We start from the raw sequence: 72,089 nt of genomic DNA, 5'->3' as shown, positions 1-72,089 counted from the left end.
GGATTTTATTTCTCCTTCACTTACGATGCTTAGTTTGGCTGGATATAAAATTCTAGGTTGAAAATTTTTTTTTTAAAGATTGTCAGTATTGGCCCCCAATCTCTTCTGGCTTTTAGAGTTTCTGCTGAGAGGTCTGCTGTTAGTCTGATGGGCTTCCCTTAGGTGACCTGGCCTTACTCTCTGGCTGGCTTTAACCGTTTGTTCTTCATTTTGACCTTGGAGAATCTGATGATTATGCGCTCTGGTCTGATCTTCTCATGGAATATCTTAATGGCATTCTCTGTATTTCCTGAATTTGCATCTTGGCCTTTCTTGCTAGTTTGGGGATGTTCTCTTGGATAATATCCTGAACTGTGTTTTCCAGCTTGTTTCCATTCTTCCTGTCTCCTCTGGTACTCCAATCAATTGTAGGTTCAGTCTTTTTATGAAGTCCTATATTTCTTGGAGGATTTGTTCATTCCTTTTCATTCTTTTTTCTCTAGTTTTGTCTGCATGCCTTATTTCAGCAAAGGGGTCTTCAGACTCTGATATCCTTTCTTCCTCTTAGTCGATTCAGCTATTGATACTTGTGTATGCTTCACAAAGTTCTCGAGCTGTGTTTTTTAGCTCTGTCAGGTTGTTTATGTTCCTCTCTAAACTGGTTATTCTAGTTAGCAATTGCTCTAACTTTTTTATCAATGTTCTTAGTTTCTTTTCATTGGGTTAGGATATGCTACTTTAGCTCTGCATAGTTTTTTATTACCCATCTTCTGAAGCCTACTTTTGTCAATGCATCCATGTCATCCTCCATCCTGTTCTGTGCCCTTGATGGAGAGATGTTGTGATCATTTACAAGAGAAGAAGCACTCTGGCCTTCTGGGTTTTCAGCATTTTTTTGTTGATTCTTTCTCATCTTCATGAGTTTGTTTAGTTTCACTTTTTGAGGCTGCTGACTCTTGGATGGGGTTTTTGTGGGGGCTTTTTGTTGTTGTTGTGGTTGATACTCCTGTTGTTTTCTGTTTGTTTGTTTTTCAATGGTCACGTCCCTCTTCTGTAGGGCTGCTGTGATTTGCTGGGGCTTCACTTCAGGCCCTATTAATCTGATTCACTTCTGTGCCCAGAGATGTCACTCATGGAGGCTGGAAAAGAGCAAAGATGGGTGCCTGCTCCTTCTTCTGGGATCTCTGACCTAGAGGGGCACCAACCTGATGCCAGCAGGATCACTACTGTATAGGGTGTCTGACAACCCCGATTGGTGGGTCTCACCCAGTTGGGTGGCACAGGGAACAGGACCTGTTTAATGAAGCACTTTGTCCCTTAGTGGAGAGGGTGTGATTCACTGGGGGGAAACCCATTTATCTGTGCTGCCTGGATTTCTCAGAACTACCAGGAGGAGAGGCTAAGTCTGCTGGTTCATAGAGACTGTGGCCCCCGTAAGGGCTCGGGCCCAGGGAGATCCAGATTCTGTCCCTGAACCTCTGGCTGGAGTTATTGGAGTTCCTGCAGGGAAGCCCTGCCCAATGAGGAAGGATGGATCAGGGTTAAGCCTGAAGAGGCACTCTGGCCACAGACTGCCACAGCTGCTGTGTTGGGCTGTGGGGGACAAGTCTTAGGACCAAGGAGTCCAGCCTCTCTGGCTCCAGCAGGGGAAAAGCACAGCCTGGGGCTATAGAGATGGGTGCCGCCCTTCCACCACCTAGGGAGCTTAGCGTGTTAGGCAGTTGCCGGTCCTAGTGCTGGCTGCTGCCCCTCCCCCAAGGAGCTCAAAGTGCTTAGACAGCAGGCAGCCGAAGTGCGAAGTGCGGAGTGCGGTGCTGGTTGTCTCTCCCTCTGGGAGTTCCATAGGCTTAAAGAGATTCCAACCTAGTGGCTGTTAAGAGTCTGTGCATTCTGGAGTTGGGACGCTAGTCCCCAGTGGCATGGATTCACGAGTGAGATCTTCTGATCTGTGAGTTGCAGAGTTCTGTGGAAAAAGCACAGTTTCCTCAGCTGGGTAGCACGCTCACTCACCACCTCCCTTGGCTGGGGAGAGGAGGTTCCCCTTCCCCGTGTAGCTCTCAGTTTGGCCACTGTACCACACTGTTCTTGCTTCTTCTTGTGGGTCATGCCAGCCTCCTAGTCAGTTCTGATGACAGAACCTGGATGCCTTGGTTGCTGGTGAAGGATTCACATGCTTATTATTATTTTTTTCGATGGAGCCAACGAACACTGCTATTTCTAGTAGGCCGTCTTGGCCCTTCCCCCCCAAGAAATGTTTACATCTAATAGCAATTTATAGTTTTATTTAAAAAGGCAAAAATTACTTCCTCCAAAATATAATGCAGTTATTAATATTAGTAAGGTAATCAATAATATATTGTCTAAACTGGGACATTTCAGAGAGTGAAAGGAGATGCTATTAATAATTATGCCCAGGGAACAGGCATAAAGTAGGACTGTCCCAGGCAAATCTGGAATATGATCTCCTTAATTTGATGGAGAGTGACCCTTTCAAAGGTAACTAAATCTGGATTAGCCTCTAAGCCCATCCAGAAATGAGGACAACTCTTAAAATATTATATTACAAATTGAAATGGAAACTATAGAAGAGAGGAAACGCTGGTAGACATGGCACCATTTAAAATAAAGTTGTAAATTCTGGTATTTGTGGAGAACCATTTCTAGGGAATTTAAACAGAGTGGCTAACAGAGCACTCAAATCATGAGCAAGGTTAAAATAAGTATCATATGAGCTTTTGTTGTATAACTCACTCATATTAATTACTGAACACTCAATACACATATGCCTCACCTTTGTGCCTAGGAAAACAACGCTGACAATTTACTTCATTCTTAGGAGTACTTGTGTGTGTGAGTGTGTAGGTGATTGTGAGGTAGGAGGCACAACCCTGGAGGTGGGATTCAGAGTACCAAATTGAGGACTGGCTAAAACAGGTGAGGGAGGTAAGCACCTCTTCATAAGACATGGCACACTTCTCAAGTGTGCCATGCCAGTTTACTGTTGCCATGGCAACATCAGAAGTTACCACCCCTTTCTTTCCATGGCAATGACCTGACAACCTGGAAGTTAGCACCTTCATCCTAGGAATTTCTGCATAAACTGCCCTTTAACTTGCATATCATCAAAAGTGCATATGAATATGAGTGCAGAACTGCCTCTGAGCTGCTGCTCTGGACGCAGTGTCTGTGGGGTAGAGCTGCTGAACAGAGAACAGCTCCTCTGCTGCTGCTGTACCCAACTGCTTCAATTAAAGTTGTTGTTTAACACCAACAGCTTGCCCTTGAATTCTTTTCTGGACAAAGCCATGAACCATCCTGGGCTAAGTCCCAGTTTGGGGGCTTGCCTGACCTGCATCAATTGTACCAAGTAATCAATAGTTGATGTCAATTTTGGCTGCCCCCAAACAAAGACCACTGCTTCTCAAATGTTAGCTTGCATAAGAATCACACAAATAATTTGTCAGAATATAGGTTAAGCCCCCATGTTCCATCTATAGATTCTGACTCAGCAATTCGGAGGTGGGATCTGAGATTCTCATTTTCTAACAAGCTCCTGATTGATGCTGCTGGTGGTCTACGACTGCTCTTGGGAAAGCACTGCAGACCAGTAATTGTCAATCTGCACCACACATTGTAATCATCTGGGGAGCATCCAAAAACACTGATGCTCAGAACCCAACCACAAAGATTTTGATTTCATTGGTTTGTGATGGGACTCATCATTGTTATATTTTAAATTTTCCCCAGATGATTCTAATGTACTGCCAGGATTGAGATCCACTGTCTTTTTCTTTCCCTTTCATTTCAACATAAGTAATTTGAAATATCTATCATCTCCAATAAAATGTAAGATCCCTGAGGATGAGTACCATTTCTGTTGGTTTTCCTACTTTATTCCTAGAATAGCTGTCTCAAATCTCATTTGTATCTGTTGCGTATTTGTCATTAATGACCAATGCTCCTCTATGGTACTTTCATAAACATGATATGGATGTTGATGTCTTCACTTGGTTACCTCTGTGGATGTTGCAGTGATCCAGAAACAATCTCTTTCTTAAATATTTATATCCATAAAATACTAATGTATAATAAACTACCTCAAAACTCAGGCACTCAGAACAATGAGTATCTTTCATTGCTCATGCATTTCCATGCATCAGGTGGTTCTGCTGGCCTTAGACAAGCTCACTCATGCATCTGTGGTCAGCTGTGGGTTGGGAAGCAGCTATGCTGATGTTGGCTGGGCTCCCTCACATGTTTAGGGGTCTAGACTGGTTTATATTGTTCTTGGCTGAGGCTGCTAAAGTCTCCATGTGCCTCTCAACTTCCAACAGGCTGGCCTGGGCCAGTTCACGTGGTAGCTGTGGAAGCTTCTATGACAGATAGAAAAAGCATGAAAGTCTCTTGAAGCCTAGAAAAGACCTCCCATTATTTCTGCCACATTCTATTGGCAAAAACAAGTCACAGGGCAGTCCAGATTCAAACAGTGAGGGAAATGGGCTTCAATTATTGGTGAGAAGAGTTTCAGAGTCTTAGTGCAAAAGGTTTGGATAGAGAAAAGTCATGAATAGGACTAGAAATGGCATCAATCTACCACAGCCTCTAAGGCAAACTCCCCAAACCCCAGACCTCTTCTCTCATTCCAGCCTTAGAAGAATTGCCCATATGTCTAATGGAAAAGCAAGTTGATTTCAGCTCAGTTTGCTGGCTTAAGCTATTTAGTAAATGAAAGGCTCATAGGATTTAGTTTCTAATATTTGAAAGCTGAGGAGGTGAAAATGTCTAAAGAAAAATAAAGTTGCAGTTGATATTTATTTTTATTTAAGAATAGGTTGTAAATTATTGGTGGGAAACTTGGATCAGTGAACATGATGAATGACTCATTGCCAAATGTAGCAAAGATTACAACATGAAAAAGATTGAAATCTAGGAAATTAAAAGAAAATGTAATGTGAAAGTCAACTATAGTTAAATAATTTGACATTTATTCTCATTGGTTCCCACCTTTCTTGTAACTGTGTAATAAGCAGGGATTGCAGTAGGGACTTGAAAAGAAAAGCCCTCCTAATACCCAAAGACAAAGATTCAATGTAAACCTGAGACCAAACCCTTGGGTTTCTTTCTAAATTATCCTGACTGGTGTGCTTTCTTTGGGAGGTGGAATGCCCACCTTCCCTGCTAAAGACCTCTCTTGACTGCCAAAAGTTGTGAGAAACCTATGGTTAAGAAACTTAGAATCTGTGCTCCTGGAGGAAATAGTTTCTGGGACACATGAGAGCAAACCACATGAGTTCAAAGGTTCTTCCTTATACAGTAATAAACATTTGATCGACTGGTTTTGCAAGACAGATCCCACTCTGCCCTTGGGGTTTCTCATTACTAGGCTTTTTGGCTTCAAGGTCCCAAGCCTTTTCTAAATTTAAAGTGCTTGTCCTTATTACTTATATTTCAGCCTGTTTTAAAATTGTCTATTAAAGATGTCATTTATTTTTTAAAAAATCTTCCCTCTGCCCACTCCCCATCCCCGACGATCTACACTCGCAACACACACACAGGCAGGCATAAAACCGAGGGCAACTTCTAAGAGGTAGAGAGAGGAGTTTACCTGGGGGTGAGAGTTTTCTCCTCATGAAGGGGCCTGAGATACCAGCTGGAGCTGACCAAAATCCCTCTTTCAAGGAAGCCCGTTTATTCCTTTCCAAAGATGTTGTTTATGTAACTCTTTAATTATAGCATAATCAAATCACAAGTATTTTGCCATGGGAAAATGTAAAGTCATTAAGCAACCTAAATACCACCCCGCCCTTTTCAGGCAGACAACACAGCCATTAAGCAATTAATGCATGTTAAGACATTTTCAATTTTTTTGGCACTAATGCCAGTTCAATCATTTGGGACTGGGGAGCATAGGTGAAACCTACTCATTACACTTCTTGATGGGAAGCAGAGTGCCTTACACGTTTCTTTTTAAAATAGAATTCCAGTCTCCAGCCCCCACAAGGCCTAGAGCTTTAACCTGATTGCAAAACAAGCTTGGATACTGTTTGACACAGCCCAGAATTTCCAATAGGTGTATGAGTCAGATTTGAACTTTAATCTCGGTTAATTGGGTGTCTTTCTGAGCTTGTAGATTTTAGGCCTTCTAAATCCTTACATTCTGCTGACATTGGGCTGTGGTTTGTTGTGGGTCCTACAGAATGGACAACTTAATCAACTTCTATTTGTAAAACAAAATAGTGACCTGTTATATGTACTTGTGAAGATGTGGCCAGAGTTGATAACAGCAAGATACAGTCTCTTAGTGTTAGCAGTAAAATTATGGACACATAAAGACAAAGAATAATCAGGGATTGTTGTATAATTCTTTCATTGAAAATGCCACTAAAAATCTTATACTGTTACTATCCTCATTTGCTCAAAAATAGTCAGGGACTGGGGTACTTATTTTTTTTTTTAGATAAAATGATGTTATAACCATGAGCAGCAAGAATAAAACCATTGGTTGAAGAAATTGTAACTGAAATTACCATGTGCCAGGCACTGATCATTCTGGGGATACATCAATGAATGAGAAGCATGAAGTCCCTAGCACATTCTTTTGGAGAAGGACAGATGACAAAGAAGTGAACACATAAATAAACAAGACACTGTAATATAGCAAAAATATTCAGAAAAGCTAAAATCCAGTAATGTGATAGATCTTAGTAGGCTATTATAAACTGGCTCATCAGGGAAGTCTTCAATGAAGAACTGACATTTAACTGAGACCCAGATACTTCATGCAGCCATCTGAGTGTGGAGTCCTTTAGGCAGAAAGAGCATCTAAAGGAAAGATGAAGCTTAATGGTTTGTCACTAAATTAAGTTAATAGTAGAGAATATATATATATATTATATATATGTATAAGCCTATATTATATATAAGCCTATGTTATATATAAGCCTATATTATATATCTACATAAAGTGTATATAATAGCTTACTAAGATTTATCACATTACTGCATTTTTGTTTTCCTAAATGTTTGTGCTATATTATATTATCTTGTTTATGTGTTCACTTCTTTGCAGTCTGTCCTTCTCCACAAGAATGTGCTTTAGGGGAGATTAGGGACTTCATGCTTCTCATTCATTGTCATACCTCTGGCATGACCAGTGCCTGGCACATGGTAATTTTTGATTACAATTTCTTCAACCGTTGGTTTTATTCTTGCTTAATTTTGTTTATACATACATATATTTTTTCTTTACCTTAAAATGCTTCAGTATATATTTATATGTGGGCCCTTACAGATTTATTATTTCTGTTTGAAAACCAAGTTGTTAATTTTATGTTTGTTTTCTTAGTGTTTGGTGAAAGTGTCACAGAATCATCATAAAGTTTTTCTTTCTTTGCCTTGTTCTCTCTGTTCTCAGATTGAGGTTTGTGGACAAGACTGAGATATTCTGGCTTTGAATAAAGAAAGGAAAAAAGGAAATCCCACCACAGAATTAGTTGGCTTAATTCCTAATGACAGGTGAATCAGTTAGCTTTTACTGTACAACAAACCACTCTCAAATGTGGTGGGTTAAAACATCAAACATGTATATAGACCATGCATCGGCAGGTTGACAATTTGTGCTGTGCTCAACTGGGCCCTTCTTTTGGTCTTGATCAGGCTCATTCATGCACCTGTGGTCAGTTGCAGTTTAGAAGGCAATTCTGCTTTGGAAGACTGTCTGACTGTTGGCTAAGGCAATAGGGCAACCTGGGCTGTGTGTCTCCCATCATCCAGAAAGCTAGCCTAAGCTTATTCACAGAGTCAGGATGCTAAGAGAGCGAGTGAAAGTCTAAAAACCTCTTGCAGTCTCAGCTCAGGGTGGATACAGTGTCACTTTCTTGGCATTCTAGGTCAAAATAACTCTCAGGCCAACACAGATGCAATGGCTGGTGAAATTGGCTCCATGCGTGGGTGAGGGGAGTTGCAGTCACGTTGAAAATGAGACAGATATAGGGAGGAGTGAAGAACTGGAGACATTTTTCAAATTGGTTGACCACAGTAGGCAAATGCTAACACGACAGAAAATGCCTATGTTACAGGGATTGGCAACTATTTTTTTTTTTTTTTTTTGTAACTGACCAGATAGACAACATTTTTGGCTTTGCAGGCCTGTCAGTCTCTTTCACAACTATTCAACTCTGTCGCTGTAGTGCAAAAGCAGCCATTGACAATAAGTAAATGAATGGGCATGGCTATGTTCCAATGAAACTTGATTTACAAAACAGTAAGTGGGCTGCATTTGGCCCACAGAACCATAGTTTACTGACCACTTGTCTATTTTCCTAGAGTGAGATAATTTTGCTATGAAAGTCTTTGCATTTCAAACAGGCTGGAATAGAACATAGCCTCTAGTGGCATCTATCAGACACCAACAAAGTCTCGGAGCCGACACATGGATGATGTTTTGTTCTAGCAGTAGAGGGAGGGCATTCTTTCAGCTTTTAACCCAGCATTTGTTTACTGAGCTACTTGCATAAACCAAGATCTCTATCATTGGTAGTGCTTGTTTGCTGCCTGGGTGTAATAATCATTTATTTCCCTTTGTTTGTTGTGGTTAGTTCATTTTCAAGGAAGAAAGACAAAAATTTCTAAGTAGAACAAATGATGAAAGGCAGAGGAGGAGAAAGAGTAAAACAATTAGAGAGCTCTTCGAGGGCGGGGACGGAGCCCAGTCCAGGAAGTCAAATTCTCCAGCTGGAATTGATCCTGGACTTCTGTACACTTGTTCTCAACCTTAAGTGCCCATTAGATTCACCTGGGGAATTTTGAAAATCCTGATGCACAGGCCAAACCCCAGGGCAACTAAATCAGACACACGAGAGTTGGGACCCAGGCATCAGTATTTTTTAAACCTCTCCATGTGAGTCCAAAATGCAGTCAAGTTTGTAAACCAGGGCTTTACAGTGTTGGCAGCTCTTAGTGACTCCATCTGTTGTCTGGACCATTCCACAAATGCATGTCTCCCACTCACCTAGACTGTAACCTTCCAAGAATCCATCAGCTCCAGGTCTGTCAATCCTAGACACTCAATAAAAATGTAATTACTTGTTAATCTCTCTGAATTCTGAAACGGCCCTGGGCCCTGAAGTTCACCAATGTTTGTCGACTTGAAAATTATCCCCTTTTTACAAAATCTCATTTTTCTTTTCAGCACTCAGCTACATGTTTATGATCTATACCCAGACTACTCTATTTTTGAAAATCAAGACCATTTTCAACCTAAGAGTTCATTCTGTTCAGGATAAAAAAATGAATAGTCAGAGTTGTCTTCAAGCAGACTTCAAAAATATCCATATTCACTTTTCTAATAAAGAAAATAACCTATATTAAGTGTCCTCTGGACATGCCACCTAAGTTAATATTTTATTAGTTGTCCTTTAAACTGCTCACAGTGGCATGGCAAATGGCTTTAGCAACTCTAATGAATTAGTCATGTTCCCCTGTTATATCACTTAGGTGATGGGGTCAGGACAATTTAAGCTAAAAAACAGTTTAGAGGTCTATTTTTCTACTAGAAAAAGTACGTTTTCCCACATAACCCCAATATGTTACTCAAAAAAAACTAATAATCCTTTAATAATATCTTACACACCCTAGTCCACTGTCAAATTTCCCCGCTTGTTCTCAAATATTTTTAACACTGATATTTTCAGATCCAGATTCAATCAAGGAGCACATTTTGGATTGTGATGTTATGAACGGACAAGTCCTCCCTCCTTTGTTGAACTGTGAGGAGTAGAGACTGTGGGGTCCCACATCAGTCAAGGAAGGCTCTAGATTTGGGGGAGAAATAAAGGACAGGTGTTTTTCAGGTAAGGTAGAAGGCACAGACAAGTAGGAAGAGATTTCCAAGTAGATATAGCAGGAATGACAATACATGGGCTGGGAGGAGCCAGTGGATCCTTCTAGAAATATTGATATAAATTATTTTTACATGTATCCTGCAGAAAGCAAGTGGTCAGAAAGCCAAGCCCTGGATATTTCATAGTTTGAGAGGAAAAGGACACAAAGAGGAAAGAGATGACTTTGGAAATGAGACTGAGGAATTAGAACGGTGTGATATTTCTAGAAAGCCAAGAGAGGGCAGAGTCCCAGGGTGTCTTGAGGCTGAGAGCTGCAGAGAAAGGAAGCCTGAAAGTGCTGCATGGATCTGCTCAGAGATCATCACCGGGTGATGCATAGCTCATCAGAAATGCAGGTTTTTGGGGTCCCACCTTAGACCCACTCATTTAAAATCTCCCAAGGTGAAGGCCTGGGTATCTGCATTCACATGTTCTCCCAGAGATTCTTATGCTTGCTCAAATGTGAGAAGCACTGCTGTCCAATACATCTTGTCAAGGTTTTGTCTCATAGCATATCCTCCTTCACCATCAGCACCTTTGATGCTTTCTCTTGCTTTCTGTCCATAGCACAGATTTTTTTCTCTTCTTAAAAACAAGAGAAAGCAAGAAGACAAGGAAAAAAGACAAACAAAAACCAAACCAAAATAATAATAATTTTAAAACTTCCTGTCTTCTACCTTTAACACTTTATTATTTTAAATGTTTCAAATTATATATAACCTACAATCATGCCATTCATAGTCTCACAAAATACCCTGTATAGGACCCGAAATCCACCTTCTACAGAACCCCTCATCCACCACCTCAAGCAAGAGCATATGCTAAAATCATCAAATGGCCTGACAAGCAGGAATTCTCCATCCTTTTTCTTCTTGCCCATTAGCAATATTCTTGAAACTTGACTCTTTGGGATTCTTAATATGATACCACTTAATTTCTCAAATCCTGTTTCTCAGACTCTCCTAGTCCACCTTTTCACTAAACAAGGGCATTTCCCCAAATTTAATCCTTGGGTGTGTTCTTTCTACTTCTCTGTTCTCCCTCCTCCAGAGGTAACATCTGATGTTTCAATTTTGGCAGTTACCTAAGCAAGTGATCCTGATATGTAGGTGCTATTGGTCTCCAGTCTCACACATCAACTCACCAATCATGGAAAAGAAGTTAGATGACTTCCTGTCACCTGTCATTTGTGCATTTTCTCCAAATCCTCAATCCCTTCCAGTAAGTTCCTTTCTAACTTCCTTTAACTATGAACGCTCTTTCAAAACTCCAGCCTTAAACCCCATGTCATCTTAGCATACCACCGCTCTACTATATTCCATGATTTACATTACATATGCATATATTTTTTCTTAGTTTTGCTTCCTTATACCTATCAAAATATTAAGTATATAGTCACAGTACTACTTTTTTAAATGGACTCGAGTAAAATACCTAAGAAAAAGTCGCTGGTTAGGATGTGGAGACTTGAGTTTAAATTATCAGTCTCCCTCTCAGAGGCTCAGTTTCCCTGGCTGTATATTGGGGATAAGAGTGCTGCTTACTTCACAGAGCTGTTGCAGAGAACACAGACAATATTCATGAAATCTACAATACATTCCCTGGCATATATCCAGTGCTTTGTTGCGTTGGTTATTGCTGTCAATCCTAGTCCTTCCCTACATGATTTCTGCTTCTCCTTTAGATCGGTATACTAAAGAGCAGAGCTGAGGTCTGCGGAAAATTGTGAAATAGACAAAGTCAGCTTCTCCTCTCATTGAGCCCCTAGAGTATCTTTCTGCTCATCAAAGCTGTGAAGGTCTCATTATTCACGGGCTGACAAGAACCAATCTTAGCCACATGGAACTTTAGACATGGGTTTCACGTGTGTGTGTATGATAGTGTATGTGTGTGTGTGAGTATATGTGTGTGTGTATAACAGTGTATATGTGTGTGTGAGTGTATGTGAGTGTGTTTATGCATGTATGTGTGTGACAGTGCATGTGTGTATGTATGTATTTGAGTGTATATGTGTGTATGTGTGTGACAGTGCATGTGTGTGTATGTTTGTGTGTGACAGTGCATGTGTATGTGCTTGTGTGTGACAGACATGTGTGTATGTGTGTATGTGTGTATATGTGCCTGAGTATGTGTATGTGTGTATGTGTGTGACAGTGCATGTGTGTGTGTGACAGTGCATGTGTGTGTGAGTATATGTATGCGTGACAGTGCATGTGTGTATGTGTGTATATGTGTGTATTTGAGTGTGTGTATGCGTGTGTGTGACAGTGCATGCATGTGTTTGTGTGTGCAATGCATGTGTCATGTGTGTATGTGTGTATTTGAGTGTGTGTATGCATGTATGTGTGTGACAGTACGTGTGTGTATGTGTTTGTGTGTGACAATGTATGTGTGTATGTGTGTGACAGTGCATGTGTGTGTATGTGTCTGTATGCGTGTGTGACAGTGCATGTGTGTATATGGGCATGAATGTGTGTGCAAATGTGTGACAGTGTATGCACATGTACATGTGAGTATTGCCACAGAGAACAGCTTTGGGGAGCAGCCAACTTTCTCAGTAACTCTGAAATTACCTCTAAACCTCTTTCTCTTTCTTCCAGTTGCTAATGAGGTGGCTCCAAAGTGCCTGAGAACAAGGAAAGGAAATGAGTTGGGATTTCCCGTGGTCTCCTGTCACCCATGGGTGCTATGCCTCTGCTTCTGGCACAGACAGTCAGAAGCCAGGACAGGCTGTTCCTGCATAATTCACTCATTTATGCCTCAGGGTAATGTTCAAGCAGCCTGTTGCTGAAGGATGAATGACTCTAAGTCCTTAAATTAGACAAAATATGGTTTTGTACTATTTTCTGTATTTGTTAAAGTAGCAACTTTACTGCTGTAAAGTCCCTTGAGGAATTTGTTGCTCTAAAAGACAGTTAATAATGTCTTAAAATTTAGATATGCAGTAACAGCAAAAGAATCAGCAGAAACAAAAGGAAAGAACTAAGCAGCATCCATGATGGTAGAATGACATATGAATTTATAACCAATTTAAGATAGAACCTCCAGGACTCATAATATGCACACTCATAAGTAATAAAATAGGAAGAGGTTAGAAGCTTTTTTTGGAAGCAACATTCAGAATGTGATTTCATGTAATACTGTAAGGAAAGCACTATACTGTGCACATCTAGGAGAGTAAATGCAACTTTTTCCACAGCAAGGAGGAGGAGGAACTAACATTTATTGGGCACAGAGAGATTTACATATCTCTTAAAATGCAATCCTCATAAAGATCACTATAATATTAAACTATCGCCATTGTGCAGCTGAAGAAATTGGTACTCAGAGAAGTCAAGAATGTTCTTCAAGGACACAGAGGAGAACTAGATTTGAACTCAGGTTTATTTCCTCTCTATCACTTTTTCTTAACACCATTTTATTCATACATAGAATTCATACCAAAAAGTATGGTAATTTTACTTGTAAAATGCTGAAATTTTTACTTCACAAACACTTCGTGTAAGCAGCCCCCAGATCAAGAAACATTACCCGCACCCTAGAAGCCTCTTTTGTTTCTGCCCTGACACTCATCTCCCACAGAAAACCACTCTACTTGTTTTTAATACAATGAATTTGTTTTGCCAGTTTAAGAGCTTAAGTGAATGGAATCATATAGCATGTCTTCTTTTGACTTCTTTTGTTTTACCTTACATTTGTGAAATTTATCATAATGTTATAAAGAGTTGTAAATCTTTGATTTTTACTGCTATATAGTGTTTCATCACAAGACTATAAAATAATATATTTACCTATTCTATGGTTGACAAACCCGTGAGGCATTTCCTGCTTGTCACTATTACAAAAAATCCTATATGTGCGTTCTTGGTGAACTTATTTAACATTTCTGCTAGGTATATACCTAGAAGAGGAATTTCTGGCTCATGAAATGTACATTCATCAACTGTATTGAATAATGCCAAACAGTTATACAAAGTGGTGGTACTGATCTACCTGCCCACCAGCAGTGCATGAGAGTTCCAATTATTCTACATCCTTGACAATACATGGCAATTGTCTGTTTTGTTTTGTTTTGTTTTGTTTTTCATTTAGCACATTCTAGGCATATATTGCTATCTCACTGAGATTTTAATTTAGATGAAAAGTATGCAATCTCTTAACTGCTGTTTTCCACCAGTCTTTATTATATTTGATGGTTTGCATTTTTAAGTTACTCAACTAGAGCCCCTAAATTAATGCAGTGGCCCCAAATTCATCTAGCCAGGAGAAGCAGTCAGCCCATGAACAACAAAATGGAACTGAGACCAAGGTACCAATAACTGTTTCAAAAAAGAACCAGTGGGAGGCAGTTAGTAGGAACACAACAGATTGCAAACATGGCCTCAATTCTCCACCCTTCCTGTTATCATATCCTTAGGTGATGTGACCTTTCTTCTTCTCCAGTCAAAAAGTAGAGTTTATTTCCCCAGCCTTTAAATACACACTGGTATTTTGATTTGCTTTGGTTAGTAAAATGCAGCCGAAGTAACAATCCATCAGGTCAGCTTAGGCCTCAGACGTTGTGCGTGCTTATACTCATTTTCTTGGAATCTCACTGAGCCACAAAATGAACAAGCCTGGGCTAGCTTACAGGAGGATGAGAGATACATGGACCAGAGCAGAGATGCCCCAACTGAGACCATCCTGGTGATCTGAAAGGAGACTCATAAGAGCACCTTATCGGGATCAGCTGAGCCTGAGCCAGATTCACAGAACCACTGGTAGATTTGTGAAGAAATAATAAATGGCTCTTCTTTCAACCCACCAAATAGAAGGAGGTTGGCAGAGTTGGCTAAAGTTGTCCAAAGTTGTCCAAAACGCTTTGGGGGATATGGTACCTATTTCAGTCAGATGCTAAATTTCTCTGCCACATATTATCTCTTCTTCTTAGAAAAGAAACTGGAGGCTGGGCATGGTGGCTCACACCTGTAATCCCAGCGCTTTGGGAAGCCAAGGCAGGTGGATCATCTGAGGTCAGGAGTTTGAGACTAGCCTGGCCAACATGGTGAAACCCTTTCCCTACTAAAAAATACAAAAATTAGCCGGGCTGTAACCCCAGCTACTCGGGAGGCTGAGGCAGGAAAATCACTTGAACCTGGGAGGCGGAGGTTGCAGTGAGCTGAGATCCCGCCACTGTACTCCAGCCTGGGTGACAGAGTGAGACTCTATCTCAAAAAAAAAAAAAAAAAAAAAAAAAAAAAAAGAAACTTGAATCCCCAGAAGCCAAGTGAGATATGATTCTTCTCTTTCTTAATCTAACTCTACCATCTTGAAGACTCTTGCAGATGTTGGGCCTTCACCCTTAGTAAAAAGCGGCCCTAGGAAAGCAAGCCCTGCTGTCTGACCTAATTTACTCTTGGATGATGGCTACACATCAGTTCCCAAGTCCAGCCCAAGTGAGCCAGGAATTGCTTGTGTCAGCACATGTAGCTCCCCCTGAACTCTGATGTGCTGCCAAACAGTCCTCCTCCCAAAGCAATCAAACCATCCCTTTGCTGGTGATGAAAATGACTGCCTTTCATGTCTCACTGGATCTGAGCTAAAGTATTTCCAATAAAGAAAATGACTCTGCAAAAATACTTTCTTGGTAAAGAGGCAATATGTCAGAGTGTGCCCAAGCAGTGCTCTAAAATACACAGTGATCACCTGGGATCTTGTTAAAATCAGAATCTGATCAAGTAGGTCAGGCATGGAACCTGAGATTTAGCATTTCTAACTATCTCCTAGGTGACGCTGATGCTGCTGGTTTACCAGCCACACTTTCAGTAGCAAAGGTCTAAAGCACAGGTTTTGGACAAATAGGCCTGTGACCCAGTTATCCTCAGCTTCAACTTTCTCATCTGCTCATTAAGTTGGCATAAGATATATATAAGACCATCTGTTTAATGGACTAGTTACACCTTCTAGCACACAGGACATGAAGAGAATATGGAGCTAATGTATTATGCAGAGATGTACAGTCATCCAGTGTTTCACATGTAGTCTCCACAGAAATGGGTCTTGATTCTGATAAATGTCCATGGTCCCAGTGCCAGGTAGCTTTCAATATTTAAATTTAGAGTACCATGTTTGTGTCTTGGCAGCCTTACATGCAGATCTAAAGCAGAGATAAAATGCAAGTTGCCTTATTTATGATGAAAAAGGTTAAAATTGGAGGAGAACGGCTATGGTGAATCAGGGTTCTCTGATTTAAAACCTGTGCTATTTCCCATCTTTCATGATTTTCATTTACTTCCCAGACTTATAGCCCCTATTCACATACATTTCTCCTTGTATTCAAAGGTTAATTTGAAAATAGAAGGCTTGGCAAGGTGGCTCACAACTGTATTCCTCTTAGCACTTTGGGAGGCTGAAGTGGGAGGATCATTTGAGCCCAGGAGTTTGAGATCATCCTGGACAACATAGTGAGACTCCATCTCTACAAGATAAATAAATAAATAAATAAATAAATAAATAAATAAATAAGCCTGGCATGGTGGCACATGCCAGTAGTCCCAGCTACTTGGGAAGCTGAGGTAGAAGGATCGCTTGAGCCCAGGAGGTTGGGCTCTATAGACACTGTCTATAAGTGTCTCAAAAAAAAAGGAGAAAAAAATAAAATGACTCTGCCTCAAGCAAAAATATTCAGTGGTTTTCCAAATCCACTTTCCCCTGCAAATAAAATCAATAACAAAAAGAGTTAGGGTTTATGACACTTTTCTCATCAGTTCACTAATGGACCCCTATTAGATATGTTCACTAAATCTTTGCTACTCAAAGTTATCAGAAGCATTGGCATCATCTGGGAGCTTATTAGAAATGCAAAATCAGAACTCTGATCTCCCTAGGCCTGAGCCCCTAGCGGGAGAGGTGGTTGCAGTCTCTGTGGACCAGCAGACTTAGCCTTTCCTCCTGGTAGTTCTGAGGAGTCTGGGCAGCCCAGACGAGTGGGTTTCCCCCCAGCAAAGCACACCCCCTTCATCAAGGGACAATCAAAGTGCATCATAATACAGGTCCTTTTCCCCATGCCACCAACAGAGTGAGACCCTCCAACAGGGGTTGTCAGATACCCGATATGTGAGCGATCTTACTGGCATCAGGTTGGTGCCCCTTGAGGTCAGAGGTCCCAGAAGAAGGAGCAGGCACCCACCTTTGCTGTTCTCCTTCTCCTTGAATGACATCTCCAGGCATGGAAATGAACCAGATGAATAGGGCCTGAAGTGAATACCCAGCAAACAGCAGCAGCCCTAGAGAAGAGGGATCTGACCATTGAAAGAAAAACAAACAGAAAATAACAATAGCAGCTTCATCATCAACAACAAAAAGCCCTCACAAAAACCCCATCCAAGGGTCAGCAGCCTCCAAGGTTGAAACTAGACAAACTTATGAAAACGAGAAAGAATCAATGAAAAAACGTTGAAAATCCAAAAGGCCAGAGTGCCTCATCTCCTCCAAATGATCGCAACATCTCCCCAGCAATGGTGCAGAACTGGACAGAGGTTGAAATGGATGAATTGACAGAAGTCAGCTTCAGAAGATGGGTAACAAAAAATTCTTCTGGGCTGAAGGAGCATGTTCTAACCCAATGCAAAGAAGACAAGAACTTTGATAAAAAGTTAGAGGAACTGGTAACCTGAATAACCAGTTTAGAGAAAACCAAAAATTACCTGATGGAGCTGAAAAACACAGCACAAGAACTTCATGAAGCATACACAAGCATCAATAGCCAAATTCATGAAGTGGAAGAAAGAATATCAGAGTTTGAAGACCACCTTGCTGAAATAAGGCATGCAAACAAGATTAGAGAAAAAAGAAAAAAAAGGAATGAACAAACCTCTATGAAATATGGGACTAAGTAAAAAGACTGAACCTACTATTGATTGAGTACCTGAAGGAGAAGGAGAGAATGGAAAGAAGCTGCAAAACATACTTCAAGATATTATCCAGGAGAACTTCCCCAACCTAGCAAGACAGGCCAAAATGCAAATTCAGGAAATATAGAGAACATCATTAAGATACTCCATGAGAAGATCAACCCCAAGGCATATAATCATCAGATTCTCTAAGGTCAAAATGAAGGAAAAAGAGTTAAGAGCAGCCAGAGAGAAAGGTAGACAAAGAAAAGAAAAAAGACAAAGAAGGGCATTACATAATGGTAAAGGAATTAATTCAACAAGAAGAGTTAACTATCCTAAATATATATGCACCCAATACGGGAGCACCCAGATTCAAAAAACAAGTTCTTAGAGGCCTACAAAGAGACTTAGACTCCCACAGAATAGTAGTGGGAGACTTTAACACCCTACTATCAATATTGGACAGACCAAGGAGACAGAAAATTAACAAGGATATTTGGGACTTGAACTCAGCTCTAGATCAAGTGGACCTATTAGACATCTACAGAACTTCCCACCTCAAATCAACAGAATATACATTCTTCTCAGTGTCACATGGCACTTGTTCTAAAATCGACCACGTAATTGGAAGTAAAACACTCCTCAGCAAATGCTAAAGAACTGTAATTATAAGAAACAGTCTCTCAGATCACAGTGCAATCAAATTAGAACTCAGGATTAAGAGCCTTACTCAAAACCACACAATTACATGGAAATTTGAACAACCTCCTCTTGAATGACTCTGGGGTAAATAATGAAATTAAGGCAAAAATCAAGGAGTTCTTAGAAACCAATGAGAACAAAGAGAAAATGTACCAGCATCTCTGGGACACAGCTAAAGCAGTGTTAAGAGGGAAATTTATAGCACTAAATGCCCACATCAGAAAGCTAGATTGATCTCAAATGGACACACTAACATCACAATTAAAAGGGCTAGAGAAGCAAGAGCTAACTAATACAAAAGCTAGCAGAAGACAAGAAATAACTAAGATCAGAGAAGAACTGAAGGAGATAGAGACATGAAAAGCCCACCAAAAAATCAACGAATCCAGGAGCTGTTTTTTTTTTAAATTAACAAAATGGATAAACTACTAGCTAGACTAATAAAGAAGAAAATAGAGAATAATCTAACGGATACGATAAAAAATGATAAAGGGGATATCACCACTAACCCCACAGAGATACAAACTACCATCAGAGAATTCTATAAACACCTCTATGCAAATAAACTAGAAAATCTAGAAGAAATGGATAAATTCCTGGACACCTATGCCCTCCCAAGACTAAACCAGGAAGAAGTCAAGTCCCTGAATAGACCAATAACAAGTTCTGAACTTGAGGCATTAATTGATAGCCTACCAACCAAAAAAAGTCCAGGACCAGACAGATTCACAGCTGAATTCTACTAGTTGCAATGAGGAGATGGTACCATTCCTTCTGAAACTATTTCAAACAATTGAAAAGGAGGGACTCCTCCCTAACTCATTTTGTGAAGCCACCATCATCCTGATACCAAAACCAGGAAGAGACACAAAAAGGAAATTTCAGGCCAATATCCCTGATGAACATCAATGCAAAAATCATCAAATACTGGCAAACCAAATCCAGCAGCACATCAAAAAACTTATCTACCACGATCAAGTCAGCTTCATCCCTGGGATGCAAAGCTGGTTCAACATAGGCAAACAAGAAATGTAATCCATCACATAAACAAAACAAAAGACTAAAACCACATGATTATCTCAATAGATGCAGAAAAGGCCTTTGATAAAATTCAACAGCCCTTCATGTCAAAAACTTTCAATAAACTAGGTATTGATGGAACATATCTCAAAATAATAAAATCTCTTGATGACAAACACACAGCCAGTATCATATTGAATGGGCAAAAGCTGGAAGCATTCCCTTTGAAAACTGGTACAGGCTGGGCGTGGTGGCTCATGCCTGTAATCCCAGCCCTTTGGGAGGCCAAGGTGGGTGAATCACAAGGTCAGGAGTTTAAGACCAGCCTTGCCAACATGGTGAAACCCCATCTCTACTAAAAACACAAAAATTACCCAGGCGTGGTGGCAGGCGCCTGTAATCCCAGCTACTAGGGAGGCTGAGGCAGGAGAACTCCTTGAACCCAGTGGGTGGAGTATGCAGTGAGCTAAGATCATGCCACTGCACTCCAGCCTGGGTGACAGAGTGAGACTCCATCTCAAAAAAAAAAAAAAAAAAAAAAAAAGAAAACTGGTACAAGAGAAGGATGCCCTCTCTCACCACTCGTATTGAACATAGTATTGGAAGTTCTGGCCAGGGCAATCAGGAAAGAGAAAGAAATAAAGGGTGTTCAAATAGGAAGAGAGGAAGTCCAATTGTCTCTGTTTGCAGATGACGTGATTCTATACTTAGAAAACCCATCATCTCAACTCAAGAACTCATTAAACTGATCAGCAACTTCAGCATGTCTCAGGATACAAAATCAATGTGCAAAAATTACAAGTATTCCTTTACACCAACAATAGACAAGCAGAGAGTGAAATCATGAATAAACTCCCATTAACAATTGCTACAAAGAGAATAAAATACCTTGGAATACAGCTAACAAGGGATGTAAGGACCTCTTCAAGGAGAACTACAAACCACTGCTCAAAGAAATGAGAGGACACAAACAAATAGAAAAACATTTCATCCTCATGGATAGGAAGAATCAACATCATGAAAATGGTCATACTGCCCCAAGTAATTCATAGATTCAATGTTATTCCCATCAAACAACCATTGACATTCTTCACAGAATTAGAAAAAACTATTTTAAATTTTATATAGAGTCAAAGAAGACCCTATATAGCCAAGACAATCCTAAGCAAAAAGAACAAAGCTGGAGACATCACATTACCTGACTTCAAACTATACTACAGGGTTACAGTAACCAAAACAGCATGGCACTGGTACCAAAACAGATATATAGACCAATGGAGCAGAACAGAGACCTCAGAAATAACACCACACATCTACAACCATCTGATCTTTGACCGACCTGACAAAAACAAGCAATGGGGAAAGAATCTCCTATTCAGTAAATGGTGCTGGGAAAACTGGCTAGCCATACGCAGAAAACTGAAACTGGACCCCTTCCTTATACCTTTTACAAAAATTAACTCAAGATGGATTAAATACTTAAATATAAAACCCAAAACCATAGAAACCCTAGAAAAAAACCTAGGCAATACCATTCAAGACATAGGCATGGGCAAAGACTTCGTGACAAAAACACCAAAAACAATAGCAACAAAGTCAAAATTGGCAAATGAGATTCTATTAAACTAAAGAGCTTCTGCACAGCAAAAGAAACTATCATCAGAGTGAACAGGCAACCTACAGAATGGGAGAAAATTTTTGCAATCTACCCGTTTGACAAAGGTCTAACATCCAGAATTTACAAGGGACTTAAACAAATTTACAAGAAAAAAACAACCCCATCAAAAAGTGGGCAAAGGATATAAACAGATACTTCTTAAAATAAGACAGTTATGTGGCTAAGAAACATATGCAAAAAAGCTCAACGTCACTGATCATCAGAGAAATGCAAATCAAAACCACCATGAGATAACATCTCACACTAGTCAGAATGGTGATTATTAGAAAGTCAAGAAACAATAGATCCTGGTGAGGATGTGGAGAAATAGGAATGCTTTCACACTGTTGGTAGGAATGTAAATTAGTTCAACCATTGTTGAAGACAGTATGGAGATTCCTTAAGAATCTAGAACCAGGAATATCATTTGACCCAGCAATCCCATTACTGTGTATATACCCAAAGGAATATAAATCATTCTACTATAAAGACACGTGCACAGGTATGTTTATTGCAGCACTATTTACAATAACAAAGATGTGGAACCAACCCAAATGTCCATCAATAATAGACTGGATGAAGAAAATGTGGCACATATACACGATGGAATACTATGCAACCATAGAAAGGAATGAGATCTTGTCCTTTGCAGGGACATGGATGAAGCTGGAAGCCATCATCCTCAGCAAACTAACAGAGGAACAGAAAACCAAATACCGCATGCTCTCACTCATAAGTGGGAGTTGAACAATAAGAAAACATGGACACAGAGAGGGAATATCACACATTAGGGGCTTGTTAGGGGTTGGGGGGTGATGGGAGGAAACTTAGAAGACACGTCATTAGGTGTAGCACACCACCATGGCACACATATACCTATGTAACAAACCTGCACATTCTGCACATGTATACCAGAACCTAAAGTAAAATAATAAAAAAGAAATTTTATAAACCTCCAAGTTATCAAATTAAACTCATCAATTACCAAAAAAAATGCAAAACCTCGAGTTTCACCCCAGTACTCCTGAATCAATATCTCTGGTGTGAGGTCCAGGAATCTATTTTTAATAACCTCTTCAGGTGATTCTGAGGCATGCTAAAATTTGAGAAGCATGGCTTTAGGGCCTCAGCTTAACACCATCAATTTGGTCCCCTCTCAACTTGTTAGGAAAGCAAGAACTTAGTCCCTAACCAATGACCTATGAAACTAGAATCTGTATTTTAACAAGATCCTCAGTAGTTCAGTATGCTTATTAAAATTTGGGAAATGATGCTCAAGTCTACAGCATAGCTTCGATCCAATCTACTCTAACAGGAATTGATTAGATAGAATATAGAATTAGGCAAAATATAAATAAATTATTGGAAAAAAGGGAAAGCCAAGTAGTGCTGCTTTTACATTGGATTGAAGCAAATAAAGAAGGAAAGCTTCAGGATTTAATACTCTGACATTTATAGGGCTGCTTAATAAAGGTTTGGGAATGTACCAGGCTGAAGTGAACTGAGTTATAGACAGTGTTCTTGCTGGAAGATAATTGGAATCAATTCCCATCTTGGCAAGAGCTGTGAGAAAAAAGAAGAGTAATGGTTTCCCTGCTCCCTCTCTGTTCAGTTTGGATCAGCAGCTGAGACCAGCAAGAAGGGGAAGGAAATTTTGTCCTTTGGGTGTGGGTGAGGTATTCCTTCCCAAATTTCTACTCAGGGCCTTGGATTTAAAACAATCTGCTTCTGTCACTTCTGCTTTCCTTGAGGCTGTAGGTATAGAAAGAGACTTCTATGATACAAAAGCATTTTGGACAAGATGCTTCAGTGGGCCACATCTTCCATTGTCTTATCTTGCTCACTACTTGCATGGTACAGATTTGGTGTATCAGCCTCTGTCAGCAGCTGTGCCTAGGCTCTTGGATTCTTTGTAATCTGAGGATAAATATGGGAAGAGCAGGCACTTATTGGTATCTGACCAAGACTAGAACCATCATCAGAGTATATAATAATTTTTAAAATTGATTTTTAGTATCAAAGTTGCTATATCAAAGTATATATACATATAGTGGCTGCTGACTTAAACATATAACACTCATCTGCTTCCTGCCAGTTCCTCCAAGAAGACCAAGGTGCAATCAGCCAGGCAAAGATTTTATTAGAAAAAAATGTCTTGAGAAAAATCAGGATAAGTCAGGGAAGGCTGGGAGAACTGTTAGATTGAGATGCAGGCTGGAATCCCATGAGGGAGAGAAAGAGAGAAGGAAGATTGTATGGAAGCACCCAAGACAACTGTGTAATCTAAGGAAAGTTTGGCAAGCTTGGCAAAGAGGTCCTGAGCCAAAGTTGGCTGTCAGAGGAGCCCCATGTCTTCCAGAAACTGGCCTCCCTTAGTATTCCTACCATGCTCAGTTATTCGTGGAGAGTAGCTTCAGTGCAAAGAAGGTGATGGATATCAGTCTACAGCAACTGAGATCCTTGGTCAATGACTCTCCCTGTAGTCAAAGGTGTGCAAGGCACAATCTGAAGGCCATAACTTTCCTCCTTATCAAAAATATACAGTGGGTGTTTAGTGTTCAAAGAACCATATACCAGTTTATTTGACATCTCATGGAGCATTTCATAAATATGACATACAGCATATAAATAAACATCCACTGAATATATATATATATATATATTCACCTTAGGAATTCTGCACTATCAGAGCAATTGTCAACTGTGTGTTTACAAGAAAGCTCTATGGCTCTATGTTTTCTTTGGAGAAATATAGGGGAAATGGGGCCTTTGACATTGTTAGGTGAAACTTGGAAGATGGTTTTGTGATTTGCAACTAAAGTGTTGAGTGTTGTTGAATAGCCTTCAAGAAGGCAAAAGCTCAGTGTGGTATAGAGAGTGTGAAGTGATATGTACCCTGCCTTGAAACATCAACAAACTGCTGGCAGCAGGATTTTTTGAGCAGTTCTGTGAGGCTCCAGATTCTCCTCTGGCGTAATCCCCGAGGTGATTGTTGCAAATTTTTCAGTAATGAAAATTGAGACACATACTCTGTGTAGCCTACTAAAAATGTTCCATATCATTTTTTTTAACCCCAAAGTTCTTAGGACTTAGTAGTGAGAGAACTAAGCTTAAATTTTATTATATTGTTGTGTGACCTTAAGCAAGTCACTTAATCTCCTCTCAAAGCTATATTTATTCCTCATGAAATGATAATAATAATAATTTATTGCAAGTCCCTTAACAGATTGATTTTGTTTATGAAATGGCACTACTGTTTTTTAAAAAAATAAAATGCCATACAAAGGAAAGGTGACTCTGTGAATTGAACTCAAGTCCTCACAAGGAAAACAGAGTTTAAGGACATGAATGGATTGGAACTGGAAACAGAAAGCGCCAAAGAACAGAGTAGAACAATGGGTTGCCTATAATCTCTCTCTAGGTTTTCCTTTCATATTCTTCAGTCTCACAGATTCCTCTGTCCCTCATATTTTCAGTTTAAATCCTGGCCCAGCAAAGAGAAGGGCTCTGGACCTGAGATCACCCATCATGGACAACCGCTCTGCCAAGAAAAGCCCAGGGCTACTTCCTTACGAAGGGTCTTTGGACCAGGGCATTTCAGTAAGAAGGGGAAAATTGGACATGACTGGCACTTAAACAAACCCAACAGGTGCAGACTGTAAATTGGCAAAGTGACATCATCAATAGAAAATCAGACTACAGAAATCGAGAAGCTTGGCATAGCCCTTCTCTTTCCAGTCCACTTGACCTGGTGCTAACCACACAACTGCCTTAAGCCTTAATTTTCTCATGGAGATGGAAATGGGTTATTGGGAAATTCAAATCAGATAATTTACGTGAAAATATGTTATAATCTCTGAGATGTAAAGCGTGACCACCAGAGTTTAAAAAGAATAGAAGCAAGAAGACAAGCTGAGTCACTAACTTGCCAGGGAAGTGAACACACTCCAGGGAAGAAATTCACTCAATGGTGAGTAGAAAATGCACCACGTTCAAGGCTTTTTTTATTATAACATCCAACATCTTTGACAAATTACAAATAGAACATAGTGGTTGATTAAGTAAGCGGTGCTATGGTGATGGTGAAAGCTATCCACTAATCTTTTCATAAAAGACAAATGGCAAAGTGGGGATTTCTTTTAACAAAGAATCAAGAGGGCCTTTACAAACTGAAGAATCAGATTGTAAAGTCGGAAGCATTGGTCTCTGTAACTGTAATCTCCTTTTTTAAAGCTATGTTTTCAAAGACTTGCTGGTTGGCAGACAAGCAAAACTCAGAGCATATTCATGAAAGAACAGACTGAGGACTTGCAAAGACTTTGGAGACAGGAGACCTGTGTCCTGTTCTGCTCTTGACTGGCAGGGTGATACAATGGTACTTGTTTCCCCTCTCTAGGCCTCCATTTTCTCAGCCATAAAACTCTGTCTATAGTTGAGGACTAATTCTAATGTTCTTCCCTCTTTAAAAGACTCTAATCCTAAGGAACTTAATCTAATCATGGCCTCAAAGTCCACTTTCCTCTTTAGAAAGGTGAAATAATGTTGAAAATGTTAAAATATGACAACATTGGTATAGCAGTCCTCTATAGTCATAATAATCTTGTAACAAATCGCTCCCAAACGTGGTTGCTTAAAATCAGCACTACTTACTATGTTCACAAATCTGGAAGTAGACTAGACAATTTGGCTGATTTTGGCTGGGCGTTGTTGAACTTCACTGGATTCACTTGCATGCTTGCAGTAAACCTTTGTATATCTGGGGGATGGCTGGTCTGTGTGGGACTCAGCTGGGACAGGTAGAATGGCTTGGGGTCTTTCTCTAATGCCTGGACCTTTTCCTCTTCCAGAGACTAGTGCAGATTTGTCCACGTCAATGGCAGGTTCTCTAAAAGAATGGAAGTACACAAAGCCATTTGGGCCTCGGTTCAGAACTGGCACATCATTGCTTCCAATGTATTATACTGCATGTTTACATTTACAAAGTAACTCATAAAGTAAATTTATAGGTGTGGACATAGACATCAATTTTTGCTACAAAATCATATTGCAGAGGTGTATGGAAACTGGCAGCAATGAAAAAATGGGGGAAAATTTGGCCATTAGTCAACATAACCAGATGATGACTAGATGAGTCTACATGATTCTCTCTGAAACGTTTTGAAATGTGTTTTTTTTAAGTTAGACAATTTAAAGCTTCACTCATTAAGTTAGACAATTTAAAAGTTCATAGCCAGGTCATAAGCAGTACACAAACATGCATTTTTTTAAAATGGAAAATCCTCAGAACAAACACAAGAACAGGGACATTACATTTGCCTAAGAAGCCACAAGTTACTAGATTGTTTACATTTTATCCAACGAACTGTTAGTTTCAAAGATGACCCTAAAGATTCTTTGCTCTTTTTCCCAGTTCAAAAGTGATAATAAAACAGGAGAGTTCCCTGATTCTCCTCGCAGGACCTGTGACAGGGGTGTGGCTCGAAACCCCTTGAGGGACGGGGGATCATGCAGACGGGCAGGTGCAGAGGCTCAGACGAGCTCTTCGGGCTCCAGCTCCAGCTCTGAGGTAGTGTCTAGGAGTGGGTAACTGCAACTCCAGTGTTTCAAAGCTCTTTCAGCTTTGCTGGCCACAGACGGCTTGAGTGTTAATCATCTCAATAGACCCTCTGCCTTTTCACAAAAGCAGAGGGCCAGTGTAACAGATTTCTGTATCCTGAGCTCTTGTCCAGAGTCCCGGAAAAATTGGGTCACACACGGACCCGAAGGATGAATGTGAGGTGTTATTAAGTAGTAGAGGAGGCTTTCAGTGGGATGGATGGGGATCTGGAAGTGGGGGATGGAGTGGGAAGGTGATCCTCCCCTGGTGCTGGGCCACCCAGCAGCTGGACTCCTCTCTGACCAACCCCATCTAAACTCCTAGAGGAGTTCTTCCTCTTCTCTCTTTCTCTGCCGCATCATTCTGCCATCTGTCTGGTGGTCTGCTGGCTTGCTGGTCTGCTCTGGAGCTTGGGGTTCAGGGTTTATATGGGTGCAGGATAGGGGGCATGGCGGGCCAAAGGGCCACTTTTTGGCAGTGAAAACAGAAATGCCTATCCTCATTTAGAGCCACGGGTTTTCAGGCTTGAGGGTGGGGTGTTTGCTGGGGAACTGCCCTCTTCTACCCAATATTTCCCTGTCTCCTGTCTGTATCAATAACCTAGAGTTTTTTTCTAGTGAAGTCTTCCTGAAAGCTATTACCACCATGCAGAATTATCCAAACAGAAGCCCTGAAACTCCTCTTTTCACATTAGAGTTGAGTGATTAACATGCACTAGAGATGGAGCTCTCACTCTTCCTCCAGCTTTCCAGACCCACCAGCCTCATTTCAGGTGCTCAACAGGCACAAGTGGTCAGTGCACACATAGCACGTCTCTGCCAACACAGAAAGTCCTGATGGAGGAGGTGACTTCGAGAATGCCTACAGATATCTGGAGAGGGATGGTCCTGGGGGACATAGGCCAACTCCAGTACATGGGTGAAGAACTAGATGCCTGGAAAAAGGAGATTGTTATCCAGAACAGACAGCTTGACTCATGTAATGCGTTCTTAGTTATCCTAGCTACTAATTTACTTAGTGACCTTGGGAAATTTATTTCATTTTTATTATTCAGGGAAAAAAGAGATTAGAGTAGATCAGGGTGTCTCAAATTCTCATGTGCACATGAATTACTTGGAAATCATGTTACAATGCAAATTTTGATGTAGCAGGTGGAAGTGAGGCCTAAGATGTTGCATTTCTAACCTGTTCTCATGTGGTGCCTGTGATGCTGATGTTCCTGGTGTATGGACTACTATACTCTTTGAGTAGCAAAGGGTTAGGTCAGAGAGTCATGGAATATTGGCTTAAAAAAAGCCCTTAGGAATTCTGAATCCAGTCCTGTCTCTGAAGTCCTATTCAGCTCCTAGAATCCTTGAGGTTTGGGGAAAAAAAGGCCCATTCACATTCCTCAGGGGGCCTTGGTGCTCATAGCTCTGTAAGAATTTAATGGTCATTTGAATTGTTCTATAAAACAACAAATATGACTTCAGAATAACTGCACAGTTTCCTTATAAGGAAAGCCTTAATTCTTGCCTAATGGCCTGCAGTTAAGTGAAGAGCTCTTTTAGCTCCTATTTTCAACTCAATAGAGGCAGGATAATCTTTACATCTGCTTTAATTGACCTCCTCAAGGCCACTCTCATCAAGTGTTAATTCTATGCAGCAAAACATGGCTGGTCCTAATAACTGCTGTTACTTAAAACTGGCAAAAAGAATATCAGAGGAGCAGCAGAGAATCACACACTTAGTTGACAAACTTTCCAGCTTTTTTCATGTGGGTGCATATTGTGGCTGGTGGAAAAATACTACATATTACCACAAATATGCTATACTATATATATAGTTTATATATAGATATACTACAATATATTAATTTATTGCACACCTCCATGAAGCTCCACAATGTGCTCTGAAGTTCACAGATTCTTAGTCTTGAATACAAGACCTGCTACTTTCTTATGAACCAGGCGATGACTGCTTTTAGTGAGCTGTACCACCAGACGCAGTGCTACCCTCTACAATTGGAGTCATTCAGTTTGTCCTAAATGGGTGGACATGTTTTCTGCATTTGCAATTTGGATTTCAAGGCTGGGAATACTAGAGCTGAGGAAGCCAGAGTACAAAAGGAAAGAATAAAAGGGCAAAGGACTAAAACCAACAGAGAAAGGCAATTACAAGGTGTATAAATGTACACTGTGCAGAGGTAAGGATTTATTACACTGTGTGTGTGTGTGTGTGTGTGTGTGTTTTGCATGAAAGGTAAGGGGAAAAAAGCTGACATTTGTTAGGCGGAATTCGATAAGTGCAGTTGCAAAGAATAAAGGGAGCTTTCAGAAAGCGGGCAGCTGCGGCGGAGCCTGAAGCCATGGTACTTGATACTGCAATATACTCTCTCAATGATTCTAGGCAGCTTTTGAGAACAGCAGGGAGGCATTCAGGGTGGAGGACAATGGCAAATGTCAAGAATGAAAGAAAGAATCTAGAGTTTAAAAGACTGTTGAGTGACAAGTAGGCCAGATCAAAGAAAGAAATTTATCAAGTATTTATAATTATCATGCTAATAGAGATCAATAATCATGAAGAGAAACCATAGCAAAAAATAAAAAAATAAATAAGCCAATGGCTTTCAATCTTAAAAATAAATCCCCTCCACAAAAAGACAGTAGATGAAGCAATCGATGGAAGATACAAATATTCACCTTTTCATCCATTCTGATTTTTCATTTTATATTTTGTTACTCAAATCATCAATGAAAAGAAAGTGTGTTAAGCTAGTCTGAATTTCTTTGTTTTGAAAATTATACAGTGGAAAGATTTTTAGAGAAGCACAAGATGGGGCTGGTGTATAATCCACTGCAAATGGAGCCACAGATACCATGTCTAAGCAAGACATTTTGATCCACAGGAAATATTTTGGGAGAGGCAACATTCTGAAAACATATCACCTAGGTCCTCTGGGCTTGTTTTCAACTTCCTTCTCACTTCCATGCTGTGCCCCACACAGGTGTGCACATGCAAAGCTCTCTCATGGCAGATTGGGAGGTCGGGCTTAGAGGAAAAACCCTGTGTTTGGAAACTTGCTTGGGCTTGCTAAGGACTAGGGTGGTTTGGAAGCCCAGGGAGAAATGTTGAAATCAGTCATTGCAAAATCCCTTTTGCAATAAGTAATGAATAAAGACTGAAGAAAAATCTCTTTCCTCCCCAAAGTAAAAACCTACCACTTAACTTGTCTAAACAGCTTGTCATAATAGAAGCTTAAAGGCAACATGAAGTGCTTCCCACAGCCAAGGCCAGAACTTCCAGCCACCATTGATTGATTGGTTCATTCAGTAAATATCTGTCAAGAAACAGTATATGACAAGCACAGTCCTGGACATTGCACCAAAGAACAGAAACATGACAACTCCCTTTATAGCTGTCAGACATCAAACCGAGACATCATCTTCTCAGAGAGTTCACTGTCTGACACTTTATCTCACCTGGCCCCACCTCAATTATTCTCTATGTTGTGGCTCTGATTATTTATATCATAGCCCTTGATACATCTGAATTCTGTTGTTTTAAAAAATCGGGGCCTGTCTCCACCCACTACAATATCACTGCAAAGACCTATTCTGAATTGTTCAGTGCTGTATCCCTAGCATTTAGAACAATGCACTAGATATAGTAGTAGCTCAAAAAAAATGTTTCTTAAGGGAACAAATGAAGATGTAAACCATCTGACAACCCCACTAGACAGAGACAATGTCCTACACAAAGAGAAAACTTCAAAGCAGTAAGTGAAAGATCTATAAGAAATATCAACACATTTCTATTGAAGTTAAATTTTAAAAGATCACTTCTAAAAAAGTCCATTGGAGGAAACTCCTAAAATTTTCCATTTGGTTTTGGATCCAAATCAGCATTAAAAAAAAATCCCCTAGTAACTCATTCATTTTTTTAAAATGACATCCTGGTAATAACATGTTCTGATCAATAGGACATAATAGAGTTCAGAAATTATGCAAAATGCACACAGGAGTTGAACATACATCAAAGGCAACATTTGAAATCAGTAATGTTGTATTGTTTAAGAAAAACATGGTTTGTCTTCTCAAAATAATTTAAAGTTGGATGTTATTCTTTATCTCAATATAAATTGCACATTAAATTACTCTTTAATGTAATTAAACATAAAGTTCTAGAAAAGAACCTTGGTAATGTGTAACATAATTTGTAATGAGAAATGTATAAAACTTTCTAATTGTTTTAGGCTATTCTTGCATCGCTATAAAGAAATATCTGAGACTGGGTAATTTATAAAGAAAAGAGGGTTAATTGGCTCATAGTTCTGCAAGCTCTACAGGAAGCATGGTGCTGGCATCTGCTCTGCCTCTGGGGAGGCCTCAGGGAGCTTTTACTCATGGCAGAAGGCAAGATAGGAGCAGGCACATTACTTGGTGAGAACAGGAGCAAGAGAGAGCAAGGAGAAGATGCCACACCCTTTTAAACAATCAGATCTTACAAGAATTCACTCACTGTCACAAGGACAGCACCAAGGGAATGGTACTAAACCATTGATGCGAAATACACTTCCATGATCCAATCACCTCCTACCAGGTCCCACCTCCAACACTGGGGATTACCAATCAACATGAGAGTTGGAGGGGATGTCCAAACTGTATCACTAATTAAAAAATATTATATCTAAAGAACAAAGTCAGAAGAGAGGTGATAACAAGCAAGGGAAATATTCATAATACATATTACAAATGTCCTCAATTTGTAAGAAGGTTTTATAAACCAATAAGAAAAAGTAAGCAAGGATTTAAACAAGAAAAAGAATGCAAAGATTTACAATAAATGAACCAATGTTGAATATTATACGAAATTTTAAAATCCAAAATGAAATAGCAGTGTGACATAATTTCCTACGTTAAAAATGAAGAACATATTTTAAGTATTTTTTTATACCATGTTGGTAAGATTGTGATAAAAAATATATTCAAACATTAAAGGTAAAAATAGATTGCTATAATATTTTTAAAGGGCAATTTGGCAATGTCTTTGAAAATTAAAACATGTGCCCTTAGTCCCACCAAATTGCTCTAGATTTTTTTAGATATACTTTCCTATATGCAAAACATGACAATGGAGAAAGAGAAGGAGAAGGAGAGAGCAAAAGCGTGGAAAAAAAAAAAGGAAGAGAAGGGGAAGGAGAGGGAAAAGGAGAAACAGCAACTGCCAGGTGCCGACTTACAGAGCTGTTTATCCAGATAATGGAATAAACTGCAACAAAGAAAAGAAGTAGATTTGGGTTGATTTAGAAAAGTCTTTAAAATACCAACAAAAGACAAAGAGGGAATAGTGTGACATTAAAACAAACAAACAAATATAAGAAAATAAAATACCCATATACTCTGGAAGAAAGTACAAGAAATTGTGCCCAATATGAAGCAATTGTCTCTGAGCTGGAAACTTACCCTTCCATGCTCTGCTTTGAGGCTGGAGCTGGAACTCCACAAACTGTGTTCTCCTTGGCCATGTGACTTCCTGTTAAGGTTTGGCAATAGATCACTGATTACGGATACCTTTTCACTGCCCTACAAATCCTCTACACTCTGCCTTTCAGAAACGGGCCTTTTAATATGTAATGCATAGGTGGTTGGGGAATGAAACTGTATAATGTGTGTAGAGTCTGTAACCTGCTTGGCTCATGGTTAGCAGCAGCAATCCACTTTTTCATTCACTGAACAAAGATTTATTAAAGGAAAAAAAATGTGGCTCCCGTCCTCACATACTTTGTCTTCTTACTGTGCAGGCAGTAGGTTGAAAACTGTAATTTGATTATGCTGTCAGGACGTAGTGCAAGGCAAATTCACTGTAGCTTTTTATAATTTGTCACACACACAAAAAAAATTGTGGCCCCTGTTGGCACACAGACAGGAAAGAGTAAACCAGGTAAACAGGAGAGGCCATTTGTCATGGAGCCTGATTCCATTAGTCAAGTGGTTTTCAATCAGATGATTTTGTCCTCCTGGAGATTTTAGGCAATGTTTAGAGACATAACTAGGGGGATTGCTACTGGCACCTTGTAGGCAAAGGAAAGATTTTGCAAAACATCCTACAACACACAGGACAGATCCTCACAACCAAGAATTATCTGGCTCCAAGTGTCAGTAGTGACAAGGTAAGGAAAGTCTGTGTTCTGAGAACTGAACCACTGTGATTATCGGGGAGTGGGATGTCTCCAGGAGTCTTGGTGTGAGAGTCATTCTCACCTGCTTAGGCAATTCCCCAAAGCTACCAGCTTCAATTTCCTCATCTGCAAAATGAGTATAATAGAATCTTCCCACCTCCATAATTGGTCATGATGTGCAAATCAATCCAAAGATGAAAAGCTTTAAGAAGTAGACCAGGTGGACAATTTTAAATGGGTACCTTTCTGTTATTATTACTGGCCTTTTCAGAAAATAAAAATTGCCAGCAAACTTCAAAGATTCTGTTAATTAAAAGAGACTTATCAAAACCAACATTGGTATGATTATGGCACCAGCACCCAATTTTCATCACTAGGAATATGGCTCATTTCGGGGGCTTGCATTATAACATCACAGGTTCAAAAGGGAATCAAAATTAAATGAGTTTCTTAATAGTGCCAACATTCCAAACATTTGATGTAAAAATAAACAAAGAATACATTATGGCTGCACATTATTCATTCTGTTTATAGATACTTCTCCTTTCAATACTGTCCCAGGCACGGGGAGCCAATAATACAAGCCATGCCAAGAATCACAAATTGTGTCTTGCTTGGTACTTGACTAGTTTTCCAAAGTTACCAAGGTTCGTTTAATAACCAACTTGCCAGTAGCTGTTAAGGAGCATGAGGAGATGAGTCAATGATTTATTTTCTCCTGTGAGTTCACAACTTGATCGTGGTCCCTTGCTTAGAGGACCATTTCTCTTGTAGCTTTATTCTTTAGGCTGTCTTGCTCATCTTCTTTCTAACTCCAGCATGTATGTAATCTATTATGAGTCCAGCAGGTGAAGACCTTGCCTCATCCATATTGTAGCTTTGCAAAAAGTGAGTGTGCAATGTAATCAAGTAAATTAAGTTCTATTAACATTTCTCAAGGTAATTCTCCTTATGTCTCAGTCTTCCATTGCATCTTTGCAGAGATTCTTGATGAACATTTACTGAAGGAAATGAATGTGGTCCTCTCATCTTACAATCAGTAAGCTGAAAACTGCTACTTGATCATGCCATCAGATCATAATGAAAATCAAATTTATCACAGCTTTGTACAATTTCTGAAAAGAGGACCCTATTAGCCTATTCACTGCAACACAGCAGCATCAACACAAACCCCACCAGGCAGAGAAGTTCAAATGATTTCCTAAATCTCATTGCTGTGGGAAAAACAGGGCCTCATGCTAGGGGACTGTGGCCTCACCAATTGCATAGGTTAAGATGGTGGTGGGGAGGAAATAAGGTAAGAGCTGATGAATATATGACTTTCAAAAGCTACATAAGCCAAGGGACAGTATACTTAGCAGAGTTTAACCATTCTTTGAGACCCTTTCAAAAAATCTGATTAAAATATAAACAAGGAGAGCTTTGATCAACAGAGCCAAGTGTTCCTTCAGTGTTTACCAAGCACTGAGTCCTGCAGTCTGGTGGATTCTGGAATTACGGAGATGAATAAAACTCAACCCCTTTACTGAAAGAACTCATGGCCTATTTGATGATTCAAGGTTGTCTACAAAACAATGATCTAAAGTGGGCTTTTTATTCAGGAAGCCGAAAAGATAGCAGACATTAAGATGGAGTGAGGCTATCAAAAACAGCCAACCATCTTTCAAAACAAAAAAAAAATCCTGCTGAGAGAAACTGGGAAGAAGCTACCGTGTTAATACAAGAACATTGGTCTGGGCTTCAAGACACCCAAAAAGGACAATAAGGGCACCTAGACTGACAAGAAATTTCCCTTCACTGGTAACATCTCCATTTGAGAGAGGATTCTGTTTGGCATGGTGAACAAAATGAAGAGTCAGAGAACCATTGTCATCTTCCCAGACTATCTGCACTACATGTCCAAGTATAATTGTGTTGAGAAGTGCCATGAGAATATGACTGTGTACCTATTCTCCCACTCAGGGACATCCAGATCGGTGACATTGTCACAGTGGGTGAGTGCCAGCCCCTGAGCAAGACTGTACACTTCAACATGCTCAAGGTCACCAAGGTGTCCAACACCAAGAAACAATTTCAGAAGTTCTCACTATGGACATCTTCCCATTCACCAAAATGAAGTAAAGTTATTTTCTCATCCACACACACACACAAAGATCTAAAGGGGCATCAATGTTTACAGGAGGATATGAATGCATTGGCTGTGTCTGAAAGAATCAGGCATGGCATCCGCAACCAGGAGATGTTCAATAAGAGACTTACAGGGAAAATGGAACAAGGTGTAGGGCATGACTGGAACATGGGCATATGTTAGTAAACTGCAATGACACAAACTAGGAAGTATGACTCATATTGGGGGTGTCCATAGATAAGCCTGGAGATATTGGCTGGGTCAGAGCTTCAAGAACCGTGTGATGGTTCTGGCTGTGATGTTTATATTTTACAGAATGCATCGGTAGTTACCAAATTTTGGCATTTCATGCACCAAGAAATTATCCCCAAATGAGTGGGGTGCTCACATAGGGTAATAATTTTTTTCTGTTATCATAACATGGCATTAAGGAACAAATCTCTGTAGCAGAGATTCCCAGTGAAAAATATTTTATATCTCAAGCATCCCTTCCTGGACTTAAACTTAAAAACTACACTTTTCACTCCTTGACTTTACCTTGGGCCACAAGACTTGTTGTGGCCAGTAGTCTGGGATGTGGATCACTTTAATGCTAAGGCAGAGATAAGATCCAGTGCATTTTCCAGCTCTCTTTATAGTGACTCTGGAGGGCCACATATTTCAGATGGCATTGCTAAGATGGGTAAGCAAGTAGTCTAAAATCTTGCATCACTGCTTGGAAAAATGATTCCTGAAAATGCCTCTAGACCAGCAGCAGTCTTTGAGTGAATGAGAGATCAACTTTCATGTTAAGTTTTTGAGATTTGGGGGTTTGTTTATTTCTGCACCTGATAAAGCCTCTCCAACATTATTCATTAAAATAGAATATAGATAACTTTTCTGAAAGAGGGGGTGAAGGTCTTAAGGTGAGTGATGGTCATAACATGATGAAACTTATATTTAGAGAGAACAATCTACTGCCCAGAGAGGGTGATCTGGAAATACGACTGAGAAAAGATGATGTCAAAGTTGAGATGTCTCCAAAGAGCCATAGACAAGATGAATGTGTGTGTTGAAGGAAAAAAAAAATGTGTTTTACTGCCCGAAGAATCAGCAGCTCTAAGGCTATTAGTGTTGTCTTGAAGATGATAGAAGAAGTGCTTTTTTTCTTTCAGAAGATGTCAGATTAAAAAAAAAATTACTAGTTGCTGTACTACCACTACCTTCTGTTCCCAGGGGACACTTCCTGGCTCACTGCATCACTCCAGCCTTGCAGTATCCTAAGCTCCAATTCTGTCAAATAACCACCTAATTTGCCATACATTATGGATCATTCTAAACCAAAAGCTTTATATGAAAGCACTTTCAGAGGAATACAGTCAGAATCTATGTTTTATCAGTGGAGTATAATTTCTGATTCTTATATAGAAAAAAATCTAGTTTTGAATAACATTTTGAAAGGATACATAAATATGCAGAATTGTAATTGCAAAGAAAATAAAACTAGTATTCTCTAAGTAGAAAAGGACTTTTAACACTGTGTAATGTCTTATAAGGGCAATACTTTTTAATTGCTATCAAACAACAAATAGGTTATTGGATCTGGACTTTATATTCTAAACTCCAGATTCTAGAGCATACTGTAGAGCACGCTTAAGTGAAAAAAAAGGTTCGAGTAACAGAAGGCAGTAGGAATCCATATTTAAGATAACATAACCAGGTTGCCTTCTTTACCCAGAGTACTCTTACCTTTCCTGATGAGTTTCAGAGGAAAACAAAATGCCTTCCAGGGAGATGGGCATTCTCTCTTGCCAAATTGACAGCCAGAATTCAGTACAGGTCGAAGGCATGGATGGAAAATCCTGGTGTGCCTCGCAAATTCTAGCTTCATTATTTCATTATTTCATTTTAATTAGGAACAATCAGCATTTTGCCAGGCCTGCCAGGAGGATATCGACAATTCCTAATCCCATTGTGGAATTAAGGAATGTTAGATACATTTCATTATCCAGGCAATGTGGATTTTGATGCATCCTTACCATCTAATTTCTCTTAAATCATTTCATGTATACTTTGCTCCTGATAAATTATTGTTCTCTCAGCTTGGAAGATCTTCTCCTTCTTTGGATATCTTCATTTTCATGTACACACACACACACACAAACACACACATAAGCACACACTATGTGTGAAGCTCTGCTTCATCTTTGCCATTTCACACTCACTGGCTTAACTTCCAACGTGTCAGCACTTGCTTCTCTTTGTCTGCGGACTTTCTCTGGCCAAGGATACCAATTCTGACCTTGCACAGGCAAGCAGAAAATGCCAGAGAATTAACATCCTCCTCCCCCAGGAGCAGCCTCAACCTATGGGTGTCAGGAATAATACATAAAAACCGCAGCTTTCTCACCCTTTCAGAGAATTCATCTAAAGTGCTTGCTCAACAACCCTTCCCAGGGCTTCCCATAAGGACTTAAGTTGCCCATGTGGTAACTTTCTTCATATCTGAACCTCATTGACTGTTCTCCCTTCTTTGTCTCACTTTTCCACCTCTCTACTGGTGCTTGACTCCTTATTTCAGTCTACTTCTGGGAAAACCCAAACTAACACACACACACACACACACACACACACACACAACCAGAGACAGCTTAATTACAGCTTCTGAAAGGAAGGTTCCTCTGATGAATCATGGAAAAGATGTTCTCTCCACCATCTTAATTCCCAAAGCACAGGATCTGTACCTTTCTATTGGACATTTCACACTTTTATGTCTGTGCTAACTTCTCTTAAGGGCAGCAAATTCCTAAAAGGGCATTATCCACAGTATTTCCAAAGTGTGTCTTCCATAACACCTGTTTCCATGTTGGCAAAGAAAACTTAGATAAGTCTTGACCTTTGAAATTTGAAATATAAGCCTAACCCATGCTGCCGTTGAAACTCAGTTGGCAAAAAATGAGTCATTCCAAACAAAAACAAATCTAGTATTTTTAAGAGAGTTATTTCTAAAGGCAATGCATCTTGATTTCTGCAAGGTATTTGACAACATTATGCACCATATAATTATGGAAGATTTAGGGAAATCTGGGCCAGGTGATATCACAGGTACATGAAAGTATAGTGGGTTGAACAATCACAACACACTGGGAAGAGGTTTACTGACAACCTGCGTGAAACTTGCTGAGGATGTGTCAGGTCTCTGACATTGACCTTGGAATATTACAAGACATTTTAGTGAGAAAAAAAATTATGTTTCTCACTCACTATCAGTTTGCTGAAGTTTGGCTGATGTTATCTGGGCTTGATGAAATTTGGCTGAAAGCTGAGGTCTCTTGTATTTTATATCAAGAAATAATACAAAGATTGATAAGTATATTTATTAGATTTATAAACTATAAAAGCTGGAAGAGAACTAAAATGTTTTCTGGTAGAATCATGAGTCAAAATATCCTTCATAAATTGGAATAACTGGCTAAAATCAACTAGATTTAAGAGAGGCCAATGTAAGATGTGTGGCTGAGATCAGGTAATTTATATTAAGGTACAGTAGCCATAACAGACTTCATGTCTAATCATACAAATAAAGACTTTCATGGTTAATGGAGTTAATAATATTCCATAAGAACCAAAATATAGTAGTTAAAAATAAAACCTAATACAATCTTAGAAGGCATTGATAGACATGAAACTTATTTTTTTTGAGAACTAGATTCTGGATATTAATAAAACATGCATTCCTTTAGCTCTTCCCAGTTATTCCAGACTCTGCACAAATAATTCTGGGGGTCCTCAGGGAGAGTCTTATAAGCGCTTAAGCAGGAGGTGGAATCCACTCTTCCCATTGCTCCTTCACAATCCACCAGTACTGCTCCATGTTTCCTGGAGACTCTGCCTTATAGCCCAACAATGCCTGCATGGTCAGGCACCTAAGCCCTCTCCTGTTTCTTTTCTTCTCCAGAAGTAGCTCTCCCAGAGCACAGCTCAGGGAATTACATCAGTGCTATGCTTCCACTGCACCCCACATGAAGAAAGGGCTCTGTGTGCTTGGTTACATAGACATAGAACAAAGCTACTTCATACTCTGGGTGCCTTAGCAAAATCATAGCCCCTGCACAACACTGCTACTCAAGTTGAAGAGAATGGACCAGAGTTCATGGGTGGCAGACTGTTGTCTAAAATGCTGACATCTGACACTGCCTCTTGTTCTTGCATGACATTTTATATAATCATCTCTTCCTTTAGGATGTCCCATGCAGATAGATCCATCGTGGGTCCTTTCTCAGACCTGGCCAGGAGGCCTGAATTCTAGAGTAGGCATAGCTAAGGCTCAAACTGGGACTGTATGCTGGAGTCAACCACAGTGGGTTTAAATATCAGCTCCAGAAATTACTTAATTACCTCTCCTTGGGTGAAGTTGATTTATCTTTCAAAGCCTCAGCTCTCTTATCTGTAAAATGAAGATGCCAGTACCTATTTCAGAGATATTAAGTGACTTTTTAGGAGGAATGAAGTGATACACAGAAAATACTTAGCACAGCACTGGGCACATACTATTTTATCAAAGGATAATCACTGCTATTATTATTACAATTATTATAATTATACTTCCCTAGATTATGCTGCATGTACTGACCATGGAAGAGTCTGCTAACCACAAAAACTCCACATTTAAGAACATTGACCTATAGGATGATTTCTGTACCAATCACCCAAGAGTCTTTGCTGACAGATGTTTAGGGCATACACTTCCCAGAACAATCTTCGTTTGCTATGAGGAGGAATAGGAACAGGACGACAAAAGAGCTCTAAATACCTCTACTGAATAAAATTTAGTAAATTCTGGAGTTTAGTAACATAACTAAAAACTGAAACAGTACATTTATGAAGCACTATTGAGTAAAAAAATTTAAATAGCTCATTTTAAAAAAGTTATCATTTTATTAAAACTGTATTTTTAGAGAAAAATAATTATTGATATTATTATTAAGATGGCCATCACTCTCTCTGCTCTGTGGGTCAGTACAGACTACCAAATTGTCTCTAGAACCATTTAAGAGGCCATGATGAGGTAGAAAGGATTTTATAGAAGTAAGTCAATTTGAGTGAGGTCTAGATAGCTGCAGATGGCAGATTCAGAGATGTAGAAATCACAGGAGAAAATTGCTAACACATTAGTTTGTCTAATTATAGAAGGGACTGCTTAACAAATTAATATCCTTTAGACTTCAAAGGAACCTTGTAATCAACACAATTTGTTTGCAGTCCAGGAAACGAATCTAGGTGGGTTAAGTGATATTCAGTTCTTCTTAGGAAATATCAGAGGCAGAATGAGTACCAAATCTCCTGACTCTCTGTCTAGTGATCTGCCACAACTTAAGCTTACTCCTCTGCCCCAGAGTGGCCCACCTGGCAAGGGTGTTACATCATTGTAACAGGGCTTCTCAGATTCTGTGGTGAGGAATGAGTTTTCTTTCCAAATCCCTCACGAGCCAATATATTTGTTCTATACCCAGTTAATGAGATGAATCCATTGAACATGCACTTGGATGTCAAGTAATATCAAATTTCTTAAGGTTTGTTTTCAATTTCTGTACTTATCTCATGCAGATGGCTAGCAGTTTCTTTCTTTATTTTAATTCACTGGGGGTCTACACATTGGATATCATCCTAACCCAAGTTCAGTGTGTCCTACAGTGATTTTTAAAAATTTTTAATAGGTACATTTGATTGATTGTGCTTCAGAATGGTCTTACTAATTTTTCTTCAAAAATGTTTTTAATTCTTCTATGAGGTAGGCAGCATCTAAGATGGCTCAGACGGTCCTCACCTACTGTCATCAAGCTCTATACAACTCCTCTCTCCTAGAGTGTGGGCTAGAATTATTAACTCACTTCTAATGAATAGAAGATAGCAGACCTGATGAGATGTCAGTTATGCAATTAGGTTATAAAAATACTTCGGCTTCTGTCTTGGGCTCAGGTTCTCTCTCTGTTTTGTTTCTCTCTCTCTCTCTCTGTGTCAGGGTCTCTCTCTCTCTCTTTCTGTCCACTCTCTTTTTCTCTCTATTCCTCTCATTCTTTCTTTCTTCTCTCTCTCCTTCTCCTTTTTCTCTTTCTCTCCTTCTCTTTTTTCTCTCTTTTTTTCTCTCTCTCTCTTTCTCCTCTTTCTCTTTCTTTTCTATCTCTTCTCTCTGTCTTCCTTCCTGTCACCCTCCCTCCCTTCCTCCTTTCTTCCTTTCTTCAGATTCCAACTCTGGCAGCAGCTAGCTGCCAAGCTGTTAGCAATCCTGTGGATGAAGCCACATGGCAAGCAAGCGATTGTTGCTTACCCAGCAACAGCCAGTGAAGACCTGAGACCTCCTACCAGCACCCTCATGAAGGGGCTTGGAAGCGGATCCTCTCCAGTCAAGCCTTGAGATGACAGCAGCCCCAGCTGACATCTTGATTGCAGCCTCATGAGATCCTAAGTCAGAGGCACTCAGCTTAAGCTATAGCCTGGATTCCTGACTCAGAGAAACTGAGATAATAATTGTTTGTTGTCTTATGCCATTAAGTTTCAGGTAATTCATTATACAGCCATAGATAACTAATAGGTCCTGCTATGAGCATAGCCAGAGAAATCTGCAATCAGCATCAACAATGAACATAAATAAGTACACTTTCTTTTTATTAATAGTTACATAGTTGAAATGCAGTTGAGGAAATGTGAAGCCCTATCTATACCAATTGGGTATAGCAGATGCTCTTCAGGGGTAACATACCCATTCTCCAGGTGATGGAAACAGTGAATACTGATGGCTCAGAGCTTCTTCCCTCATTGGAATTTCTCTTGGCTTCAAGGAGCTATCTCTTCCAAGATTACACCGTCTTTCAGGGGATGGCTGTGGACATGACTGATTAATGTAAAAACACAGGACTCTGGCCCCCTTGTCTCAATTGCAACAGCTCAAAAGACCATCCCAGTTCTGAGCTCCCTGTGGGGTCAGCTGAGACCCCCATCATAATGGCACTGGGGTCAGCTTTTCTGTTTGCCCAATATTGCTCCCCACTTCCTTACAGGTTCACCTCCTAAGAGCATGCCTTAATAAACCTTCTTCATACAACTCCTGATGTATTCTGGAGAATCCAGTTTAAGGCATTTGTGTTTCTGGTTAAATTCTTCTCCCAGGACATTGTGTGATAAAATCTTCCTAAGTAAATATTTTTCTCCTAATAAGCTCATTGACTTTTATTATCTTCCCGGGATAGATCCCAGCTCAACCTTCTTTATCACCATTAGTATGACCTCTTCCTTGCATGCCTACAGCTCAAGCTTACACTGACAGGTGAACATCACACAGTTGGGGAAATAAAGAGGGCTAGTGGCCTCAGCCCCTTGTCTGTAAAAATCACTGAGCCTTTTCAGTCTCCAGAGATGTTCTTATAGTTCAAGTCACATCTGGCAAATGAAATAAAGACATAGCTCATTCCATGCTTGGCTTGGCTGTGCCAGAGAAGCCCCAGACCAGATCGGACATCACAGCAGGACTTTTGTTACACTAAGAAAAAAACATGTGGGCAATTGTTCTTTTCTCCTTGAACCTCCTGCTGTTTAAGTCAGTCGATCTCTGCCTCCAACTTAGGCAAGCAGCTTTATTTTCTCAAGCAGATTTTGTTACAGACAACATGAGATCATCTCTCACCTTTTTGAATGAGAATAAGAATACAATGAAAGTTGGAAAGAATAAACATTTTTTGAATACTAACCAACTGAATGCTTACAATACTCCAAAGATCTCTAAAAATTATCCCTATTCAGCAAGTGAGGAAACTGAAGTATGAGTAGCTTGAATAAGATCTCATGAACTATACGTGATCTGAGAAAAATGATTCAATACTAAGATATAATGCAAATAGTCAATGTATCTTTTCAAAGCATAACCTGAACCTTGTCTAATAGGCCCTCCCAAGATTATTTAATTTTCTAAGGCGAGTTTTGGCAAACTATGACACGCTAGCCAAATCTGACCTTTAACATGTTTTGTAAACAAAGTTTTATTGGAACACAGCCACATTCATTTGTTTATGTATTTTCTATGGCCACTTTTGTGCTGCAATGGTACACTTGAGTGGTTGCAACAGAGACCGTATAGCCCACTAAGTCTTAGATATTTACTATCTGGTTCTTTATGGAAAAGCTTTGATGTCCTCTGCCTGAGTTAGTATTTGCTACTGACTATGGACCAGTCTCAAAGATACCTATACAGGATTTGAGTGGTTAAAAAAAAAAAAAGAACTCCAAAAGTTTCAGCTTTTTTGCCTGTGGAACATTAACCAGGATTGAATCAAAGCAAGCATTTTTATCCCAGAACCATTTTAGTGCCTATATATATGTTTAGTCTCTTAAATTCTCTTTCAACCACTTTTACCACCATGCTGATTCCTTTATCAGTAAATTAAATAAATTTTTGACTCATGCACACTATTTTCTAGGTATGTATGTATGTATGCATTTATTTATTTATTTATTTATCTGAGACAGGGTCTTGTTCTGTCACCCAGGCTGGAGTGCAGTGGCACCATCTTGGCTCACTGCGACCTGGACCTCCCAGGCTCAAGCCATCCTCCCCTTTAAGCCTCCTAAATAGCTGTGATCACAGAAGCATGCCACCACACCTGGATAATTTTTTAAAAGAATTTTTTTGCAGAGCTGGGGTTCTCACTATGTTGCCCATGTTCATCTTGGACTCCTGGGCTCCAATGATCCTCCTGCATCAGTCTACCGAAGTGCTGGGATTATAGCTGTGAGCTACTATGCCTGGCCCTCCCTATTTGTATCACATAAGTATCCTTAAGTTTGTGAAAAGTATACCTTGACATAGACCTGTGATTTGAAAAAAAAAAAAGAGTATATGATTTTTAAAAACCTCTTTCTATTCTGTTGCTGCTTCATCTGTGGAAATTAAAAAGTGAACATGTTGATGAGCCTTTCACTGTAATGTTAAAATGAAAGAGCCAGAGATCATAAAGATTGTTCCCCCTTCAACTGAGTATGAGTTCTTTGGGCAAGAACTCTTATGTAAGTCTAATAAACACATCTTAACAAATAGCTTCATTCAATGATGGCAAAAAAATAAGCATGTTTCCATTCAAGCCCTAGCAAGCAGGAATTGATTTGGAAGAGAAATTGAATGTCTCAGCTCATTTTGTTGTTATTTTATTTTCTACACTCAGAATACTACCAGGGTTCACTGGGATGAGGAAAAAAAGCCTTTTGAAAAAAGAAGGTCACTTTCGTGCAAGCTACTTGTCATTGAACAACATTAGGAGTTTAGGAGACAGGAGGTCAGATGATTCTTCTCACAGCAAAGGCTCTTTTTGGTTTACCTTTGACCAGCATCAGATGAGATGTAATTGTCCTTTTTTGCAAAATTAGTATTACAACCCTTTCATTGGAAATCTTTGAAAAATCTAAACAGTATATTCAAATTGCCTGTAATTTAGTAGGTGTTCAATAAGGATCAGTACTGCATATTCTTTCCCAACCCCCCTGCTTTTAGTTGGGTTATATCATGTATACAATTACATACCATCTTAGTACATTTCATCAGAATAGGAGCAAATATAAGTTCATTATGAGTTCTAAAACACACTTGAACAGAGAACTTGGGGGCAATCAGAGGTTTCTCCTATTCTTTCAGGAAGATCTCTTAGGCTGTAGCATTCTTGTTCTATTAATTCTAAGATAGCATGCATGCCTTAGCACATTGATGGGTTCCTGGCCAATTAAAGTCTTAAGATGGATCATGAAAATGCTCCCATTCTCTCCTTTCATTCATAGAGTGAATTTATATATACTCTGTTGGCAAGAATGAATCTATCAAAGTTGTCATTCTGAAGTCATCCACAGAATAAAAATGATTCCAAACCACCACAAACTCTCAGCACATGCTTACCTGTGTTTTACTGAAACACAAAAGTATATACAACCTTTTCTTTTTGTCCTGGGCCATTTTTTTTTTTTTTTTGCTTATATTGTTGGCTCTTCAATTGCTAAAAGGACTTTCTGGCATCTACTTTCTACTTGACAGGAACATATAAGCCAGTGTAATATAGAGCTATTTCTATGTGGTTCTTTTCATCCATTTCAGCTTTTGTCTCAAATGCACTGTGCTAATACATAATCTAACTCTACAATCTCATTTCTTTGCACCCTACAACAGGAGACCAAAAGTCTCAGAGATTTCTTCCTAAGCCCTGTTCTCAAGGCCCTGTGAGAGATGAAGCTGCCTAAATGCCTAGAATGCATATTCTCACTGCGTGGGTGTTTTTTACTCTCTAAAGGCTCTTGACCTAACCTTCTATCCCTAGAGCTGGTAAAATCACATCCCAGGAAAAATGCTAGTGATTCCCATCTTGAAATTGCTTCTCAGTGAGAGTAGGGGAAGGGAGAAGTTTTCTTGATTACCTGTCGGCTGTTTAACACATGTTATCTCATTTTATCTCCACACATCCCTGTGAAGCAAGTCATTATTATCTCAGGTTTGTAGGACAAGAAACAAAAACTCAGAGGGTTTAAGGAACTTGTCCTGAATCCTAGCTGGTAGGAGGCAGGGATACTAAACTAAACTACGTTGCTTTAGCAAATACACTTTCAACAATCTTATAGCTGCTTCCAAATCTCGGAATTGAATCCTTCTTAAACTTCCATAATTTGAGTTGTATTTAATTGTAAACTCAGTAGGGTGAATACCCATTAAGGAATATGAATATTGCCCAGTCGCTTGATGTAATATTAATAACAATATTTTAGAATTTGCAGAAATCTTAGGGATTGTCTAATTCAACCTCTTTGTGTTACATAAAAGCATCCATGACATGTTCAAATGTATTGAAAAAATAAATTTTCTGATTCAATAAAGTTGTCAGGAACTCAGCTAATGACTGTTTTCAAGTCAACTGTTTCTCGCCAACTGAATTCTTCTAAAACCAGAGCAGAGTAATTTGGCCCAGATTGTGATTAGAGCCCAGCTTGTATAATAGTAGTTCTGGAAAATAGATGTTTGTTAATTCAGCCTTTCCATTAATATACCCAGCAGAGAACATGTGTTGCCTGAGATGTAAGTTTTTTCAGAAATTGGTCATGGAATCTCTTTGGTTGGCATGTGTGGGAAGAGGTAGGTGTGTGCATCCACACAAGCTGTGGAGAATTTTATTATGTTTGTTCTGAATCTAGTCCAGAGATCCTGCCTCAGTCAGAATTTCTCATCAATAAGATTTACCTTAAATTTTAACTCAATACTTTAAATAAATATTTATTTTTATTTATTTATAAACAAAAATTGTATTTATTTATAAAATGCTAAAATAAAATAAAAGTAATTAATTACTTTAAATTTTTAAATCTCTTCAATGAAATCACTTTAATGTAACCCTGCCCAAACCCTGTTTTTCATTTGCCCCATTCCCTCTGCTCATACGCTTACCTTCTAAATTATATCCAAACACATCAAAAAAGATTTATTCATATTTCTTTATTTTCAAATTCAGTATAAGCAACTTTTTTTTTTTTCATGGATAAGCTAACTTAATGGGCTTTACTCTTTTCGGTTGCCCAAGTTCCACATTAATACTCTACTCTTGGTAGTTCTCTTCCAGGAATTTGGAGACTGGATGCTGTAGGGGTCTGATTTGAGTTATCCAAGTAGGACTAGAGGAAGAGTTAGTCTAAATAAAAGGTTGGTGAGCTCATTATCAAATGTTTAAAACTGAAGGGATGCTTTGAACCAGAGCATAGAGGTGTGGGGTCTTAGGAGGTTTTCTAGGATGCCAGTAATCCTTGAGGATAGGAAGGAGATTGCAAAGTCTGCTTGACTGTTTCGGACACAGAGGGAAATAAAAAGTAATTTTGCAATGAAATGGCAGCGTTACATCCAGGGCCAAATTATGATTACAAGATAATCACTAAGACATTTGTAACAATGGTGGCCTTGAAGTAGAACTAGGAGATGAGGGATTTGGAGTGAGAAGCAGGCTTATTTCTACTGTATAACTTTGGGAGATGATTTTTGTTCTTAATATATAAATATATTACCTATTTCAATAAAGAAAAACCAAAGTTTTATTTTTACAGAAGAATAACCACAGTTGTAATCTTAAGAGATGTGAGAGTGAATACAAATATACCCCAAAAGAAACATCATTGGTTACAAATGAAAAGTAAATGACTGAAGGGTGATACTCACAGCCTTCCAATCCTTCACAGCATCTTAAAATTTGCCTTGTTGGAGCACACTGTATCCAGGGATACCAGCATCTATGATTGAACTTTAAGCACATATGAGGCACTCTAAGGCATTGAAATATTAATTTAAGTTTTAGAAAACATGACATATTCTCAATACAAAATGATATTCAGAAATATGTGATACTTCTGCAGATCAGAGAAAAGGGAGCTCAAATCTAAGAGGGGAGTCCCATAATGTTTGTGAAACCACCGAGACAGAATTCAAATAAGCCCTTGAGGGCTTGTGGAGATGTCAGAGCATGTGGGTGGAAGGAAGCCAGCCTTTGAGTGCATGAACCCCACACCAAGATGTGTAAGAACAAGATGATGATGTAGATTCCTATTGGGCTACTTTGGAATACATTGATTTATAAAGTCAAAAATACTTCTTGGGGCTAAATTTGGAGTTTTGGAGAGGGAACTGAATGTCAGTGATGGAATTTGAATGCAACTATGCATAGATCGTGTCATAGGAGAAATGTGACCACAGTTGTATCATTAGTTTGATTATGTTGTCTTCCATGTGCAGGAGAGCTTGGAGAAAAAGCAAGTGGAAGCTTGGAGGGAAATTCCTCTTTCCGGAGGAATAATTGGGGTTCAGTTACTTAAGGGGGCATTTGGGGAAGATGAAGGAGGAGAGGTGGAGTTCCAGGCCCCTAAATCCTGACTCAATAACAGCAGCAGTGATGATTTCACTTCTCAAATATATTGGATTTCCTCCTGATATGTCATTTACGGAAAGCATTGTGTCCCTAAAGGTGTTAATAACTCCAATCATCTGAGTATGAGCCCAGCAGTGTCTGACCTAAGCTGGAAATAGGGTGATGGAAAGAGATAGGTTTGGAACACGTTGAGGAAATGAGAAAACTCAGCAGGAATTTGTGACTGACTGGACATATAGTAGACAAGAGAAACCATAACATATGACACTGAGGATTGTATTAAGGTCATTGTATTGGTAGCCATTTTGATCTGTATAAAATTTATGTGGTGTTAGAACATCCAGCATAAATGTCTTCCAGAAATTTGAGAACATGAAATGAAGCCAGGAAAACACTTGTGGGCAAAAGACCTAATTTAGAAATCTTGAGTAGGAAAGATCAGGAATACACGGGAAATGGTTTTCAGAGAGAGATGAATGAGAACATCACAATAATGGCCATAGTTGAAATACATTGAACACGTACATGCCAAACATTATACATGGATAATTTCATTTGATATTATTATCATTATCCATATTATAACTAGGATATGCATATTGTTATCTGTTTTTATTTTATAGCTGAGAGGCTGTGGCACAAGAGAGGTAAAAGAATAATGCTCATAGTAACAGAGACATCATAAGATTAGATCTGGGCAGTCTGGCTCCAGAGCTTGTATTTTCTCAGAGGGGAGGTGCAAGAAACATTTTTAAATGGCATAGGATAAAGTGGCCAAAAAAGTCCAAGAATCTGGACACTACCAGTGAGGTGGAAGGCACTCCAGCTGTCTGTTACAGAGTTGGGGCTTTCGTGGCAGTGTAGTTTACTATAATAAGAAATTGGACACAAGCTGTGTCAGCTAGAAGACGGGTAAAAGAAAATGTGACTCATACATTCAATGGAGTATTACATCGCCCTAATAAAAAAGATGAGGCATGTCTGTATTATTGAACCAGATCGGGCACTTGGCATGCTGATAAGTGAGAGCGAGAGACACATCATCTCACTTTTTAAATAATACCATCTATGTAAATCATATAGATTTTCTTTCTTTAACGAATAGAAAAATATCTAGGAAGATGATCTTTACAATGTTGAAAATGGTGACCTAGTTATTTAGGGGTGAAAGGGATGATGATTAGAGGAATGTTGATGGTTCTCACTTTCTTTTTTATTTTTTTCCTGTATTACGTGAATTTTCTAAAATCACTACAAATTTGCTAAGTAACAAAAACGTAACAAAGCTGTTTTTGCTTTAAAACAAGAATGGTCAAGTGCATTAAATGTTGCAGAGACATCAAGAAACATGAAGACTGAGGGAAAAATTAAATTTGCTTTCAATTTAGACAGTGTTCCTCCTTCTCCAGTGAGATGGAACCAGTCAATTAGCCATTTGTTCCCTTACTGTCCACTTCTTTTTCTGTGAAAAACAGCAATAAAACTTAGAACACAATCCTATTCATGGGAAGGCCAAGACACAAATGATCTCAGTACTTTGTAGGGGACACTTATGACAGAATCCAGGAGTTAGAGAATATTTCTTTTAGACTCCCCATTCAGATAATTTAATTTCCCAGGTGTAAACTTCTTTCTGGTTGGTTCGTTTTGAGTGTGTGTGTGTGTGTGTGTGTTTTAACTTGTTATGCCCCCCTGGTCACAGTACAAAGATATTTGATCATCACACATTAGACAAAGTGGAAGGACTTTCAGCAGATCCCAAATCCATCAATTGTTTTGAAGGATCTCCCATCATCTCGTTCTCATCAAATATGCCTTCTTGCCTTAAAATCAACTTCGCCAGCTCTGTTTACCAAAATAAATCAGTGTGCCCAGGGTGTTCCCACATTTTACTTCTGAGCCAAATGCTATCTTATTCTTAGATTCCCATTTAAATTACAGTTTAGGACTATAAAATGTGTTGATTAACATCATTAGAGAAAATCTTAAAGAGCTCCATTAACTGTGATATGTGCCAGAAGATATACAAAAAATAAAGTGTGGGCTCCCTTAAGCCCATTCACTACAGCTCCAGATAAAAAAGACTCATGCAGAAATTGTAGATTATTAGATAAAAGCTCTTATACTTCAAGGGAATGTTACCATTGCAATCTAGAACCAAATGACATACTACCATTACAGGGAAATGCCCTTTTTAGGGACTAATGAATTACTTTTGATTTTGCTTTTCTTATTGTTATATTATAATTTCAAAAGCTATTGTTATCCATTCAACTAGATAAAGTTATTTCATAAGCAACATTTGTGGGAGCTGGTTCAAACACAGATAGCTTAGTAATCAGCTTTCTAGGTTTAGGAGAAGGGGCTGTGGTGTTATAGCTTAGAGAAGTATTTCTCTCATGCGAGAAAATATTTGAGTATTTGAGTCTGATATTCTTAGTCCAAAAAGTGGAAGGATTTTCAGCAGATCCCATATCTATCAATCGTTTTGAAGGGTTTCATGAGTATGAGAAAGAGATTCATCTACTAGGGCCACAGCCTTACCTGACAATCATCCTCTATGTTTAATACATATTTTATAATATAAATTTGCCATTATTTATACATTAGCTAGGTTGTAGCTCCCAGAGAGCACACTGTTTTTTTTTTTCCTTTTATGTAACCTGATTCCTAGAGTCTTTTCTTTTCTACTAGGCTTGTTGAGATTTGAGAACACAATAATAGAACCTGTAGGAATGGCAGTTAGGCTGACAAGCTTGACTGAGTCATCCAATAGTTCATCTCACATCATTAACACCATGAAGTAAAATCCCTGTTTATACTCACACACTGGCTTTTTGTCTTTATATTTTTGGTTCTCTATTCATATTTTTTTAAAGTCAGCTATTCTTGAGCGTATTTGGAATATCACTGAAAAATAGCAAGGCATACCCATGCTATCATTTTTAAGGCACTGATGTGGAATTTGGCATTGGAATTGACGTTACAGAATGAAATGGTCATATTGTGCATGATACTTACATGTGGTTACCTGATAAAATATGTCCCGTATAGCTCACGAAGTTTCAGACCCCATGTTCCCGGCCTCTTTGGTCTAACATTGTTAATTTGCCTCTCTTGGCTTCAGTAAGTACAAGTCTTTCTGGGTGTGGTGACGGAGGTACAGAGTGTCTCATTCTCAGCCAAGAGCTGCCACCGTGCCTTCCTTGTTCCACTCAACTGCCAAACAACACCGGGGATTTCCGTGATTTTCCTGATAGCTCAAGGAAATGGGTCAAAGAATATTTTCTCGATGTCTCTTCATTTGTGCTATCCACATTTTCGTTCCAGATTCTACCCTGAATGGGCAAACACACACTCACATACACACACTCACATGCTAATAGTCCATGAACCTTTCCTAAGTGATTAAATCTTTCATCACATTCTGGTATTTAAAATTTACTAATTTTAAGGTTAATGACATGTTAAGCCATTGCTAATACTTTTGTAGTGATTGTCAAACAACAATATCATTTTTCATTTTCTGAAATATACCGTGAACCAGGCTTTATATATACTTCTTATTTAATTCTTAGGCAGGCAGCGAACATTAGGTGTTTGCTGTGGTTCAGAGAGATGTGGTTCCAGAGTACGTAGCTAAAGACTGATAGACATGATTGTATATCTAGAAAACCCCATCGTCTCAGCCCAAAATCTCCTCAAGCTGATAAGCAACTTCAGCAAAGTCTCAGGATACAAAATCAATGTACAAAAATCGCAAGCATTCTTATACACCAATAACAGACAAACAGAGAGCCAAATAATGAGTGAACTCTCATTCACAATTGCTTCAAAGAGAATAAAATACCTAGGAATCCAACTTACAAGGGATGTGAAAGACCTCTTCAAGGAGAACTACAAACCACTGCTCAATGAAATAAAAGAGGATACAAACAAATGGAAGAACATTCCATGCTCATGGGTAGGAAGAATCAATATTGTGAAAATGGCCATACTGCCCAAGGTAATTTATAGATTCAATGTCATCCCCATCAAGCTACCAATGGCTTTCTTTACAGAATTGGAAAAAACTACTTTAAAGTTCATATGGAACCAAAAAAGGGCCCGCATCACCAAGTCAATCCTAAGCCAAAAGAACGAAGCTGGAGGCATCACACTACCTGACTTCAAACTATACCATAAGGCTACAGTAACCAAAACAGCATGGTACTGGTACCAAAACAGAGATATAGATCAATGGAACAGAACAGAGCCCTCAGAAATAATGCCACATATCTACAACTATCTGATCTTTGACAAACCTGACAAAAACAAGCAATGGGGAAAGGATTCCCTATTTAATAAATGGTGCTGGGAAAACTGGCTAGCCATATTTAGAAAGCTGAAACTGGATCCCTTCCTTACACCTTATACAAAAATTAATTCAAGGTGGATTAAAGACTTACATGTTAGACCTAAAACCATAAAAACCCTAGAAGAAAACCTAGGCAATACCACTCAGGACATAGGCATGGGCAAGGACTTCATGCCTAAAACACCAAAAGCAATGGCAACAAAAGCCAAAATTGACAAATGGGATCTAATTAAACTAAAGAACTTCTGCACAGCAAAAGAAACTACCATCAGAGTGAACAGGCAACCTACAGAATGGGAGAAATTTTTTGCAACCTACTTGTCTGACAAAGGGCTAATATCCAGAATCTACAATGAACACAAACAAATTTACGAGAAAAAAAACAAACAACCCCATCAAAAAGTGGGAAAAGGATATGAACAGACACTTCTCAAAAGAAGACATTTATGCAGCCAAAAAACACATGAAAAAATGCTCATCATCACTGGCCATCAGAGAAATGCAAATCAAAACCACAATGAGATACCATCTCACACCTTTGAATGGCGATCATTAAAAAGTCAGGAAACAACAGGTGCTGGAGAGGATGTGGAGAAATAGGAACACTTTTACACTGTTGGTGGGACTGTAAACTAGTTCAACCATTGTGGATGTCAGTGTGGCGATTCTTCAGGGATCTAGAACTAGAAATACCATTTGACCCAGCCATCCCATTACTGGGTATATACCCAAAGGATTATAAATCATGCTGCTATAAAGACACATGCACATGTATGTTTATAGCAGCACTATTCATAATAGCAAAGACTTGGAACCAACGTAAGCGTCCAACAACGATAGCCTGGATTAAGAAAATGTGGCACATATACACCATGGAACACTATGCAGCCATAAAAAATGATGAGTTCATGTCCTTTGTAGGGACATGGATGAAGCTGGAAACCATCATTCTCAGCAAACTATCGCAAGGACAAAAAACCAAACACCGCATGTTCTCACTTATAGGTGGGAATTGAACAATGAGAACACATGGACACAGGAAGGGGAACATCACACACCGGGGACTGTTGTGGGGTGGGGGGTGGGGGGAGGGATAGCATTAGGAGATATACCTAATGCTAAATGACGAGTTAGTGGGTGCAGCACACCAACATGGCACATGTATACATATGTAACAAATCTGCATGTTGTGCACATGTACCCTAAAACTTAAAGTACAATAATAATAATAAAATTTAAAAAAAAAAAAGACTGATAGAACCAGAACTGTGGGTCTCCAGGGCCTTGATCACTGACACTTGCTTCTGGTCTGGTTTATCTCTATATTGTGTTTTTAAATTTTGAAAAATAAACTCTTGTTCTGGGAGGAAGAAAGAACTGGATGCTTCTGATCACCAGTCCCTTTAACTTATCATCCAACACTTGATTCATTTCTCCCTTCAGACCTTCCTCCATCAGCTCCTACTTTCCCCACTCCAAACCTCCCTCCTTTCTTTCCTTTCCTTCCCAACCTCTTTCCTTTGCTCTTCTCCTCCCCTCTTTCCCTCCCTTCTTATTTGTTTTCCTTCTTTTCATCCTCTATCCTTCCCTCCCTCCCTCATTCATCTTTCCACCCTTAATGTCCCATATCTCCAGGGCTCCATGCAACACTATTCACACACACACACACATACACACACACACACACATTTACAGGGCACTTAAAATATGCCAAGTAGTGTGCTGTGCTCATTATATGAGAAAATTTATTTAATTATCACAGCACCCTTTTCTATATTACACGTACGGAATTTGACCCTCAAAGATTAGGTAACATCACAAAGCCAAGTAGTGTGTAGGCGGTGGTGCCAGGATTCGAACACCAAAAATTTGACTCTTGATCCTTCAATCTGAATGTTGTAGCATACTTTAAAAATTTTACTAGGCAGAAATCAAGTAAATGTAAATTAAAATGGCACGATATTGGTTTCTCAACACCATCTCCCCACTCCAGTTAAATAAGCTTAGGTTAAAAAAAACTGTAGTATTTGATACTGGTGAATGTGCAATGATTCGGAAATCTTTACATTATAGGGAGTGCTGCTGGTGCAGTATTCTTGGAAAATATTTTAATGCTATATCAAGAACACTTTAAAACTCCATATGGTTTGGCCCAGTCTTTTCTCTTTCAGGAATCTATTCTAAGAAAGAAGTTTAAAAATACACTTAAAGATTTGCCTACTGAAACACTATTTTGAGCAGGAAAAACAAGAGGAGGCAAGGTAAATATTTATCAATGAGGTAAATCATTAAGTAAAATGCAGCCATTAAAATAATATAGTTTTAATCTTTTTGTTATAATACGTGGCATGCTTACAGAAAAGTCCACAAAAACTGAAGGTACAACTTAATGATTTATTGTAAAGACAATACTCATGTATTCACTATGCAGATCAAGAAATGGACCAACATAACCCTGTCTCTACTAAAAATACAAAAAAATAAGCCGGGTGTGGCAAGAAATGGACCAACATAACCCTGTCTCTACTAAAAATACAAAAAAATAAGCCGGGTGTGGTGGCAGGTGCCTGTAGTCCCAGCTACTTGGGAGGCTGAGGCAGGAGAATGGCATGAACCCGGGAGGTGGAGCTTACAGTGAGCTGAGATCGCGCCACTGCACTCCAGCCTGGGCGACAGAGTGAGACTCTGTCTCAGAAACAAACAAACAAACAAAAAAAGAAATGGGCCAACATTCCAGAAGTTCCCCAACTTTCTGATCAGAACTACTTCTGAACTTATCATTAGTTCCTTGCTTTCTGACTATGGATGCAATCCTAAACAAGGTAGCTTTATTTTTTCATGTTTTTGAGCCCTATATAAATGAAATCCAGTCTGTATGTATTCTATTGTGTCTGGCTGTTTTTAGTTACTACTTCTTTGTCCATTCCATTGTTGATTCAATTTGGGAAATATGCAAGTTTTGAACTATTAAAAACAAAACAATGCCACTGTGAATATTCATGAACTTCTGTCCTGGTGTACTTGAGCACATAATTTTGTATCTGTATTGCTATCTATTGCTATGCCATTACTTGGACATAGCTATATCTTCAACTAGACTACATGCTGACAATCTATTTTTCAAATCAACTGTATCAGTTTATTCACCTACCAGCAGAATTGTAAAGTTCTTATAGCTCAAATCTCTTGCCAAATCTGTGTACTGTTATTAAGGGTCTATTTAAGTCTTTTGGTTTCTTGGGCTAGTTTTCTTTTCTTTATTAATCTGTGGGTGTTCTTTATACATTCTTAAGGCAAGTCGTTTTGGCTGTTTGTATTGAAACATCTTCCAGATGTGATTTGCCTTTCCACTCTCTTAATAGTGACTTTTGAATAATCAAAATGGATCATTTTGATATAGTATATTTATCAGGTTTTTTTCATTTATCTTATGTTAAAAACCATTTTCCTCCTATATTATTAGGAAAAATGTTACTTATATTGTCTTCTAAAATGTGTGTGATTTTTTCTTCAATTTATGACTATGCTCCAACTTAAATTAATTTTTAAGGATAGTGAGAGATAGGAATTCCAAATCATTTTTTCCCATGTAGATACCCACTTGTCCTGTGGCCTCCACTAAAAAGATAGCCACTTTCTTACTAACCTAGAGTGCCACTTGTATAAAGAAAGTGTGTTTTCAGATTTTCTGTTTTGCCTCATTAGTTTGTCTATCCAAATCTTAATGCTAATAATATCCTTAACTCCACTAATTCTATAAAATGCCACCCAACCCTAACCCAATTATGAAACCTAGTCCTAACCCTCACTTTAATCCTAATCCCAACATGAATTCTCATCATTAACCTAATAATCGTTCTAGTACTAATCTTAAAACTAAAACTAACACTAGTCTTAAAACAAGCAAAATGATAACTCTAGTCTTAAATCTACCCTAATCCAAATTAGATCTATTCTAAATATAAACCCTACATCTGAAGCTAAGCTCAATCTAAAGATAATGTTAGACCCAATTCCTTACTTCCAGTCTAAACCTAACAGTTACCTTAACTCTATACATAACTATAAAACTAACTCTAACTTTCTGAAATTATTGAAACTTTATAGTCCCGTATAAGGTCAATTTTTATAAATTTTCCATGAGATTGAAACAAATGTATATTTTGCAATTGTTGGATGTTGTGTTCCACATGTGGCTATTGGGTCAAATTTTTGAAACATATTATTCAAATCCTCTCACTAATAATATGATTAAATATTAATCATATTGTTCAATTTTTTTTAATCTTTGACTAGCTTTTCTACCTGAGAAAGATGTGTTAAAATGTATGATTTTAGCCCTGAAGTATCCACTTTACTTATCCTATGTTGGGTAAAAATTTGCTATTTGACCCTCTGAAATTTTCAGTCTGGGTGTGTGTGTGTGTGTGTGTGTGTGTGTTTATGTGTGTTGGAGGAAGGAGAAATAGAGCCGAGGATGGAAGAGCTGCTTATTCTTTCAGAACTGTCAGTCCCCATGTGAACAAGCGTGGCCTAATCAAATGAATAGTGAGACCATGTGGGGACAAAGCAGAGGCTATCCATGACCAGCCAGCACCCAGCCAGACACCAAACAGTGAGCGAGCCCAACCAATATCAGCAGAATTGTTTTCTGTAGCTGACTACACATGCAGGAGGAAGCCCAAGTGAGGTCATCCGAGATTGGCAATCCACTGAATTATGAGCAATGATAACTGCTTATTGTTTTTAGTCACAGGACCTTGTGATGGTTTACGATGCAGTATTGGCTAACTGATACAACAATCCTATCACAATGAGCTTTTGTGGTCTTTTGAAATAGAACTCACAATTTAATGGATGCATAGTGTCTTAGTCAGTTCAGGCCTCTAGAGCAGAATACCAGAGACTGGATGGCTTAAACAACAAGCATTTATTTTTACGACAGTTCTGGAGCCTAGAAATCTAAGATCTGGGTGCCATTATGGTCATGGTCTTGGTAAGGGCCCTTCTGGTTCACAGAAAACAATCTTCTCCTTGTATCTTCACATGGCAGAGAGAGTGAGCAGGAGACAGAGAGAAAGAGAAAGAGAAAGAAAAAGAGAAAGAGAAAGAGAGAGAGAGATCTCCTGCTTATTCTTTTAAAGGCACTAATTTTATCATAAAGGCTCCCAAGGGCTCTATCTTCAAATTCCATCACACTGGGAATTATGGTTTCAACATATGATTTTGAGGGGACACAAACATTCAATTTATAGCAGGTAGGTTCCTCACGAATGTACTTACATTTGCAAATCTCCCTGCCTCACAACACGTGCATCAATGGCTGGACTTTCGCCTATCTCACCCTGAAAATTTAAGGCCATTCAACTATCCACTTCAGAAAACAGCCATCCAGTTAGTTAGGTCATGGTTACTATGCCACCAAATGCTATTCCAAGTCCTAACTTAGGAAGTCCCATTTCACAGTGTAAGAATTGAAGGCTATTTTCCACAGACCTCAAACTCCTTGGAGAGCATAGTTTTACATTTCAGGTTTCACCTGTGTCATATTCTAACGTTGCATGTGTTTTTTGGAGACTGATTTCTCCCTTTTAAACTAATGAAAGACTCCAACAAATCAGCAGCCATATGCCTTATTGGGTGGTAGTAACATTTTAAAATATGTTAATAAAAAATACGAAGAAGAAGAAGAAAAAAGAAACTCAGTTAAATATTTAATGTCACTTCTAACAATTGTTTCCATTTCTTGGAAAAACTCCTAGTATAATAAATGAAGCAAGCATTTTCATCATAAATGCATTTATTATTTCCACATGGCATGTGTATGTAAAGTATGTGCAATTATGTTTGCTTTCAAATTAGAAATGCTTTAAATCTCACACAAGGAGTCATTTCTCTTTCATCAGGGGGCCCTGCCAGCCAAGATTTTCTCACGGAAACTAGAGAGACCCAAAGCAGCCCTACAACTGTGCTCCTTGGAGAATTAGGGTCTTTGGTACTTTCATAGTTTCTTTTATTTTTTATTTTTTTAAACCATGAAGGAATGTGTCTGTATCTGATTCAGTGGATTTCCATATCCATACTCATCCATCTTACTTTCTATTTTCCAAGTTGCCTTAGTCCTTCAGGGTATTTCTATTTCCCCAGTACATCTACCTACAGAGAACCTATTTGTGCCAGATTCCTTTAGACACAGCATCAATGGTCTTGCCAGAATAAATGGCATTACCTCATGCCCTTGCCTCTAAGTAAACAGAGTGATGGATCACCATTCTGAGGAAGTAGGCTAAGGACCATCACTCCACAGCCACACTTGAATTCAGGAGCACACTGGCTTCGAGTTACAGAGTCTGTCATTTGGACCCTTGTGACCTTGGAGTTCTTCAGCTGGATTTTCCTATTTGTCAAATAAGGGTAATGCCTACATGGCAAGATTGTTCTGAGAATGAAAAATAATATTTTTAAACTGATAATAGAAATCAATAAAATATGATTATTTTTAATTAGCAATAGTTTTGTTGATGTAGGGAGACTTATTTTATATGTCTTTTATCAAAAAGACATATTTCCTGGGCTACACTTTGAAATCTGTGACTTCACTAAGTTGGCTAACACTGTAACCGGACAATGGAAGTGTATTCTAGAGGTGACTGGCAACACACCTGGGGTTCTGGACAAATTTTACCATTCTAGAAACCCTCTTTTTCATGCCTTCACCAAGCTCCTCACCAGTGGTATCTGCCCTTCAATCCACTACTTTTCCACCTTCTATTCATTCTGTAGTCGCATGCCTCCTCTGAGCCACTTAACTTGCAAAATTATGAATGTAATCCAAATCTCCAAGCCCAGTGGATGGGTTTTATTTTCTGACCTAAGCTTTCCTATTTGACAGTTGATCATTATTTTTGAAATCACTTTTAGGTATAGGGTTCAGTGGGACTAAGTACATTCACATTATTATGCAACCATCACCACCATCCATATCCAGAATTGTTTTCACTTTACAAAACTGAAGCACTGTACCCATTAAACAGTAACTCCTTCCTCACTCTTCCCCTAAGCTCCTGGCAACCACCATTTTTCTTTCTGTCTCCATAAATTTGACTATCCTAGGTACCCTATAAGTAGAATCATGCAGCATTTGTCTTTTTGCAACTCTTATTTAACCGAAGATAATGTCTTCAAAGTTCATCCATGCTGTAGCACGTGTCAGAATTTCCTTTCTTTTTAATGCTGAATCATATCTTAAACTATTTTGATTTTTTGTTCCCTGTGTGTTTGATGTCATATCCAAGAAATCATTGCTGAAACCAATATCATAAAGTTTTTCCTGTGTTTTCTTCTCGGAGATTCACAATTTGAGGGAGGGTTTATTTCTTAACTCTTTATTCCATTTTATTGTTCAATATGTCTGTCTTAATGTCAATACCACATTTTTTGATTACTGTAATTTTATAGTAAGCTTTGAAATCAAGATGGTTTAGACTTCCAACTTTGCTGTTCTTTTTTTTAAAAGATTATTTGGCTATTTGGGGTCTCTTGAAATCCCATACATATTTTAGGATGAATTTTTCTATTCTGCAAAATGTGTCATTGGAATTTTGGTAGTGATTGCATTGAATTTGTGGATCACTTTGGGTAGTATTGCCGTCTTACCAAGATTAAGTCTTCCAAGCCATGTCTATGTGATGTCTGTCCATATACTGGTGTCTTTAACTTCTTTCAATCAACATTTTATAGTTTTCTGTATATACATTTTTTCTTCCTTAGATAAGTTCATTCTAAAAACCAATTTTTGTTCTATTATAAATAAAATTGTTTTCTTAATATTTTTCAGATTGTTTATTGTTAGTATATAAAAACACAAATAACTTTTGTGTGTTGATTAGGTACCCTGCAACCTTGCTGAATTATTTTATTAGTTCTAACATTGTTGTGTGTGAAATTTTCAGTTTTCTATGTTAAATACTATGTTATCTAAAGACCATTCTACTTCTTTCTTTCCTATTTGGATTCCATTTATTTCTTTTTCTTGTGTAATAGCTCTATGACTCTCAGTACTATGTTGAATAGAAGAGGTGAAAGTAGGTATCCTTCTCTTATTCTTGATCTTAAAGAAAAAGCTTTCAGTCTTTCATCTGTGGGCTTTTCATGCAGATAGCTTTTTAAAAATACCTAGTTCATTGCAAATTATTTTTTAATCATGAAAAGGTGTTGAATTTTGTCAAATGCTTTTTCTGTATCAACTGAGATGGTCGTGTGTGTGTGTGCATGTTTGTTTTCTCTTCCTTCTGTTAATGTTGTGTGTTATATTCATTGATTTTCACATGTTGAGCCATTCTTGAATTCCAGAGATAAATTCTACTTTGTCATAATGTATAACCCTTTTAATAGGTTGTAGAATTCTGTTTGATAGTATTTTATTGAAAATTTTTCTATCACTATTCTTCAGAATTATTGGCTTCTAGTGGTCTTTTCTTGTAGTGTCTTTGTCTGGCTTTGATATGATAATACTGACTTGACAGAATCAATTAAGAAGTATTCCCGCCACTTCACATTTTTAGAAGAGGTTTAGAAGTGTTGGTGTTAATTCTTTTTTAAATGATTGTTTGAATTTACATGTGAAGCCATCTGGTGCTTGGCTTTTCTTTGTTGCAAAGTTTTGATTAGTGATTCAATCTCCTTACTAGTTGCAGGTCTGCAAAGATTTTCCATTTTGTCATGGTTCAGTCTGGTAGGTTGTTTTTCTGGAAATTCGTCTTATAGATTTTTTGTACCTCCTTTCTTCCTTGTCTTATTGCCCTCTTTTATGTTTAGTTTTTTTTTTTATAGTGACATATTTTGATTCTTTTCTCATTTCCATTTGTATATTCTACAGATATTTTCTTTATGGTTACTAAAGTGATTACATACATCCTAAAATTATAACAATCTATTTTAAACTAATAAAAATGTAGCTCCAATTGCATACAAATCTCCAATCCTGTATAGCTTTGCCTTTACACTTTATATTATTGAGATCACAACTTATATTTTATATATTGTGTATTCTTTAACTTATACAATTATTTTTATGCTTTGCCTTTTAAATCCTGGAAAAGAATTAAAAGGCCAAGTATAAATCACGACAATAATACTAGCTTTTATATTTGTTTATGTATTTACTGTTACTGGAAAACTTTATATTTTCTTATGGCTTTGAATTGTTATCTAGCATTCATTTGTTTCAAATTGAAGAAATTCTTTCTGTTTGAGACACAACAGAGGTTAAACTTATACAATGTTGAATACCTCATAAGTATCAGAGGCAGCATTTGACTCCATCCTTTTACCTCAATGAACATACTTCTGTGAGTTCACATAGCCTACTATTTCTGCCTATGTTCAAATCCAGATTTCCCTGTTTCATATTTACTTGCCAGGTCAACACTTACTTTTTATTCAATACATGGAACCTGGAAAAATATTACTAGTGAGGACAGTAGTAGTAATAATAGTAGCAATGGAAATAATTTTTAACAATGATAATGGTTAATGTTTGTCAGGTATGTGCAACACATGCTTCTAAGTACTTCAAAGGCACACTTGTTAATTCTAAATATATATTCCTCTTACAGCAAGCTCACTATTTTTAAAAATATCTTCTCTAAATCTTATTGATGTTGCATTAAAATATGTGATACAATAGGCTTCCAAATGTGAAAACATTATGAAATTAAAATATTAAAAAATATCATATATCTTTCTTGAATTTAGATTATAAACTCCTTGTGAGTGGAAATTATCTTAATCATCTTGTGTTTCCAATAGTGCCTTATATATATTTTAATAAAAAAATTGTCTTTACCTCTCATTGAATAAATAGAGATAATGAGACATAAAAGTGTAACCTCCAAAAAGTTAGGTCTTCACTAGTCACATAGTATTATTTCCTTAAAATTATCAGCAAAGATGTTTAGAAGTAATTTTCAGCTTTTAAATGATAAAATACCAGTTAATCTTCTTAAAAAGAGAAAAATAAATCTTTCTATGAAATGGAGTTTACTAAAAATAGTATTGGAAGATGAAATAAGCATCAGATTGGCTGTTCTCATCTGAAAATCAGTGCATTGGATTCCTAATATCCAGATTCCTTTAAAATCTAAAATACAATGATAATGATGATCAAGATGATAAGGAGAGTGATAAAAACAATAAAGAATACCTTGATTATTATGGCCAAGTCCATCATATAAGATATATCTTACTTTAAGCAGCTTCTTATTCTGATATTTTTCTCACTTATTATTGGGAAAAACGTAACTTTTGTCCACTATTGCAGAGTTAAGAAAGGAAGATATTTGCCAGCCAAAGTCTTTTAGCAAGTTTAATGTTTGGAAACCTAAGACTGGTAGATTGTAAGTCAAATAAAAGCTTAATAATCGTTCAACTGTCAGGTCCATCATATCCAGGGATGTTGCTCATGTCTGTGACCTTCAAGTCACACTTGACCCTCTCTTTTTTATAACTGGTATCCAATCAATCAAGGAACCCTATGGATTTTATCTTAAAAATAGACTTAAAATCTAACCACTTTTCACCACTGCCACCTGTACCACTCTGGTCCAAGCCTCAATATTCTCTCATCTAGGGTTCTTTTTTAAAGAAATAGTTTTATTGAGGTGTAATTAATATATACTATGCTGCACATATTTAATGTATACAATTTGATGAGTTTGAACATATGCATCCATCCATGAAAGCATCACTACAATCAAAGTAATAAGCATATTCATCACCTCCAAAAGCTTCTGCCTGTGTGCCTGTGTGCTCCAAAACCTTCCACGTGTGTGTGCCAGGGTGGGAGAGGAGGGCTTTGGTAAGAACACTTGAGATCTACTCTCTTAAATTTTTGAGTGTACCACACAGTATTATTAACTATAGGCACTATGTGGTTCAGTAGATCTCTAAAACTTATTCATCTTGCATTACTGAAGCTTTATAACCATTGAACAACTCCCTATTTCTCCCTTCCCCCCAGCCCCAGGCAACCACTATTCTATTCTGTTTCTATGAGCTTGACTATTTTAGGTAGCTCATCTGAGTGGGATCCTGCAGTATTCATCCTTCTCTGACAGGCTTATTTTACTTAGCATAATATCTTCCAGGTCCATTCATGCTGTTGCATATGGCAGTATTTCCTTTTTTCTTTTTTAAGGCTGAATAACATTCACGTGTGTGTGTGTGTGTGCGCGTGTGTGTGTGTGTGCATTTCTTTCCATTCATCTATTTATAGACATTTATATCTTGGATTTTATGAATAATGCTGCAATGAACATGGGAGTGCAGATATCTCTTCAAGATCCTGATTTCAATTACTTTGGATAAATACCCAGAGGTAGAATTGATAGATCATATGGTAGTTCTATTTTTAACTTTTTGAGGAACCTCCCTACTGAATTCTATAATGCTGTACTGATTTACATTCCTATCAACAGTATACTAGAGTTCTGATTTCTCTACATCCTTGCCAACACTCATTAACTTTTTTAAATATTAGCCACACTAGCAGATGTGAGGTGCTATCTCATTTTAGTTTTGACTTGCATTTCCCTGGTGATTAGTGATGTTTATTGCAGCACAATTCACAATTGCAAAAATGTGGAACCCACCCAGATGCCCATCAATCAATGAGTGGATAAAGAAATTGTGATATATATATATATATACACACACACACATACACATATATATATACACACACACACACACACATATATATATACATACACACACACACACACACATATATATATATATATATACACCATGGAATACTATTCAGCCATAAAAAGGAGCAAAATAATGGCATCTGCACAAATAGATGGAATTCAAGACCATTATTCTAAGTGAAGTGACTAGGAAATGGAAAATCAAACATCATATGTTCTCAGTCATAAATGAGAGCTAAACTGTGAGGATGCAAAGGCATAAGAATGATACAATGGACCTTGGGGACTTGGGGAAAGGGTGGGAGGAGGGTGAGGGATAAAAGACTACAAACTGGGTAAAGTGTATACTGTACACTGTGAGATTTTGGTGATGGGTCCACCAAAATCTCACAGATCTCCACTAAAGAACTTACTTTACTCATGTAACCAAACACCACCTGTTCCCCTCAAAAACTTATGAAAAAAAAAGAAAAAAAAAAGAAAACAACCCATCCAAAACAGAGAGAATAGAAAAAAGACTCTGAATAGCCAAACTAATCTTGGGCAAGAAAAATAAAGCTGGGGGCCTCACACTTTCTAATTTCAAAATATATTACAAAGCTACAGTAATTAAAACAGTATAGTACTGGCATAAAGACAGACATACAGACCAATTAAATGAAATAGAAAGCCCAGAAATAAACCCACATTAATATGGTCAGCTGATCTTCAACAAGGGTGCCAAACATACACAATGAGGAAAAGCTAGTCTCTTTAGCAAATTGTGCTGAGAAAACTGGATATTCACAAGCAAAAGAATAAAACTTAGACCCATATACTTTACAGAAAATCAGCTCAAAATGGATTGAAGATTCAAATGTAAGACTTGTAATTTTAAAACTCCTAGAAAAAAAATGTAGGGGAAAATCTTCTTAGTATTGGTCTTGGCAATGATTTCTTTGATATGGCATCAAAAGCATAGGCAACAAAAGCAAAAATAGACAAGTGGGACAACAGTAAACTAAAAAGCTTCTGCACAACAAAGGAAACAATCAACAGAGTGAAAAAGCAGCTATGGAAAAGAACTGCAAAAGAACTGCAAACCATATACGTGAGAAGAGCTTAATATCCAAAATACATAAGGAACTACTACAACTCATTTGAAAAAGACACAAATAACCAAAATGAACAAAGGACTTGAACAGATATTTCTTCAAAGAAGATGCACAATTGGCCACGAGGTTTATGCAAAAGTATTCTGTCATCTAGGTTTCTAAGACAACCTTTTAGGTGAGTGAATTGCTTCCGTTTTTATCTACTCTCATCAAAATGGCCTAAGTGGTTCTTCTAGGTTATCAGTCAAATGATGTCACTGTCTATTCAAAAGCTTTCAGTGGATTCATGTTTTAGTTGGAGCAAAAATGAAAGGCCTTAACTTCTTCTGCCTACTCTCCTCCTATAATTATTCCTCTGAACACATCTCTTATTCATCTCTTCTCGCCCTTTCTATTACTGTCACACTGGCCTCTTTCTGTCCTTGAAAAAAAAGTAAACATGTCCGCTGACATAGTTCATAGGCATTGGCTGTTTATTTAGCTAGCAATGTCTTCTCCAGATACCTACACAGCCAACTTCCTCCTCTTCTCCATGTTTCTGCCCAAAAGCCAACTGCTCCATGAAGCCCACTGTTTAAAGTTGAAATCTACGTATTCCCAGATCTCCTTCCTAATATTCCTTTAGTCATTGTTTTTCTTACATTTATGGCACCACATTCTAACATCATATGTCAGAACTACCCAATGTGTAGTTCCCTCACCAGTAGCATCAGCATCACCTGAGAGCTTGTTAGAAATGCAAACACTAGGGCTCCACCCTAGACCTGCTGAATCAGCATCACCAGAGTGGGGCACAGGGTTCTGTATTTTCACACACCTTCTAGTTTCTCACATACAATAATGTCTGTAGAAGCATTGTTTTCTGTTCTTCACTTATTTGTCACACTTATTATTCACTGCCTCTCCTGATGGAATGCAAGCTCCACAAGGACAGAGTTTCTTTTGTGTATTTTGTTCACTGTTTATAAGCACTTAGAGCCAGATTTGGCACATAGTAGGCACTCAATAAATGTTTGTTAAATGAACAAATTCTCTAGTACTTAATTTGAGAACAAATAATTTCCTGTTACCATTTTAAAAGTCATGATTTGAGATATAATTTACATAGAGTAAAATTTAGTCTGTTTAATGGGATGGTTCTATGATGTAGAGCAGTTCATCACCTCTAGATATTCCCTTGTGCCCCTTTGTAGCCAAACACCCCACACAACATGATGATTTTAGTTAATAACAATGTACTGTGTAGTTGAAACCTGATAAGATAGTAGATTTTTTTTTTGTCCTTACCACAAATAAACGGTAAGTATCTAAGGTCAAAGAAAACAAAACAAAACACCCCATACACATACCCAGCTCCTGGTAACCACTGATAGTTTCTGTTTCTATAGTTTTCCTTTTTCCAGAATGTTATATAAATGGACTTATGTAGTAAGTAGCCCTTTGGTTCTGGCTTTGCTCACTTAGCATACTGCATCTGTGATTCTCTATGTTGTTGCATATATTAATAATTCCTTTTTTATCATTGAGTAGCATTCCATTGTAGGGATACAACACAATTTAGTTAAACATTATAACACAGTTTGGTTAAACGTTCACCAGTTGAAAGACTTTTGTGATGTTTCCGGTTTTTGAAGATTTTTAGTAAAGTCACTATAAACATGTATAAATAGGTATTTTTGTGAACATAGGTTTTTATTTCTCTTGGGTAAGTACCTAAAAGACAGATTGATTATATAAAAAGTATATGGTTAACTTTGTAGGAAACTGCCAAACTACTTTCCAGAGGGGCTGTACCATTTTGTATTCCCACCAGCAGTGTTCATATGCATGGGAATGTACGTATGTGAATCTTGGTGTTTCTGGATCCCTGCCGACATTTGGCATTGTCAGTTTTATAATAATAATGGTGATGGTGATGATGATAATGTTGATGAAAACTTTAGCTATTCTAACAGATGTGTATTGTTAGTTCTTTGTGGCTTTAATTTGTATTCCTAATGGCTAATGATACTGAGCACTTTTTGTAACTGGGTCATCCATATATCTTGTTCATTGAGTGTGTGTATTCAGATTTTTTGCCCATTTTAAAAAGAATTGAATTGTTTATTTCTTTGTTTTATTTACTTTTTATTATTTAATTTTAAGAGTTCTGTACTCTAAGTACTTTATCAGATATGTACTATGCAGATATGTTCTCCTGGTCTGTGGCCTGGTTTTTCATTTCTTTAAAAATGTCTTTTGAAGATTAAAGGTTTTTAATTTGGATTAAGTCTAATTTATTATTTTCTGGATTGTACATTTGTGTAACATATAAGAAATCTTTGCTTATCCCAAAGTCACATAATTTTCTATTTTTCTATGTTTTCTTCTAGAATTTTTATTGTTTTAGGTTATAAATTTAGGGAAGGATCCATTAAAAAATTTTTTTGCATATAAATGGGCATCCAAATATTTTAGAATGATTTTCTTAAAATACTATTAATATTTTAAAACTCAAGTACCATGAGAGATTTCAAAAGCTATACATAGACTTTTTAAATAGATTCATTGAACAGAATTAAATTTACATATGTAGCATACCAAATAAAATGTAAACATGATCCTTGTGTCCCAGTGTTAAATGAGGTTTTGATAAAACTTCAAGAGATGAGTAAGAGACTTTTAAGAAAAGGGCAAAGTGTGTAGAACAATTCATGAGAAATTCTAAAATTAAAATTCTCAAAATGAAACTTGAGAATTTTAGAAATGAAACATTAGTCAAAGCTCTTGGTGGCAAAAAAAAAAAAAAAAAGAACTTTTTTTAACTTAAGTAGGAAGTAAAGGTAACAATGTATTCTCAAAAACATTCGGTAACCCTGGAAAGGAGACTTAAAGAGGTATCAAGAGGAGCAAGGGCTTAGCCAAGACCTGGTCTTGACAAGCGGTCCAGGAAGGGCCACTTGTACCATCATGGTGTTTGTACCATTATCTCTGGGCAGTTCTCCTGCACTGCTGCACTATATATTTGTCCCCGTGCTGCTAAGTAACCATTCCCAGAACACAGTTCAATATCACTGAACTATCAACTCTATGATGGTTATCACAATGACTTTCTGACCCTGTGCCGTTTCATCATATCCTTACAATTCACAGTCCCAAGTAGGAGTCAGTCTCTGATCGATCATATTTCAGTGTTAAGCATAGTCGCCAGCAGACATGAGGTGATGAAAAAAATATCCAGGTACCTTTGACATTCATAGTAGTGGGATTCCTCCTGAATATAAAGCCATTTGGTCAATTGGAAACTGAAACCCCAAATTTCCACCATGATAATTTTGGCAAATGCCCTAATTTTGCAAGAAAATTGCATTAAAAAGCAAACCCCTTTGAGACTCTATAATAAGAGAAGACTTACCTAAAATAAATTTAATATAGCTAAAGTATAGCCCATTTGACCCAATCCCCATCAAATGTTACTCTGGGAAGAGACTAGCTTGGTGTTTTCCACCAAAGCATTGCCAGTTGCTCAAACTGGCAGTCAGGCTGATCTACCTTCTGTGGCAACCTATGAGGTATTGGTAGGAACTAGAGGCCAAGTTTTTGAGAAGAGCTCTATGAAAACACCCCCTGGAATGTAATACTCTCAGTATGCCTATAAAAATGTATTTTGGCATTGGTCAGCTAGAAGCATGCACAAATGCCTACTGGTGAGCACAGCTGCCCCTCTTTCCAGGTAATTGTCATCTTTGGTCAAAGTCTGAGAAAAAGAAATGCCAAACATGAATACCTTCTTGCCAATTGTACATATCTAAAAAAAGGAGAAGACAAAAACAATGTCTGGGGTTACTGCAGCTGTTGCATAATTTAGTTTTTCTATAGGACTATAGCTCAGGTCTGTGTGTCTCATTAATTCTGTTTTTTCATTTGTTTGTTTTCTGATGGATGGATGTGGCATTTGATTTTAGGAAAGCTTCCCTGTTTCCGCAGACAAGTCTTCACAACTATGACTTCTTAGACATTTGCTTTGCTGAAGACTGGACATCTTTGCTAATAGAAGTAATTTTTTTTCCTTAGGAGGAACCTTGAAACAGTAAGGAATTCAGCTTCATAAATCAGAGAAGAAATAAATTTCAAGAGAGCCAGCATTCTACCTTTGGGCAAGGAGATTTTATTCCCATTTGGCAGATGGAATAGCTGAGGTCCAGGAAAGTTAAATATCTTGGTCAATGTCTCCAGTCATGTAAATGGTGGAAGCTTTTTTTTTTTTTTTTTTTTAAATTCAGTACTATCACATATAACATACCACATGGCTTGTATCAGTCAGACTAGCCCCAAATTTCAATGTCTTACATCAGTGAAGGTTTTCTATTTGTAGCCCACGCTACCTCATCCAGGGCTGTGCATTTGTTTTAGATGTTTTTATTCACAGGTGCAGACTGATTGAGATACATCTATTACTAGTTCCATTGCAGAAGAAAAAAGAAATTATGGAAAGGCATATGCTGGTTCCCAAGCCTTTGCTAGGAAATTACACGTATCACTTCTGCCCATTTCAAGGCCAAAGCAACATGCATGACCAAGCCTGATATCATAGGGTGGGGAAAATGTAATCCATCCCACAGAGGAGAAGCAAACTGTGAGGAATAATATAGTCTCCCAACTTGCCCTTTAAAGTGGAGTCTATAGACAAGAAATCAATATCACCTGGGAGCTTAAATGCATATTCTGAGAACTTGCCCCATGCCTGATAATCAGAGAATGCATTTTATCAAGATATCCACGTGATTCATATACCATTAGACTTAGAGAAACACTGGTTTAACACACTGTTCAAATGTTAGTTATATATTCAAAAACATTGGTACTTTTAGTTTTGCTAATTTTTCATCCTACTTCTCTTTCCAGCATTTTTCCTGAATTTATAGGAAGAGTGAATGCAGAACTGGATCCCCAGCCTAGTCTATATATTTACCTTGAACCCTTGATTTAAAGTTTCATACACAGTACAAAACCCCACACTTTACAAACTTTGTGAGGTATGCTTAGGGTGGATTTTCACTACAGAAATTTTGCTAAGCCTCTGTTTATTTCAGCAAAAGTGTGCAGACTCCAAAATGATAACTTCTTTAAAATTGATGCTCTGCAAAGGAAAGATAATAGGGCATTCTGAGTTGCAGAGTTCCAAGCCTTGTGCTTTGTTCTTTTGTTACTCTTGAATCATTAGTAAAAGCAGAGACCAGATTTACAGCTCTGAGAAAGTCTCTGAAAATATACATATGGATATTGGCAGAAACTCTTGAGTGAAAAGGACATACCTTATAGGGAAAAAGATCTTGAAGACGAGAAAAAAGTATTGTAAACACTTATTTCTAATATTTGTTTTATCACCTAGAGGAAAACTAATAGTCACCTGAGTACTCAGAAGGCCCATCAGCCCTTCAATTTATGGTGAAGAGGCTCCAAGCAAAGAAGATAGAGCATCAATTTGGTGTCCAGAACAGAGGAGGTCCAGCCTTCACTCTTTGGCCAGCCATTTAACCTTTAACAAAAAATTCACTTTTCTGGGCTCAGGAGTATAAAAGCTTTCATGTTCCAATTAGTTTTGTTACCTTCAGAATACAAACTTTGAGTGAATTTCAAAAATAATTCCTTATTTTTTATCAGTTTTATCCATTAGCTTCTGCTTAAGATTTCCTTCAAACAAAATATTCTACAGCTGGACAAAAACAAGACGTCCATGTTCTCACTTTAACAGTCTAAGAATCAGTGATTTTCCATCAGCATGAAGGGTCATATTGTGGTAATGGCGAAGATGATGTTCTCATCCGCCGGATGCAGTGGGAGAAAATAGAAGTCAGCTTAACAATTAAGAGTATTATTTATCTCCAAAAAGTATGTAGAACCACTTTTTCCAAATATTCAGCTTCTACATAGGGTAAGAACAGCAGGAGAAATAAAGCAATTGTATAAATGACATCAACAGTCGTCCAAGTATGGGCTTCAGACTGAGCCTTGGCCTCTGTTGTTTACTAGCTAGTGACCCTAGCCAATGACCCTAGCTATTCCCATTATATTTTTATTTCCAGTTTTATTTCTTATCCAATGCAAATACAATAGTTCTTAACTTATAAGGCTATTGTGAGGAACAAGTGGGGTACTGCATATAAATTACTTAACAAAATTTCTGGCACATAATATGCACTCAATGCATATTATTGTAATTATTATTTTAACTGTTACTAATGAAATTATAATCTTTCTAGCATTGTGGTTATTATATGCTATGGACTGAATTGTGTTCATTCTCCCCCAACTAAAAGATATGTGACTTTATTTAGAAATAGGCTTATTGTAGATGCAATTTTTAAAGATTGATCATACCCGAGTAGGGTGAGTTCCTAATCCAGTATGTTGCTATTCTTATAAGAAGACAGTTATGTGAAGACATGGAGACACACAGAAAGATTGCCATGTGACCAAAGGCAGAGATTGAAGTTATGCAGCTTCAAGTCAAGGAATGTCAAAGATTGCTAGCAAATGACTAGAAGCTAGCAGGAGGCAAGGAGGGATTCCCTTACTGGTTTCAGAGGGATCGTGGTCCTGGTGACACCCTGATTTTAGACTTCTAGACTCCAGAATTGTGAAAGAATAAATTTTTGATGTTTTATGATACTTAGTTTGTGATACTTTAAAAGGACAGCCCTAAGAAACTAATACACTGTGTTTATGTATTCATTATCAGCTTTCTATGCAAAATGTAAACCTGATGTTTTCAGTCAGCAGACCTCAATTTTGTTCTTGGTTGCTCAGACTCACTGGTTATGAAAACTTGGACAGGCATAATTACTCCAGTGAGTCTCAATTGTCACACACATACACACACACACACACACACTCTATGCTCTCTCTCTCTCCATATATATATATATATATATATATATATGTATATATGAATGAAATGAGATATAAATATGATGTGGGATATATGGATAATTTATACATAAAAAAGAAGAAATAAATACAATTAGATTCTAAAACAATAAGAC

At 38.1% G+C, this 72,089-nt stretch overlaps 1 pseudogene; it reads left to right on the top strand.

The window, feature by feature from the left end:
- The first annotated feature begins 24,641 nt into the window (after positions 1-24,641).
- Positions 24,642-34,985, top strand: LOC129022139 (small ribosomal subunit protein uS17-like; annotated as a pseudogene).
- Positions 34,986-72,089: the final 37,104 nt, after the last annotated feature.

Source organism: Pongo pygmaeus, chromosome 21 (assembly GCF_028885625.2).
Source record: "Pongo pygmaeus isolate AG05252 chromosome 21, NHGRI_mPonPyg2-v2.0_pri, whole genome shotgun sequence".
NCBI lineage: Eukaryota > Metazoa > Chordata > Mammalia > Primates > Hominidae > Pongo > Pongo pygmaeus.
Note: the sequence above shows the minus strand (reverse complement) of the source record. Positions and strands in the feature narration are given on the sequence as shown.